This window comes from Rattus norvegicus, chromosome 10 (assembly GCF_021556685.1).
Source record: "Rattus norvegicus strain SHRSP/BbbUtx chromosome 10, alternate assembly SHRSP_T2T, whole genome shotgun sequence".
Classification (NCBI taxonomy): domain Eukaryota; kingdom Metazoa; phylum Chordata; class Mammalia; order Rodentia; family Muridae; genus Rattus; species Rattus norvegicus.
The window spans coordinates 81,746,807-81,818,895 of NC_141543.1; positions in this window are offsets into that span (position 1 = coordinate 81,746,807).

Genomic DNA, 72,089 nt, shown 5'->3' on the forward strand with positions numbered 1-72,089 from the left:
GAAATTAAACTAGAGTCATTTAAAAATAATGTATAATTCATATTATAACAATAGCAATAATAAATCCATTATGTGTTAATTTATTTTATGTAAAAGTAACCAGTTTCTAAAAAATTTAATAAGTATTTCATTGTTATAAATTTATAAAAAAATTTTTAATATCCAGTTAATGATAAAAGAAAAAAGTGTTTTATTACATCCAGATTATACCTGTTGGTTGCAGTTGGTTGTTTTCCTTGGGCCAAATGAAGAAAATATATTCCACACAGATATATAGTGCAAAGAGTAAGATCTATCTTAATAGCCTTTGCAAATTGTTGTGGATAGTCATTAATCCTACGCTGAACTTTGAAACACAGTCAATACTTAAAGATTTTTTATAATGTGTAATCTGGAAGCTCTATCAATTAATTTCTCACGCACACATTCTGTTTGTCTGTCTTTCATTCAGAATGGATCTCAGGTAAAAACATAATTTTGTAATATTATGTATTGGTCATTTGGGAAAACATGATTTTTTTTGGATGTGTGTAAGTCTTCTAATCTTAAAAAAACAGCTAACATCCCCAGCGATGCTATTACGAGCATTTTGGCTGCTGGGAATCTCACAAGCTGTGTTAGCGGAATTTCATTTGTTTTTGAGAAACTATCTAATATCCTGGGTCTAAAAAAAAAAAAGTAACAGTTTGTTGGTCACTTTCAAATTGAAGTGGTGGCTAGCTCAATTCACAATTCAATAATTTCCTAAGCCCGGTTCTATCAGAGTGTCATTTTTACTTCAACCATAAATAAGTCTGCAAGGGTGGTTCTTATATTGTAACACAGTGTAATAAAACTACATGAACTCAAAGGTCCAGGATTAATAAAATGAACGGCATATACTGCTTTTCCATGGACCTTTTAAAGTAGACCCGGCTTTCACTTTTCGTTATAAATGTGACAGTGAAGAATACAGCTTCTGGTTGAGTTTTCTCTTCCTGCTTTCCAGGATTTGTGTGAAGGTGCCAGTGGCTTACCCAACAGTAGTACCTCAGCAGCTTCAGGATAAACAGGAGCACGGGGTAAAGGACAAACATCCTCGTGCAGTGTTGAAATTAGAGACCCTTGACAATGGATTTAAAGTAGTCTTAGCTAAGTGTTCTCTGTTGTACGAGACACTACACATAGTGTAATGCTTAGAATGGGAAGATCTTAAAATTTGGACAGGATGGGGCTCAAATCTATTGTGGTCTTATTTTAGGGTCCGTTATTTTTGAGAATGAGATGAGATAAAGTATTCTTCTCATATAAAGATTTTCTTGAATCTTCTCCTTTACCTTAGGGTATAATTACTATTCATATTTTCCAAAGTGTTTTGTGTCCCTTTTTATTTAAATAACTTTAAAAAATGTCTGGTATCGATTCCTCATGTTTCGCTTGCTGACTTAAGTGGGATAGCTCAGCTCCAAGAGGGGCCGGTGTTCTGTTTTACTTCTTGTTAGTTTCGATTTTGCTTTTCCCAATTACAATTCATATCCTAGTTCAGTGGGCACTCATTGGTCGATGGCCAGATTGAATGCCAAGGGGGAATTGGTACTGATTGACCTTTATGGTTTCATTTACACATTATTGAGTTAGTAAAGTCAGGAAACCCGAGAAGGAAGGGTTTCTTTCCTTCTCAAAGACAGCTTCAGTATGATGAGAAGTTAACAACAGCATCTGTCCTGCTGTAAAGTGCCTTCGGTGAGTGCCTAGTAAGCTACAGGAATACCACTTCTTTTTGTTTTTTAAATTTTTTTATCTACTAATCATTTTACTTGTTTACATTTCAAATGTTACCCCTCTTCCCAGTCTCCTCTCCACAAGCCCCTCATTTTATTCCCCCTTTCTCTCTAACTCTCGCCACATCCCTTTAGCATCCCTCCTCTCTGGGGCATCAAGTCTCCACAGGACAAAGCACCTCACTTCCCACTGAACTGGAGCCGTGGACCGGCCCAGGGTCCAGTTAGTTGATACTGTTGGTCTTCCTATGGGGTGGCAATCTCCTTCGGCTCTTTCAGCCCTTTCCCTAACTCCTTGATTGGGCTCCCCTGTTCAGCTCAAATGGTTGCTTGTGAGTGTCTGTGTCTATCTTAGGTGCTGGCAGAGCCTCTCAGAAGACAGCCATACCAGGCTCCTGTCGGCAAGAACATCTTGGCATAAGCAACAGCGTTGGGATTTGGTGTCTGTAGTTGGGATGGATCCCAAAGTGTGTGTGTTGTCGGGGGAGGGGGGTCTTTTGATGGCCTTTCCTTCACCCTCTGCTCTATTTTTGTCCCTGCATTTTCTTTAGACAGGGACAATTCTGGGTTAAAATTTTTGGGATGGGTGGATGGTCCCATCCCTCAACTGGGAACCAATCATGCCTCTCTACTGGAGGTAGGCTCTTCAGGTTCTATCTCCCCGCTGTTGTGTATTTCAGCTAATGTTATCCCTATTGGGTCCTGGAAACCTCTCTCATCTCTGTCGACTTTCTAGTTGTTCCCCAAGTTCCCTAAACCTCACCAACACTGCTGTTTCTTTCTATTAGTTCTCATGGTCCTGTAGACTTCTTACTGTCTCTTCCCATACCTGGTCCTGAGACCCTTCTCCCCGCTCCCACCCATGTCCCTCATTTCCTCTGCCTCCCATAATCATTTTGTTCCCCCTCATAAGTGGGTTTGAAGCACCCACACTTTGGCCTTTCTTCTTGTTAAGCTTCATATGGTCTGAGTTGCATTGTGGGTATTCTGCGCTTTGGGGCTAATATCCACTTATCAGTGAGTGCATACCATGTATGTCCTTTTGGGTCTGGGTTACCTCACTCAGGATGATATTTTCTAGTTCCATCCATTTGCCTACAAAGCTCATGAAGTCATTGTTTTTAATAACTGAATAGTATTCTATCTAAGAAATACATCTTTTGTTTATTTTTATTTCCAAAAGCACGCGAGGCATTTGAAAGAAGGAATGTGAAATTTTCGTCTAAGGCAGGAGGTAGCATTTAGCATTTTCTGTGCTGTGTTGATTTCCTCTTGAGCACCACTTGGTTCCTAATCAAAAGAAGAGTGATCCACAGAGAGTAATTTTAGATCCTGAAGGGTCCAGATGAAAAAGCCTTTCTTTGTGGGAAATTATGCTCAGTGGAGTTGAACAAGGATGGACTTCTCGACAGTACAACAAGTGAGTAGAAGGCAATCAACAATGCCTTGGTAGGGTTTTTCTTTTTAATTCTTTTTCTTTTATTTTTAAAGATAAAATATTCATATGTTTTAAGGATACTCACACGTCTGTGTAGGAAAGTAAGTAAGCAAGCTGCAGGTATCTTCTCATAATGTCAGCTCCCAGCTGAGAAATATGCCACCTATTGGGTGTCCTCCCTGGAATGGGGGATACTGTAAAATACCCTAACATAGATGTGCTAGATCTTTTAATACATGTGCTCTTTCATGGTGAAGCCAACATCGTGCACATTCATTCTTTGATTTAGAAAAAGTGATTTTGAAACTCTGGTAACTAAAACAACATATTTTGTGAACAGGGATGTAGGTTGATGTCTATATGCAGGTAAGGGCTGGCAAAAATTAGGTCAAGGCCATGATTGGACAATAAAAAAAAAAGTAAGGCAGGGATAAAGCTTTTGTAAGGCAGGAGAGAGGGGGAAGGAGGAGGAGAATCGAGATGGAGACAGAGGATGACCCAGATCCGGGTGGTCTTGAATTGCCAAGGTAGTTATGTATATTTCTTAAGGGATGGATTTCTGTAGGCAAATTTATCTTATCTAGGTGGGTGGTTTATATCTTTATCAGTTGGTTGTGAGTTTATTGTGTGGATGTATTGTGGATTGAGAATTTAACATATAAATCTGATTGTTGGGTTGCAATTTGTTGAGTCTTGATTTTACCGGGTAGCTAGAACTAGAGAGTTCGAGGCTAGTAGAGAACTACCGGGAGAGATAGTAACTGGAGATAAACTATAGTTTGTTCCATATGGCCCCATGGGTGCTGGAACTAACTCTAGTGACCAAGGTGCCACACTGGAACGGTGCAGACCGCCTGTGTCTGAGAGTACTTGGGGGCAGCATGGAGCTGCTGAAATAAAAGTGCCCTGCAGTGCCATGCACCACACAGGTGCTAGTGCTAGCTTGAGATAAAAGGTTAACTTTTTTTTTTAATATTTACTGCAACACAGGGATATCTTGCTGAATTTATGGTATTCATATCAAACTATAATAACTTCTCCAGTTAGTGTTCCATATGTGTTCTTGAAATATCAGTTTTAGCCTTTTAGCAATAACAAAACTAAAATTAAAAAATATCCTGGAGTGACAGTCCATTGGGTCTACAGTAAAAAGTTTTATTAGACCTGACACTACATCTGCCAAATGGCCACTTGGGATACTTTAGTCCTGCATATTAGCAATAAAGATTTGAAATTACTACCTTATCAATAGTAACTGAAATTGTTAATAAGATATGATTAACAGCTCATGTTATCAACTGGGAGTTGTATCAGTGGAATTTAGGTTGACTTGGCTTTTTCTGGATACTTCACTACCTGCCCATGGCCACACCAAGGAACTGAGGTAAACCCAGGCTAACAAATGTTCAGGAAACAGACTCATCAGGAATAAAAATCTATGTGATCTCTTGAGTTATGTGAGTTGCCAAGAATGAAAGAAACCTACAACGAGGGAAGAAATAAAAAATCAATATTGTATCAGGGATAATTATAGCAGTGGGGACTGGAATCTATTCATTTTTTTTTGTACACAGCCCTTCCATTTAAAAAATGTAAGCACTTATCACCTTAAAGAACTATTCACAGGACAGAGTGAGCACTTCCTGGAGTATCACTACCTAAGCATGTTGCAAGGTATTATCTACGGTGGTCACTATGTTGCCAAGTTCACGCTGTACCAGTCTGACCATCATAGTGCCCACTCATCCAGTCCCCAAATGCTAACATCTGAATACCTTCTCTTTTTTATTTTTCTCTAGTCACCAGTATCTGCTACATATGTATAGAACTCCAGAGCAGAAAAGGAATTAATGCCCTCTGGTCAATGACCAGCAGAAAGTAGTACTTAAATAACCCACTTCCCTCACAGCTTGGATGGGACAATACAAATGGAGATTTTATACTATATGCAAGAATTTCTCAGTTGGATTTTACAAAAATATTTTGTTCTGTATTGCCTCCTAACTTCTATTTCCCCTTTCTTCTTTTCTACCTGTCTACTATGGATTCCTGAATTCACCTTCCAAATATACTCCTTCCAACCTTAAACCTTAGCAAGAGTCCCTTCCGGGGAAAACTCAACTCTATTTTAACAGACACATTGAAATAAAACTAATTCACTTTCTTTCTTCCTCCCTTCAGCCCCTCCCAAGTTCCCTCCTTCCAACATCTTCTGGTGGTCCAAGAGTCACTGAAGGAAGACCCCAGACTCAAATCGTATGCAAAGGCAAAGAGCTTTTATTCTGCAGAAATTACCAGCGTGCACACGTCAACCATTCATCAAAATGGTGACAACTTGAAGGGCTCGAAGGCTTCCCTTTATACAGATATAGGGGAGCTTATTAAAGGGATTAGGTAAACTCTAATATAATGGGTGGGAGGGCAAAGCAGTGACATTAATGCAATTTTGATTGGCTGCTATGTTAGGTTCTCTATATTTGATGAGACCTCGAAGAGTTTTGGAAATCATCTCAGTTCTGGCCTTGTTATCTCCTCTGGCCCAATGTCCAAGGAGCTGATTCAGCCCCAGACTTATCCTCCCTAAGTCACAGCCATCATTGAGCAGTGGCTCTTTGTCAGTGTCTCCCTCTGTGGGGCCCAGTATGCTTCCTGGGGAGTTAAACAATTTTGTTTTCAAGGGTTTTAGATCTTTCACTTCTATGTGCCCAACCTTTAATCAATATCCTTGATGCTATCTGTCCCTTCTCCCTCTTTTTCATCTTCTGTATTGGCCTTCCTCTACTCTCTCCAGTGGGAGTCCCCTTCTCCTTGTTTTTGCCTCCAGATTCCTATAACCTCTATCCTGTTATCCACCTCTCAAGTTTCAGCTTCTTATTCTGCCCCTCATGGCTCTTCAGAGCTCTTCATAGAAAATGTGACTATGTACTAGGTTAGACTCCCTCTTCTCATTTGATGGGATCTCATTGGCACTGACTGGAAGACTCATGCTTTGTCTGTTCAATAGAATAAAATGGCCAACATTCTGCTAGCCACGCCCCCTGTTAGTCATCCTTCCTATTCCCCCAAAGCTTTACTTCTTGTTCCACTCTCATGAGCAAATGGTCCACATAGAGAACAAACCACATTCCCAATTTTCATTGCGCTTTCCTGCTCTGTATTCTCACCCCGTCTCATCATGATGACTTCAGCAGGTCTCTGCTGCCTTCATACAGATGTGCGTGTTTCCACTCATTCGTAATTGGAGCATTGTTCTATCACAAGCCACCTCATCATAGCTGGAATTCCATTCATCAGATAATTATGTTTTCACATTTTAGCAATTCTGCTTGGTCCCTTTTAAAGTGGGCCTGGTGATTATTCGTAGTTCGCCGTTCTTAACAAATTTCAAGCTGGGTTTTAATTTGCTTGAGGCATATAAAACAAGGCTATTCAGTAGAATCCTAGCATCTAGTCTCTTTCTAAACATGTTTCAGGCTTGTTTGAGTCTCATTCTTCTACATGGTATGCTGTTGTTTCCTGTGTTGTTTGTTTGTTTGTTTGTTTCTTAGTTGGATCATTATGTTTGGAACATTATATGCTTCTCTGAGAATTCTTTGAAATCTTGTACCATGCTCCTCAAACCTAAGGAGTGTAGTGCCAGGAATCTTACCAATATGAACAGCTCTTTACTGTTGAAGTTTGAAGCTTTTCAGACCTCCAGAGCAGAGTGAATTTAGCTAGAAATTTCCATGAGACTGATTTCTATTTACAATTCTTTTTTTGAGAACTACATCTTTCATGAGGCATGAACATTTTTCTTTAGGTTCACACAATCCCTCTAGAGTTTCATTTTATAAGGGAATAATCGTTTAAGAGAATCTTTGGATTTCTCTTGTTCAGTCATCCTGTATCTTAAACTTAAAAATGTTAAATCTTCTCTTTAGATTTGGCGAGGTTTTCAGAACAAAATTATCATGTATAATCTTTCAGTTTTTATTTTTACATGTAGTGGTGTCTGTTAAATTATTTCTTTGATGTCAGTTTTTATGTAACTTTTGCAGTTTTCCTAAACATAACCTATTCATTGTTTAAATTCTTTTTCTATATATAATAGATTCTGATGTCTAATCAGTCCTGAAACTGGATACATATATTTATCATCAAAACCAATGTTACTGTGTGATATAATCACTACCTGGTAAAGCTCAGTTTAAACAAATTCATGAACAAAAGTAAAAAATAAATTCTCTTAGGGCAATAACTGGGTGGAAATAACGCTCATACATGTTATTTTATCTAAATTCCTGTAGCTTACTTTCTATTTGTGCTGCCATATTTTTGAGACCATTAATCTCCCTGCATCTGAAGTTGCTCATGGACTTATGATCCTCCTGCCTCAGCCTCCCGACTACATAGATTACAGGTGTGCAACACCATACCTGGCTTTGCACAGCTCAGTTTTTGTTTATGAAAACATTTTTGTATAAATGTGTGGAAGCATATATGTATTTGTCTTTGACCTAAGAACTGAGTTACAGACACCTTGTATGCAAAGTGTGAGCCTCAAAACTGAACTACGCCTGCCCCTCGTACTCTTTACTTTTTTTTATTATTGACAGCTCCATGGAAGTAGAAGATTCAGGGTGCTGTCCTTTTACTTAGATAATATTATTATAAATTGACTGGAGTTTCAAGTCTTGATCCACCCAGCCTGAGAAACTAGAACAAGGCTGTTTAAGCAGAGGTTTGGCTCTTTAGTAAAAAGTAAAACTCTCTTACAGAATTGTCCTCAGAGACTCTCTTTCTAGTTCTCAAACTTGCTGCCTCTCATGGTCAGGAAGGGTCAACTGTGCTCAGGCCTGTAGACTTCAAACAGAATGGAAATCATGAGCTTTCTGGAGTCTCCAGCTTGTTGGCTCATGTGAAGGTCTTGATGTCTAACATCTCCAGAATATTGGTAAGCCAATATCTTAAAATAAAGCTACCCTTCTCTCTTCTTATCTGTTTTTCTTCTTTCTCTTCTTTTTTCTCCCCTGTCCTCTCCCTTTCCATTCATCTCCCTTCCCCTCTTCTCTTCTCTTCTCTTCTCTTCTCTTCTCTTCTCTTCTCTTCTCTTCTCTTCTCTTCTCTTCTCCTCTCCTCTCCTCTCCCCTCTCCTCTCTCCTCTCCTCTCCTCCCCTCCCCTCCTCTCCCCTCCCCTCCCCTCTCCTTCCTTCCCCTCCCCTCCCTTCTCCTTCCCTCCCCTCCCTTCCCTTCTCTTCTCTTTTCTTCTCTTCTCTCCTCTTCTTCCCCTATTCTCTCCTCTCTTGTCCTGTCCTCTCCTCTTCTTTTCCCTCCCCTTCTCTTCTCTCTCTTTCTCATCTAGATATAAATATACAGATTATTCATTGTCTATGCATAGTTCTGGTCATTATGCCAGAAAAATTAAACTAGCATAGACACGATACAAAGAGTGTTTCTACTGAAATAGCAGGTTTTGTTCATTTCTTTCTTTTGTTTTAAGGACATTTCTGACTTGTTTCTGGAATTTAGTTTCTAATTTAATTAGAGTTTAATGTGCAAGGACTCTATTCACCAGTAAAGTTGTTCTTTGACTTACAGTGGGCCTGCATGCTGACAATTTATCATAAGTCACAAACATTGCACGCTGGAAAATGTGTTGTAATCTATCTCATCCCTTGATCATCATGTCCTCACTTAGCCTATCCAAAAAAATGTTCTCAGAAATCTATATTCACTTCCACTTAGACAAGTCTATGTAACATAAAGCTTGTTTTGTAAAATGTTGAGTATCTCATGCAAACTTTCAAATACCTATACTCCCCACAATGCTGGCACTGGTAGAAACCTTTAGTTCTTTCTTTTCCCATGCCAAGCAGGTACCTGCTGCTGTCTTCCACTGCCCAGCATCATAAGAGATTTAATGGTTGAAAAGTGAATATTAAATCCAAAAAAATCAACTACAACGGGAAGAGTTGGGTCTGAGAGTGGCGGAGAGCCAGGGGAAGGACTCAGAGTGGGAGCAGCACGCAGAGCTGATTGGTTTGGTGGACAATAGCACTGGGTTTGTGCAAACCAAAGACGAGCACCAGGGACATGCAAATAACTGAACAGCGCTACCCACTGAGGAAGCTGGCATTTAATGAGTCTATGAGAAAGTATTGTCATAGCATAGAAGGTCACAACTGTAAGGGGTTTTTTGGTTTGTTTGTTTCCTTGGGTATGCTAATTGCATGTGAATAATAAGGAACATACAAGTACTAAAAACCCAAGAAGAAATAACATCTGATACATAACGCATTCATAATCTATGCTTCAACATCTAAACAGTTTAGACTCTGAACTTTAGGGAGAGAAGATGAAGCAAGAACATCTACTAGCTGTAAAGGAAAGTGGTCTTCCATATTTAATATTAGTGAACTGAAGACATTAAGTAGAAGATACTGGACCCAGCAAGGATAAAATTATGTCCAGCTAACAAAAATGAGCAGAGGACAATAAAGCAGTTTCTTAGTAGAAACATAAATACCCTGGACTATCTTTACCCAGCTATCCCAAATATTATCACCGAAGAAAAGTTACCTGGAACACTAAGAACTCTAAATACTGATCTTTACTTTTGGAAAAGAATGAAAGAAATTTGCTCCTACCACTCCAGCTACCAGCTTCCCTAAAAGGTATACTGCTTTACTCCATGGTTCTGCCATTTATTCTCATACATATCATTCACATTTTCCAACTGGATGGGCCTTGTTTTCATTGTCTGTTTTATCTTCTTTGTGATGAAGAGAAAGTATCTTGAAGATAGTTTACTCTCTTCTCTTGAAATGATTAGAGAAAAATAATTTCCACATAGTAACAAACACAATGTGTTTCATTCAATCCAGTACTTACTAGTATCTCCCAGCTCCCTTCTGATGCAAGGAAAGAAAGAAAATTCCACAACAAATATAAATAAATAAATAAATAAATAAATAAATAAATAAATAAATAAATAATAAATAAATAACTGGCTGTGTCTCAGAGCATCAGAAGATTTGTAAACCTTTCTTAGGAATAAAATGCAATCTTCTCTTTCATTTCCAAAGGTAGGGAGCTCAGCTTCAAACGATTTCTATGGAAACAAAGGTGACTAACAATGCCCTCCAAACAAGGGATGTGTATATGACCCAGCGTTGCCCGCATCCTGATTCTCCTTCAGAAGAGAATAAAGGAGAGTTGGTTATGATAACAGTAATGTTCTTTCAAACGTTGATCTCAGATCTTGAAAAATTCCTTCCCTTCGGACGTCAGCATTGAAGAATAGGTTCAGATTGTCAGAGCCGTTTGTGATTGATATTGCAAGGAAGTTTTAACAATAGGGAAATCAGTTTGTGTCAAAGCAACTCAGGCCATTAGTGAGGACCATTTTTTTCTCCCCACAGTCAAACAAATAGCAATGAACTTCTTTTGAACAGATGTTCAAATTAGTTCAAGCCCACGGGCTGGAGGACAGAGCATGTAATTTGAGTGACCCCATTTGGAATTGTATTTTTGCAAGACAGAGCTCAGGAAAATGCATCGTCTCACTGCGCCTTGCCTCCTTGGGAGCATTTGTTCTTTGCTCCTGAATTTTTCCGCTTGTGATACTATTCTCATTCTCTTATTCATGCGTTTCCCTTTTTCGTTGTGTCTGATTTGACTCAGACATTGATCTCATTTTTTGAAGTCCTCGTTCATAATAGCTTTGGCAAAACTATCATATATATATATATATATATATATATATATATATATATATGATATCACATCACATATATTATGTGTGGGTGTATTTCCAATTCTATTCACCTATAACAAAGACAAACTTAAGTTGCCAGAAGCAAACACTGGCATACCTATATTCGTGGAAATATTTGCTGAAGTCCTTCATCCCCTTGAGATTTTATTTTAGAACAGGGCAAACAGAAGGAAAATAAATGTAACAACCAAAGCAACAACAGCAAAAGCATATCACATCCATCCAAAGCCTCTGATTTTCTCCTTGCGTCCACTCCTTTCTTGTTCTGTGGGGCTCTCTCTCCACATGGGTAAAATACATGGTCAAAAGGGCCAAACCATAAAAATACATGTATCGAAAGGGAGAAGGGACAATAGCAAAATTCTCAATAAAAGGTGGGGTGGAAGTGAGGGGAAATGTGGGAATTCAGAGATTTTTTTCATCTCATCAATATTATTGTCAAATATCCAAGTTCCCCATCCACAAGAAGGACCTTGAGTGCTCTGTAGTGATAACAAACGTGATATCACATCATACCACTTCTGGGGTGGAGGAACAAGGAACAAGTTTGCAGATGCGACAGTAGTATATACTGAGCCAAAGTTGTCATGTTGACCTTTTGTCCCCTTACCAGCTATTTAGTACTTGCAATCTGTATCAGACCTAATATCCTTTCAACTAGCAGGTAAAGCCTTTGCAATGCATTACCTTAAGGGACCACTAGCTTCCATCAACCCTGAAATTCAGACAGTCATCAGAGAGCATCTAAGGCTGCAGCATATGACCACACCTTGTAACCCCAACCTGATGTTTCCACCAATGTTAAATGCCTTGACTTAGAGGTTTTGTGTTTTATTAATCATTTTATTCGTTCACATTGCAAGTGATATGACATCCTGGTTATCCCTCCACATACCCAGCATTCCCTCCTCCTTCTCCCTCATCCCCTTTGTTTCTATGAGGGTGCTCCTTCACTCATTCATCCACTCCTTCCTCACTGCTCTAGCATCCCCCTACACTGGGGCATCAAGTCCCTCCACAGGAACAAAGGCCTCTCCTCCCATTGATGTCAGATAAGGCTATCCTCTGCTACATATGTATCTGGAGCCATGGATCCCTCCATTTATACGCTTTGGTTGGTAGTTTAGTCTCTGGGAGCTCTGGGTGGTCTGGTTAGTTGATATTGTTCTTCCTACGGGGTTACAATCCCCTTCAGCTCCTTCAGTCCTTCTCCTAGCTCTTCCATTAGGGTTCATGGGTCATATTTTGGGGTTTGAGTATCTCCATCTGTATTGGTCAGGTGTTTTTTTCTGTGACTACCAAGGGTTCATGAAACTCTTCTTTTTCATTGGAACATGTCATGTCAAGTAACCAGAATCCATATTCCTGTCTCATGGTCACTCACAGTAAGGTATCCCATATCCTCTGTGTTAGACATGATGCCTGTGCTTTATGGGGATGTGCCTTTCTGCTTGGTTATTAAGTTTCTTGGGAACAATAGGAATGGTTCCCTTGCCAAGTTGAAGCATATGTCTTAAAGCAGATGCAATGAACTAAAAAGAAGCAGATGTACTCAGAAATGTACAGACTTTCACCTTGATAATGTAACTCCCATCTTTGCTGTTCTACATTAGAAGGCATGAAAATTAGATGTCTTGACTTCTCTTTATGAGGCATATAAACGTAAAACATAAGTTGCTCTTAAAATATCGATGGAAATGCTATTTTCTCTGTTGTATTGATAAAAAACAAAATCTACATTCTCTGTTTCCTCCAACAGTTTCTCAGTTGAAATATAATACTCCCTTGGCTTCATTTTCCTTCAGAAAGCGGTCTTTTCAGCTCTTCTCAGAGTCTGTCTGAGCCTTTACTGGCTGTGGTCTTTCAGGTAAAGCTGGCCACTGTAGACCTCATGGCCTCTGTTTGACCTCTTGTGGTTCATTTTTATTGAACATGAGCACACATAGCTACAGCCATTTAACAGTTGACAAAGATGCCAAAAACATACTCTGGAGAAAATAGAGCATCTTCAACAAATGGTGCTAGGAAAACTGAATTTCTACATGCAGAGAAATGAAATCAATCCCCGATCAATTGTAGGGAGAGGAAGCCCACTGAATGGGAATCTTTGCCAAGGGTTAATATCTAGAATATATAAAAGGATTGATATCCAGAATATATAAGGAATTGAAAGAGAGGAGGGAAGGGAGAGTGAGAGCAAAAGTGAGTGAGAGAGAGAGAGAGAGAGAGTCAAAAATGACCAATTCAGAAAATGGGTTTGGGACTTGAGCCAAGAGTCTTCAAAAGAAGAAAAAAAGGAGCAAAGTCAACAAAGCAATCAACACAAAAATGCTACTGGGGGAGGAGGGGACCAACCCTTTTATTGTTAGAGGGGTTGCAGACTTACTGTCCACTCACTCTGGAAATCAATGTGAAGAGTTCTCAAAAGGCTAAAAATAAATTTTCTTATTCCTGATAGACTGGGTGTAGACATAGAAAGAAAGCAGAGAGTGTAACATCTGTCATTTAAGGAGAGAAACCTTTGCCATTCTGACTGGGATCAGATGGAATCCCAAAGTTGTTTGATTTGCATTTCCCTAAAAATTTGTGATGATGAATATGTTTTTTGAGGAATCCTTAGCCATTTCTTTCTCCTTTTGAGAACCTTTTTTTATTGTTGTGATGATAGGCTACCGTAAATTATTGTGGCATCAAGCTGAGCGGGTAACCCCAGAAGAGTTGTAAGTATAGTTGGACCAGTGATGGTTCTAGGAAGAGAGGAAGCAGTGGTAACCAGGGTAACCTTTGCTCATCATAGAGGAAGTATGTTCAGCAGCAATGCAGCAGACAAAGGTACCCAGGCTTCTCCAGAAAGGCAACATGAAACTTTCAAACGTGTTGCTTTTCCTTCTACTTGCATGGGTGCTTCCAATACCCAGCAGGTGCCTAATCTGGAAAATTCGTTCCCTACCATCTACCCAGAACTGTATCCTATCCATTCCATTTCTGCTTACAGTATTGAGAGAGTTTTATGTTCTCCTGGGTAGATTATCATTAGGATAATAATTTTCAAATGTGAATATCAGTCTGCCATGTATTTCTTTACCTATCTTTTATGGTGTCTACGTGGTATTTATTTTTCATGTGATTCTCCTGAGGTTTATTTAAGTCATCCTTAACTCATTGTGTGTAATGTAATTCCCATTAAAGCCATTTAGAGTTTCTTACATTACATATATTTACTTGTAACTGGACTTTGGGGGCTCTAAGAGCTACAACAGACTTGGCTCACCTGCCCATTCTGTAAGCCAAGTAAAACCATAAGTAATGGTGGAGAGCAGAGAGAGAAATTTATTTGATGGGGCCAAATCAGGAAGAGGAGAGAGTCTGGTGACTCCACAAGTCTACTTTCTAGATGTTGGCATGAGTTTCATTTAAATAGAGAAATGAGTGGGCTGGGGACAAGCAGTGTATACAATTAAGTTGTCCTAGTCAAAGTGGGGTCTGGCTGGTCATTGACTGTGTTCTGGCTTTGCCCCATGTTCCAAAGAAGTACTGTCATCATTGTCACATGGGATCAGTCTGGTTTTTAGGTGACAGTTACTTCTGTTCTGGGGTTGAGCTTCATTGTCATGGACGGTGCTAGGCAGAGGCCTGTGCCTTGCAAGGTTGTGCTGTACCAGGGATCTAAGGGAGCTGTAGGTTGAAGAAAATGACTTTTCTTTGTCCCTTTAGCCCTGAATTCATCTAGTATTTCTTAGCTTTGAAGGAAAAAAAACTAACTAGTAATTTGACTCTCTTATTTCTCTGGGTCATTAGTAACTTGTTCCAAGATTATTTATTGAAATATATGTATTTCACTTCTTTATTATCTGCTAAAATTGAGAATGTACGGGAGGTGTGATATGCATGTTTTCAATGGATATTTGAAGTCCATTAGACAAATTCCTCTTGAGTGATTAATACGCTGACCTGAGGAGGTAACCGGGTGACTGAAAGCAAAGCCAACAGAAATAAAATGCAGGCAGAGACGCTGAGTTTCTCTCATGTTTAGTTACACTGCACCAAGTGATGGGCAAATCCTTTTTGCAAAAGCAGCTTCTAAGTGCCTATTTCATATCCATATGAAATGAGACATATTCTTAGAAATGTCAGTCTGTTATCAGGCTGTGGGGATTTTAATTTAATACACAGAATGTACACTGCTTTATGTTCATTTCAGGAATGAAAGAGTATCTTTCTCCTGGCCAGCAAAATATCATCAAGCCTTTCATATATGATAATTTGATAAATTAAAATAATATTATGTTAATGTTTTAATAGATATTTATTCTCTTAAACTACAATTCAACATCATTTCAAATGTCTAAAAGGTCATATGTGTTTCTTTCCCTTTGTACCCCTTTTGTATGGCTTTTAAAATCTTGGTATTTCTTTTTTACTTTGAATATTTCTTTATGTACTGAAGATATTAGTTCTTGGTCATGTATATTGCATAATTTCCCCTGGTTTGCCAGATTTGTTTGAATTTTCTCTTTGCAGATATTTTTTAGTATTTATGTAGTCAATCTTTTCTTTATATAATGAATATTTTATATTATAATCCTGGGTTCTGTATTTGCTGTTTCTACAAGCCTTTTCAACTCTGAGGTACTAAAATATATTTTTTATTCTATTATACAGTTTTTATAATGATCCTTTTATATTCAAGTCCCTTATTCATTTAGTATTTTTGGCTTTAGGGGGAAAACTAGTAATTTGACTCTTATTTCTCTGCGTCATTAGTAACTTGTTACAACATGATTTATTGAAGAATAAATATTTTTCTTATATACACATATGTTTCACTTCTTTATTATGTATTAAAATTGATAGTATATTGAAGGTATATGTATGTTTTTTTCACTAAATATTTTTAAATTTTTAATTAAAATATGATTACATCATTTACTCCTTCCAATCGCTCCCATGTCTCCTCCTTCTGTCTTCTCCTCTTCCCTCTTCCCTGAATAGACTTAATGGTTTGGAGAGAGGAAAGAGAAAGGGGAAATGATACATTTATATTATAATCTCAAAAATAAAAGACATAACAAAATTATGGCATCCATAATGTCATATATGCATATGCAATTATGTATATTGTTTCAGGGTGGAACATTTGGTATTGGGTAAGATATTAGGGAGTTCATCCCTGGGAAGCACTAATTCTTTCTTTCAGTAGTCATTAGTTTTCAGTAGTTCTTTGTCCAGGGGTAGAATTGCCGTAAGATTTCCTCATGCCACATTAGCAGAGCTACGGGTATTGTCTTTGTTCAGGCTTTGTTTAGGCAGTCATATTGTTGAGGTTTTATGGGTATTGCTCTCCTTGCAGACACAGTCTTAGTTTAAAATGTCCTGGTCCTCTGCTTCTCCCAATCTTCATCTTCTCCCTTCTGTGATATTCCATCAGCTTTGGATATAAGATTTATATTGCGTCTGACCTCTCTATTAGGACTGCGCATATCACACTCAGTTGACCTCTACATTTTGACCAGCTTTCTGGTCAAAATGACGAGTTTACAGTTTCCATAATTGTCTCTGGTGCAAAAAGAAACTCTGATGGGGGTGAGAACTAGGCTTCTCTTTGGGTATAAAGATGAGTCTTAGAGTACACAGCAATTGTGCTGATTTAGTCAAGCAGTGGTAGTAGATTCACCTCTAAGATCCATGACCTCACTCTCCTGGGCTCTTATAATATATATATTATACATATATTATATATCTCATAATATATATAGTATATCATTATTTACTCCTTCAATTTATTATTTCAAAACCTCCCTTTATTCTTGGTTACTTGCTTTTCCTCACAAAATTCAGGATCACTTTGACTAGCTACACACTCATCCTGCCTTCCACTTAAATAAAAGGGAAGAGGAGGGACTTCATATGGCATTTAATTTACAACCAGTTTGGGCCCCGTAGAACAACTTTTTCTATGCTTCAGTACAGTGAGACTCTATATCTAGAAAGCAGTTTGAAAGCAGCTTTATAGAGACAAAGATTGTAATTGCTATTCAGTGCTAAAACCAGGCTGATACACATTTTATTAGAGTAAGAAAATGATGCTATTCTGAAGGCATTTATGTCACCTTCTTGACCCTTTCCAACTTCTTGATTAGGACCCCAAAGACTTTTTCTTTTCACTTACGATGCATCTGTGGGTCATTTTCCTCAAAAGGACATGGTTTTAATCATAAGAAAGATAAAAATAAAAGAGTGAAGAAAAACTCCCTAAAAGCCCAGTGCTGGAGTGAGCGGTAATGTTATTTTACTGAAAGGTGCCATTTTGAATATGGAAGCCATACTACCTGGAGAAAGGAAGCTCACACAATGACTAAGCTCCACAATGGCGCAATGGAGACTGAATATCTGCTACTACTCATTTTGTTGCTTTTTTGGCATTTGCATGAATATGTGCATGCTTAAGGAGGCCACTGAACATCCCGGGATATTGTTTCTCTCTTCCTTTCTTATATCCTTCCTTCCTTCCCTCCCTCCCTCCTTTTTCTTTCTTTTGTTCTTCTTTGTTTCTTTGTTTCTTTGTTTCTTTGTGATAGAGTCTCCTGCAGACCTGTAACTCACCAAGCTGGCTGGCCAGTAAGCTCTGTAAATCGGTTTGACTCTACCTGGGCAATATGTTTGTCTTTTTCTGTGTGGATTCAGTAAGATCAAACTCAGCTCCTCCTATTTTCAGAACAAGTACTTTAGCAGCTGAGGTATGTCCCCAGCCCTGCAACCTTCCCTGGCACACTCACTGCTTCTCTCTAACCTTTTCTAGTGACATGTTTGAATCTCTAGCCAGGAAAATACAATTCCTTGGAGAATCATCTTTACCTGTATAGGGAATTTGTGGTTCTTGTCTTAATGCCATTTGTGGTATACCAATTTGTCATAGCAAAAGTTCTTCGTGTGGGACTTGGACCTTTAAAGTACAGGATGTGCAAAATCTCGGTTTAAGATACAAGTGGTGATTGGATATTCTATATCTTAGATTCCCTTCTTATATGTTATGATTATCCATCTCAGGCTGACTGTGGGAGAGAGAAATGGGGTCAGCTGGAATTTTTTCAAAGCTCTAAAAGGTAGATGATACATAAATTGCTGTCTTCGTAAGAGCGAACATGGAGCTGGTGTCTGCAGGGTGTCCACTTCCAGGTAACTAAAACTTGACATCAAGATTCATGATTCAAAGAGGGAGTTGGGAAGGGAAGTATTGAGGTTTGAGATCGAAACTTTGAGTTTTAAATTTAATATGATGGTTTGTTATAGGCATCCCTGGGCTCCTTGTTAAAACACAGAGAGTTAGACTGCTAAGTATCCTTTGCTTGTGTAATACTGGGAAGGCCCTTTTGATGTTTCTATGCACTTGTATTCAGAGTTACAGACGCTGAATTTTTCATAAGATATACATAGATATGAATAACATTGGGGATGCTTACATAATAAGATATTTTCGCAAGACTTATTATTTTTTATGTGGCACTATTGTTTGCAGATTTTCTTTCTTTTCTTTCCTTTTTTTTTTTTTTTTTTTGTATTCATGGGCAACAGAAGAAAATGAACGGCATCCAACAGCAACTGTTTTACCTGGTGAGCCCTGAGACATTTTTGTGCTTATTTTCTCTTCTTAAGCATAAGCCTTTGATGTCTGAAAGGCCAAGGAATCTAAAACACAAAGAGATTCTGCCAATAAGAAAGGGTGGATAATGGCCTGCCAGAACCAGCCCACAGCTTAGATGTTTAAGCTGACAAACGCTAAGTAGGAAATTCTAAGAGGTTCTGTTCATGGTTATGTAGATCTTGTTTAAATGCAGATTCTAAGACTCCACCCACAGACCCTGAATAGCAGCATCTTTGGACTAACAAAAACCAAAACAAAGCAAAACCCATAAAAAACAAACAAAAATTCTAAAACAAAACCAAAAAAATCCCTCTTACTCTTAAAGAATTCCTTAAAGTGATTGTGACAGTGGTGACTCAAATTACTTTGACTAAAAGTAGAATGTGTCTGAGTCCAGCACGAAAAATTCTAGAGAATGAGAAATCACAGAAACTCAAAAGTAGAAATCATCTAGGAGATGTCTTCTAGCCTAAGCATTGTCACTGTGTGTGTGTGTGTGTGTGTGTGTGTGTGTGTGTGTGTGTGTGTGTTATATAGGTACATGGAATATGCAAATGTGGTGTATGTGTATACATGCATTCATTCATAGATGTGCATGTCCATGAATGCATGGTGATCTCAGAAAGACCTTCAGTATAATGTTCAAAAACCTAGATCTGTGTGATCCAGCTGGAAGGCAGAAATTTTACACACATTTAATCCCTCCAGCTGAAATATAGACATACCCTTAGTGCACACTTTTAAAGTAAAATTAGTCTATAGAAGGAGGCAGTCATATTTGAAAGTAATGTCTAATTGAGGGGCAGACAAATCAGAGAAAAAATTGACAGAATGAGTCAGTGATAGGATACGCCTAACTCTCATGAAATCAGTACAGGAAAGAAGCTATTTAAGAGCAGCAGCAGCAGGGAGGGAGTGAGGGAAGGAGGGAGGAGGGGGGGATTCAGTGCGGTGAATGCAGTGCAGTAGAGTTGAGTTAAATTCATGAGTTCATGTAGTTCAGTGCAGGTCAACAGAGGCAGTTGCAGCCAAAGAGTTTTAAAAAAAAAAAGCCAGAAAATCAGAACAAAATTGACAGAGTTAGTTTGAGGTGAATCAGAGCAATTCAATAAAAGCCTGAAAGAAGCCAGATTGAATCAGTCAGCTTGGACAGGAGTTTGAGCCAGAACAGCTGATTTGAACCAGCCAGCCAGAGTTCAGAAAACTAGAAAGGGTGATCGTATTCAGCAGTAAGCTTCTGAGAGGCCAATTACCTCAGGCACATAAAAGACACTTTTACAGTATAACAGGTACTTTTATTCTCAGAGCCCTCTCCCTAGTCCCTTTGTCACTTTTGAAGATACAGTTAGAACATATACTTTGGAAGTTAAGTAGGTTTTATGAAGTATCTCATAACAGAAAAGCAAAAATTTTTTTCTCCCTGTGCTTTTCAGATATTTTCCTCCTATTTTCAGAGTTGGGTATAAATAACACAGCACCTGTTTCAGATATCAGACAATAATTTTCCAGTTCACTTGATACTTCCATTTTCTATGTAAAACAATCTTAGTTATAGAACTGTCAACTTTCCTCCATGATTTTAATGTTTAAGGAATGAACAATTCTTTAGCAGATCTTTCCCCTAGCCACTCCAAACTTGCAGGTCTGTTATAGATGCAAGATTGTCTTTTAAACATAATTTTATTTATTTTATTTTATTTTATTTTTTGGTGTCTGGGAACCCAACTGCCCTTGAACGACTGTGGTCTAAGCTTTTCCACATAGTTCATGCTATAAATACAGCCACCTGATCATGGTTCTCAACTTCTGTTTACCTCTCTAAAAGTCAAAACATGCTAACAAAAGAAGAATCTAAGTTATGTTTTCTCCACTTACTCTTCTATTAGATTCAGTGTGTCTGGTTTTATGTTGAGGTCCTTGTTCCACTTGGACTTGAACTTTGTAAAAGGAGATGAGAATGGATCAGTTTGCATTCTGCTACATGCCGACTTCCACTTGAAACAGAACTGTTTGTTGAAAATGTTATCTTTTTCCACTGGATGGTTTTAGCTCTTTTGTCAAAGATCAAGTGACCATGGGTATGTGGGTTCATTTCTGGGTCTTCAGTTCTACTCCATTGGTCTACCTGCCTGTCTCTGTACCAATACCATGTATTATTATTTTTTTTTATCACAATTGCTCTGTAATACAGCTTGAGGTCAGGGATGATGATTCCCCCAGAAGTTATTTTATTTTTGAGAATACTTTTCGATATCCAGGGCTTTTTGGTAATTCCGAATGAATTTGCAAATTGTTCTTTCTAACTGTATGAAGGATTGAGTTTGAATTTTGATGGGGATTACATTGAATCTGTAGATGGCTTTCAGCAAGATGGCCATTTTTACTCTATTAATCCTGCCAATCCATGAGCATCAGAGATCTTTCCATCTTCTGAGATCTTCTTCAATTTCTTTCTTCAGAGACTTGAAGTTCTTGTAATACAGATCTTTCACTTGCTTGGCTAGAGTCACTCTAAAGACATATGATGTATACTCACTGATAAGTGGATATTATCCCAAAAGCTCAGAATACCCAAGATACAATTCACAGACCATATGAAGCTCAAGAAGGAAGACCAAAATGTGTTGCTTCAGTCCTTCTTAGAAGGAGAAACAAAATATTCATGGGAGGAAATACAGGGACAAGAAGTAGAGCAGAGACTGAAGGAAAGGCCATTCAGAGACTGCCCCACCTGGGCATCCATCCCATATACAGACACCAAACCCAGACACTCTTGTGGATGCCAAGAAGTGCTTGCTCACAGAAGCCTGATTTAGCTATCTCCTGAGAGGTTCTGCTAGAGCCTGACAAACAGATGTGCATGCTTACAGTCAACCATTGGACTGAGCACAGAGATCCCAATGGAAGATAGGGACAGGAATGAAGGAACTGAAAGGGTTTGCAATTCCATAGGAGGAACAACAATATCAACCAGCAAGATCCCCCTAGAGTTCCCAGAGACTAAATCACCAACCAAAGAGTTCACATGGACTGACCCATAGCTCCAGCCACATATGTAGCAGAGAATGGCCTTATCTGGCATCAATGGGAGGAGAGGCTCTTGGTCCTGTGAAGGCTTGATGCCCCAGTGTAGGGGAATGCCAGGTCGGTGAGGCAGGGGAGGAAGGATGGGTGGAAGAGTACCCTCATAGAAGCAGGGAGAGGGGGAAAGAGATAGGGAGTTTTCTGAGGGGAAACTGGTAAAGGTGATAACATTTGAAATGTAATTAATAAAATGTCCAATAAAAATATGTCTTCTGTGGATATAATAGTGTGGAGTCCCATATAACATTTGAGGTAGAATTGTAGAGTTTGCATTTCCCATTTTATCATGAATCATTATTTTTCTGTAACATCTTTTAACAACAAAAGTGACAAGTTTTGTGGTAAAAAAAATCAATAAGTTTTTCCTGCTTTTACTTCTAAGTAAGAATATTTGTAAATCCCAAAGTTATTTCTAACATTTAATAAAGCTATATTTCTTTTAAAATTTTTAATTAAAAATAATTATACCATCCCCCTTTCTTGCCTTCAGTTCCTCCAATACCCCTCCCTCTAACTCTCCCACATTCCCTCCTTCCAATCTCTCTTAATACCCTTTACTCCTTCTCAAGTTTATGGGCTTTTTTGATCATTATTTTTCCTAGTATTATATCATATCATATGTGTTGTGTTTGTTGTTGTTGTATATAATTATAATTTCAGGAAAGATCACTTTGTATTAGATAGTTGGGAGCTATATATCTTTATAATTTAAATTTTTAATTTTTGAGTTTTATACATGAATACTATATTTACATAATTTCTACCACCCCTTTTTCTCTCACCAACTCCTCCTGTGTCCTCCAACTCCTTCTCAAATTCATGATGTTATTCATACACACACACACACACACACACACACACACACACACACACACATTCACATGCAAAGTCTATCTTGTGTTGCTCATATGTATATGTGCTTAGGGCTGATGACTTAGACTTAGATAAAGTATTACAGAGTTTGTTCCCAGAGAAGACTGATTCCCTTCTCAGCAGACAGCAATTTTCTTTTTACCTAAGACTTAAGGATAGGGTCTGTTGAGATTTCTCCCATCCATGTTGCAATGTCAGCTGGTGATGTCAAAATGCACGGTTTTTTTTTTAGGCAGCCATATTTTTAAAATTTCATAGGTACAGCTTCCCTGTCATGTCTAGAAAAACTATCTTAGAGCAGGCGTTCTGGTCCTCAGGATATTAGAATTTTTCTGTCCCCCTTTTCATAACATTTTCTGGGGCTTATAGAGGCATTGAGGTTGGGTTCCCTGTGGCGAGTTGCTCTCTGCATTTTGACTAGTTATAGATTTTTTATAGTAGTGTCTTATTGCTGCAGAAAGAAGCCTCTTTGATGGGGAGTGAGAGTTACACTTACCGGGCAATGCTGCTGTTCTGAAATGTAGTTTCTAAGAATGATAATCAGACATTATCAGAGCTTAGAACTTGAGAAACATAATTTTGAAAATAACATATTCATATACTGTAAAGTAAAAGTTACCTAACTGATTTCTACCTTGCCCCCAGAATGACAATTTTTCCTGCCTGTGTGATGTGCTGAGTTAAAGGAGTTGTAGAACCTGTGGGGTTGAACAACCAATAATTAATCCAACTTGAGGCTCATGCCACAAGAGAGATCCCATGCCTGACACTGACTGGAGAACCAGAGACTAGTCAGTCCATAGACCTAGAGACCTAGAGTAAAATCCAACACAACTGGCAAAAAAAAGTAGTCAATGAAATGATTCTCAACGACATTCTGCTATACTCATAGACCAGAGGCTAGCATAATTTTCATCAGAGAGACTTCATCCAGCAATTGATGGGAACAAACACAGAGACCCACAGACAAACATTAGGCAAAGCTCAGGAAATCCTGCAGAAAAGGGGGAGGAAGGATTGTAGGAGCTAGAGGGATCAAGGATACCACAAGGAAACAGCCAATAGAATCAACTAATCAGGGCCCACGGGGCCTCACAGAGATTGAACCGACAATCAGGGAGCTTGTATGAGTCTGACTAAGGTCCTCTACATATATGCTATGGTTGTGTCACTTGTGGGACTCCTAAGAGTGTGAGAGGGGGGTGTCTCTGACTCTTTTGCCTACAGTTGGGACCCTTTTCCTCCTGCCATAACATCAGAGGATTGTCTAGTCTCAATATGCAACTCGATCTGCCATGTTTGGTTGACATTCCTAGAAGACCTACCCTTTACGTTACCCTTTAAGGGTAACGGAGTAAATCTTGGAGAAAGGTGAGGTAAGGAGAGGTACTGGGAGGAAAGAAAGGAGGAGAAACTGCAGTGGAATATAATATATAAGATATTAACAACAAAAGAAAACTATTACTCAACAGTATTTTTTCTATGTGAGTGGCTTTAGCATGGATGTGTTTCCTGAAATATAAATTTAGGAAAAAAAAATGTTGAAGATTTAGGTTAATGTTGTATAAAAGGTATTGTGGACATCTTCATTTAATTAATTGTCAGAGTTACTAAATAATGTTGGGTGACTAGGCAAAAACCAGATATAATTGCTTTCCCCTTCCCCAGTACTGTTCATATCAGCCAATTCCATATCAACTCCGGGGTTATGGGGAGAAGCCAAATAGTGCCCCTCCACTCACCCAGCATCAGGCTTTCTGGATCCTGTTTAAGGTAGAAGGGCTGTTAAAAACTTGACTCTGGGACCACCATGCCTGACCCAAAATCTGAGGTGTGTTTATTAAAGATAAGTAAAATGAGCAACTGATTCACATTTTTCCTCTCTCGGATTTCTCCTTAATAAAATAGAGAAGACATTTTACCTCTAATTAGCTTCTTGTCACATTGAAGTAATCCTCTCTTGCCTACATGATCAGCTATTGATCAACTAGTCAAGTGGGGTTCATCTTCCTAAGGTTGCATAGGAGTCAGCTGAAGAAATGGTAGCATCTGGGCATGTGATTCTCCACATCTCTCAGACTGGCCCGGGCTGCGTCTCATGTGACCCTGTAAGAGTCAAGGAAGAATGACGACTTCAGAACCGTTGCAGCTTCTGTCACACTCTCAGCAAAAAACATTGCACCAGGCTAGCTCAGATCTCAACTACCCAATAAGTAGATCTTGTCTCATGAAGGGATTTGTGTATCTTCCAAATAGTATGACTGACACAAAGACTAATCAATCCTGTCTATTGTGTGAAACCTGCCATGTAGAACATGCCCTTTTATAGGTAATTATTAGCTGCAGAAATAAATTGGTAGGGAAATTGCCAAAGCTTAATCATATAATTATAAGACCCCTTTCATTTCTACAAGCATGCATTGTTAGGGTTCGTTCATTCCTTTGTACTTCTGTTAGGACAGCCATTTCAAACATGTGTTGAACATTATAGTGTGGATTAAATTCAACACTCTATGTGGTTTGGCAGTGTGTGGCTATGCTTCTCTGAAGAAACAACCTAGCAATGCTCAGAAGTTTATAAACTCTTGTGTCAGGCTAAGCACTGAAATAAGAAGTATGCTTTTGCTTTGTGTATATATTATTCTGATAAGGTCTGGGGCATTTTCACTAAATATTGATAAGCCTGAGAAAATTAATAATACAGACAAACACAATATATGAAAACATTCATGTCTTTTAACCTAGTTGCTGTCACTGAGAACAGGGCCGTGTCTCTCTCTCATCTTAATGCTGTCAACATCAATTCAGTTGTCAGTTTTATATTAAAATCGAGCCAGAACGACATAAAAACACGGAACTTGTTAGCTTTGCTGCCCGCACGCACATGGATGTTTCACTTAAATGTTGTTTTAATGAAATGTCCTTAAATTTTGGCTACCATTGCTTTAAAAAAATGATGATCATATTAGAAAGGTGCCAATAATTGCTTTTGAACAATAGTGGAAGGCATTCCCTCTCATCGTTGTTTAGTGAGTGTTATATAATGCCTGAGACAATCAACTGTTCCTCCACTCAGTGGCAAACTTTGTCCCAAAGACAGCACTTTCCCTTTTGTTCTGTGTGCTGAGAAATGCAGAGGGAAACAGAAAGCCCTACTACTACATCAGTCGACATGTGTTGTGGATTTGGTTTCTTGTTTATATTATGTTAAATGGGTTCCCATATTACATGGGAATTCACACCTCTGTATGTGAGACTCCGACAGTCCTTGCCCTCAGCCGGTTCTAACTGGTAAATAAAGTTGCTGGCAACCAATGGCTGGGCAGAGAGACAGAGGAGGGACTTTGAGGCTCCTAACCAAAGAGGAGGAACAGGATTACTATTGCAGGGAAGAAGGTAGGGCCTGAGAATTGTAGGACAGAGAGACAGAGACAATGCCAAGATATAAGAGTTAGGGACCGTGGTCCATGAGGGTTGCAGGCCTAGCTCTATGATAGCCAGGATAGAAAATTTTAGTAAGCAATAATTCAGGAATTACAGAGGGAAGAGTGTGTTAGATGTGGGGAAGTTTGGAAGTACCCAACTATTGTGTTGATTAAGGTATATTAAAATAGAATATGTGTGTGTGTGTGTGTGTGTGTGTGTGTGTGTGTGTGTGTGTATTTCATTCATAGAGCCAAAATACTTGGGGTGGGTAGCAAGGAGTGCAGGAGTACATGCACCCACCAGGGAGTTTAGAGCAGGTTAACAAACTACTGCTTCATACATGTATAGACTATGTTCCTTTAGTATTATCTTGATTTCTTGTGTATACTTGTGTGTATGTGTGAGCATGCCAGTGTGCCCAGCCCAACACATAGGCAGAGGACAGAAGAGGACATTAGTTGTCCCATGTGGGTTGATATCTATATGTATGTGAGGGCAGGCACAAGATAAGACAAGGCCTGTGATTGGGCAGTGAAAAAGAAAGGCAGTCACTGTTTTTGAGAGGGGAGAGAGATAGGAGAAGAGGAGAAGAAAAGAAGATGAAGGATGAAGTCACCTACCCCTGTGTGACTTTAAATAGCCACAGGTAGCTATGAATATCTTACAAGGGATGGATTATTACAGGACAATTTGCCTTATCTAGGTGGACAGTATATATCAATATTAATTGACTCTGAATTTATTGTGTGGATGTTTTGTGGAGTGAGAGTTTACTGATATAAATCTGATTGATAAATTATAAGCTTCTAGAGTTTTATTTTGCTGGGTGACTGGGACTTGTGACTATAACCACAAGGGGTGGATGGCTACATGGGGCGGGCATGACAGTGACCCACCAAAGGTGCTTAGCAAGATGGATGGAAATGTTTCAAGAGCTCTCTTCCGTATACTCAGCACGCCTAGCTTCATTGGATGCTGCACGACTGCATGCGGTCCTGGAAGAATTGAGATGTATAGGTGGTGGAATGTTGACTGTGGTGGAGGCTTCAACCATATAGCTTTGGTGAGTGGTAGAGGCTTTTTGAAGATGCAGTTGCCTATAGACGAGTTATCCATGCTCCTATAAGTAATTCTGATGTCTTCATCGGTTCCTTAAGTTGAACTTGAGAAGAATCGTACCTTTGCTCTGTTTAGTGCTGTGTCTGGAGTGAATTGGTGTTTCTGCACATCTCCTCAGTGAGGATATTTCTTTATCTGACCCAGAATTCATCTCTCACCTCTTGCAGGTTGTCATTGTACCTTTCTGTGTAAAGCGTACCCGAGAAAAGAGGAAGGGAAAACGAAAGACATTTTTCCCATAAAAGTTTAAAGGGAAGACAAGTACATTGAATGGCCCCTTCTCACAAGCACAATCTAGTTCGAATTAGCAACTCACCAGCAACGCTTTACTTTTATTGCTGCCATTTGTTTAAGTCACATTGGCACCATCATATAAATTACTCCTTAAAGTGTCCCGAGCAGCCCGGTTTGGGGAGGATGCTCCCTTTCCCCAAGGAGCTAATGAAAATTCAGTGTTGGCTTATTCCCTGAACCTCATCTCAAAAAAAAAAAAATCGATGCCCGAAATACAATAGCTGCATAGTGATGATCTGTGGACGAGGAGCCTTCGCCGAGCTGAAAATTATAGCTCGGAGAGCCATTCATGGCCCCTCTCCTTCAGAAACTTTAGATTCACGCATCTGCTGCCTTCTTGACCCCACCCCCACCCCCCAAGCCTTGTTAGCAGACAGGAATGTTTTCTTCCTTTTTGTCAAAGTGCCAACTCTTCCTGGAAGCCAGGCCCAGGGGGGAGCTGTTCGCTCCACACCTGGAGCGAGGTTTGAAGTCTCCACGCTCCCTCAGCCGGAAGAAGCGAGCAAACTGAAAATTGCAGAGCAGTTTCCGGAGGTTCTCTGTTCCCTTTTCTCAGTAAATTCGATCTGCTGGTGTGAAGAAGCAGTGGCAACCGTGTGTGCTGGGTCAACAAAACCGACAGATTTGTTTCTTTCCCTGACGTGTGTGGAGGGAAGATATTTGTTGAAAGAGGATGCGAAGGGAAAACAAAGTGCCGAAATAGAATTTGGACCCAATTTCTTCAGTTTTTATTCTTTTTTTTTTAAATACTCTTAAACTCGAGGACCAGATAAACTGGTACCAAGAACACAGTTTATGGTTTATTGATCACTGCGTGTGTAGGGTAAGAACCAGGCATAAGTTGGGAATATATTGATTTTATCCAAACTTTAAAGCACACTTCCCTTAGGTATAGGATAACCATCTTATTTTTGTCAAAAAAAAAATGAATAGAGACTCCACTTTACCAAATGCATAAAAAAGCCAGAAAACAATATAAGGTAGGAATAATTGGTACACAGAAGGGGAAATTCTGAAAAGGAATATAGTATAGTTACAATCCATAAATGGTGGAGTTTTACGTTTGTTTTGTGGATGTTAATCTCTAGGGACACTAGTAAGAATTAGGCTGGGGAAGGAAAATGAAAGGACCTAGATGAGTATTTTTTTAAAACGTTGATCCAATATTTGGCTATTCCAGAAGGAGGAACAGGTAATCAAATAATAACATTACTTCAGGGTAGACTAAAGGGTCTGAGTGGTGTCTCACCTGCTGACAACACTTTTTTTGAAGATGAATGTGAGTTCAATCCCTTGGTCCCCGTGGTGGAAAGAGAGAACCAGTTTCTACAACTTGTTCCTGAACTCGCCCCAGTGTTCTGTGTGGTGACATGCACACAGGTGCGTACACACACCTCACAAGGAAGTAGTAAAAAGGGTGATCTGTAAAAGATCTCCACAGCATCCCATTTAGATTAAAAATGTGCGTTCTGTTACTGAGGTACAAAAGCAACCATTTACACAGGCATGTTCAGGAACTTGTAAAAGCTTGCAGAGCTCGTGAAAGTTAGACTTTGAATTAAAATTTCCGTCTGACCTGAAAGTCCTTATCAAACTTTGAATGGTCCTGAATCCTTTTTTTACATACTCCCCATCTCTTTTTTAAAGAAGCATATGCCTGCCTACAGGTGGCACTATTGAACAATTATTAAATGACTTAAATGCCACGTTATAGGATATGCATACTCTCTCTTCATCGGTGTTTGTCTTAGAGTCTAAAAACCCTAAACATAATTTACTTCAGCCCATCTTTGAGACAATGTGTGTTAGTCTTGAGGTGAGAAGAAAAGATTGTTCTTGGTCCTATTTTGATCGCAGCTTGATTGACTAGTTCGATCCCTGTGTTTTAAATAAATACACATTCAAACGAGCCACTGCCAATCCCGTCATTGACCAGTGAAAAAATGCTATAGGTTCCCTTTGATGAAGGACATTGTTCCTGCATCACATTCTTCTGTTTCTTCCCTCAGTGTTTGAGGACAGATAGCAGTTTATCTAATCAACTGGTGCTTGGAGGAAATTAACCTCGTGTTCCCCGCTCCCCCTCCTCCTGCACATCACAGGCTGACTGAAGAGAACTCTTGTTACAGGGCGGAGGTTGGGTGGACTGCTTTCTTCTGTTTCCCAAGGAATCGTTCACATTGGGGATGCTAAGCAATTACAGCCTCTGATTTAATGTACATAACAAACCTCCTGCCTCACCTCAGCTCAGACTCATTATGCCTCATGAGAGTGCTATGTGTAGGATTTGCACCTCCGGTAATTAGCACAGCTCCTCTGCCAGCCCTCCTTCCCGCCTTTGCCAGCATTTTCAGTGTTAGCAAACAAGCATCAATCAACAGCCTGATGAGCAAAATTAAAGCCTCCTGTGTGAGTCTGCTCACAAACAGCATGGAAATTTCAGGCTTAGGAACTCATTTTTGGCAGTGTGGCAGTTTCAAGAACAAAAAGGGCTGCAGCTAACATCAAAAGAAAAGAAAAGGAGGAAAGAAAGAAAGAAAGAAAGAAAGAAAGGAAGAAAGAATGAAAGAAAGAAAGAAAGAAAGAAAGAAAGAAAGAAAGAAAGAAAGAAAGAAAGAAAGAGAGGCAGACAGACAGACCAGGGTTCTGTTGTGGCTCCCATTCTGTGCTAAATAGCTTACATGGATTATTTCCTGAGATCCTAGCAACAAGCCTCTATATAGTCTTTGTATCTGCCCACTTTATCCTAAAAACAACAACAACAACAACAACAAACTAACTAACAACAACAACAAACTAACTAACAACAACAAAAACTACACATGAGTGAAGGTGGGAAAGTGAATGCAAAGCAAGCAAGAGGACCCAGAGTTGGATTTCCAGCACTCACGTAAAATCAAGGGCATGGCACATCTGTAATCCAAGTGCTAGAGGGCACATCCCTGGAGTGTGTTAGTGAGATTCTGGTCAGTGAGAAACTATCTGAAAAACTGAAGTGTAGAGCCTCTAAGGGAGACATCAGCATTGACCTGGAGCCTCCACACTATGCATGCATACACACGTGAAAATGGATACACACACACCCACACACACACGCACACACACAAACTCACACTCACACGCTTGCACGTATGCACATGTCTGAACCTGTTGAGCTATAAGCGTAGGAGCCAGGATGAAAGGATAAGTACCATCTCGATGTGAGGAAAGTTAATTCTGACTCACTGGTAGGATCTCAGAGTTTCTGGCTAAGACACCACTGAGAGGACACTAAGACACAGAGGGTGAGCCAAGGGATGCTGTTTGCTGCATGACCTCAATGCAATCTCTGCTTCTGAGTAGAGAGATGTGGGGGTACAACAACGAAACCTGAGGGGGGCAGATAGACTAAAGGATTGTGTCCATTATTAAACAAACAAAATTGTTCTTAACCTTACACTTTTTAAATTTTATTGATTTACTTATAAGTTTATTGGAAGCTGTGCAGCAATGTAGAATGTAAATTTTCCATCATGTTTTAGGATTTATTCCCCTTGTTCCTATATATTCTAAAATGCTTTAAAGCAAAGCTGTATAAAATAATATGTTCAATGAATACATTATTTTTGAAAACTACTAAAATTGAGTGAGTTTTTTGCAATTACTTAAGTTCTGTAAAATATATGTGTGAATTATGAATTGTGATGGGGGTTGACTATATGGTACTGGAAACTGTAGATAGACCCTTATTTTATTCCATAGGTGCCATATTCACGCCTTCGTCAGTGTGTCCTGAGTATGCATCTGTGTTATCAGACATATCAGTTTTCAGATTTGGTTCACCTTAGCTTGAACCAACTTCTGCCCTTTAAATCTGCCATGGTGGGCCACTTCAGACAAATAAATATATTACATCAAAGCCCAAACACCGTTTGACTCAATTCACAAATTTTATTTGAAATGAAAATTCTTTCTTTGGTGCTTAAGGGCTAGTAGGTGAACGTGTGGTCTGTGCTGGCATCAATGTGCCTCTGGCATTTAGAATATCCACAAAAACGTGTATGAAAGGAGATCTTCAGAAGCATACAGTCAGGAGTACAAGATGTCTTTTTTAAAAAAAAAATCATCTCTCTCCTCCCACTTAAACTTTCATATAAACATCAATCCAACTTCAAGTTTCTCTGTTCCTGTTCCAAGTCAACCAACCCATCCTCGAGGGTCTTGTCCCAAATCCGTAGCCTCTCATTTCTTTCATACTTGCCTCAGTATCTTAGGATACTGAGACAAACTTCATTACTTTGCCACACGAATGGTGCCACCTGATTTACTGTGACAGAAAGATCGGGATTAATAATAATATATTCTTGCAAATATTCTAAAGCTCTCCAGATGAGGTTGGAGCGTTGGCTGGAACATACGAAGAGTTTTCTAATGCTACTGGTAATCCTAGAAACAAGGAAACACCAGTTTTAGCAAAATTAAAGAGATTGCTTGTCTCAGGCAGTGGTCAATTTGTTGTGAAAAAGGCATCCTTATAGATGGCTGCTAGGAGTAGAAGTTGCTATACTAGGGATCTGAGCTGTGTTGTTTTATAAATGCTCGTGCATTTTGGACAAGAATTCATGGAGTCATTGTTAGTTAGATTTGTCTTAGGATATTTTAGACAGTTTGTACTTTCTGTCTTCCCAGGCTGGGAAGGTCTTACCCCAAAGAGATGCATATCTGACTCCCTCACTTTCTTCACCTCCTAGCTTATGCATCTTCCTTAGCCACTAATGAGTGACAACAACCCTTTCCCCTGGATTCCCATTGTCTGCAGCATGCAGCTTTCAACTCTTCACAGCCCTCACCACCATGTTGCATGCTGCTATCTTATCTGTGGAGTGTTCATGGTCTGTCCCCCATAATGGAGTGTGATCGCAAAATTTTGTGGGTTTGGTTCATCTATGTGCCCCAGACCAGAAGGAGATGTTGAATGACTAGATATATAAGCTTAATGGAATGAATTATGGCCATAGATAATGATACAGAGGGCATTAGGATAGACCATTGTGAAAAAACAGCTATTAGGAAAGTACATGGATGACCCAGGGTTTTTTTTTTTTTTTTTTTTTTTTTAAGCAAAGGCATGGAATATATGTATATGTGTATATGCATGTCATTTTTATTTCTATTTCTACCTATATTTCTAAAAGCCTAGAAAAATATAGATAGGATATATTCCAAATTACAAATTAATGCAGGTTGCCTTGGGAAACTGAATTCAGACTACCGAGTCGGAGAAGAGAATGCTAAAGTTGTTATACCTTTATATCGTCTGCCTTGTGACAACATGCATTGTATTACTTTTCCAATAAAAAAAAATACCCAATAAAACAAATGCAATCACACCACAGAATATGACTCAGGGCTGCTTCTTTAAATGCAATGTGGGGATGGGGCTGGGGATTTAGCTCAGTGGTAGAGCGCTTACCTAGGAAGCGCAAGGCCCTGGGTTCGGTCCCCAGCTCCGAAAAAAAGAACCAAAAAAAAAATAAATAAATGCAATGTGGTAAGCGATGAGCACTGACTCTCAAACAGTTGGGCTGCATCTCGTCTTCATAATATTGATGTCTGCCGGTTTATAGCAAATAGATATTTAGCTTCATTTGTCGTTTAGCGGAGTCTAGAGTTTAGATGAGTGTCTCACTGTTTGCTAAAGCTTAGCTGTGAGGACTCCTGGAGCTTCAGTCTTAGCTCTTAATTATCTGAGGCTTTGGTACAGATGAGTGAGAGCTGTGTGTCAAGAATTTTGGACTCCTTATAAACAGTGGCGTACCACAGACAGGACAGTGACAGTGGACTGCCTGGTGCCTGGAGCACTAAGGGATTCATGTCTGTAAACAATTTCAACTGTATAATCAACCAGAATAGGAATCTATCTGTCTGTTATTATTAATATATGCCACATGTCTAAACAATATCTCCCTCAAAATTCTTTCTACCTTAAATGTTACACCTATTCTTAAAATAGTAACAGATTATTACTAAGCCAACATGGACCCCAGGATAGTTGTGGATGTGGTCCAACACAAAATTTTAAATTTACTAAAAGCATGGGATTTCTCTTTTTCATCTTCTTGGATTGCACTTTTCTTAAACATCAACTTTGCAGGCAAAAGATCAGTCATGTCACAATGTCAAATTATGGGCTTTGTTCTGGGATACCCTCCCAAACTTGATGTTAAGACCCAATTGCTAAAGGTATCAAATATTTGAGTTATAGGGCATGAAAAAAAATCAAGTTGATACTAAGCTGAAAGCTTCCCCCTTTTAGACCGGCTTTCAGAGTGTTGGAAAGTGTTGTGTATGTTATGAGGAGAGAAAAGTAATCAGCAGCCTTACCCAGCAGTGAATCCTGTGAGCTACAATAATGACCTGGTTAGAAATGTATGCGAACTGGTTGAAGAATGGCACCAATGTCATGGGAGTAACGAACAAATCACTTTTGATTGGATTTAAAGCCCAGTCCACAAGACTGAATTCACGCCTAATACCTTTTATTAGGAAAACAAAACTGGCTTACTGGGTCCATTGGTTCTGGGAGGAACCTAGTACTATTAGTCTGCTAAATGGGCATAGTTGTAAACTGACCATTATGTTTCTATTTTCATACCTGTAGACTAGGGCATCTGTCTGCTCTCATCAGAGAAGCTTTCTTTATTGTACAGGAAAATGAATGCAGAGATCCAGAGTTGGTCAGTGTGCAGAAAATAAGAGTTCGTAGAATGTTCAATTCTAAATGGGACATCTATAACATACCTCTTCCCTATGGTTCAAGGATTGTCTTGGAGGAGGGATAGAAAGATTGTAAGAGCCAGGGATATTTGCATCAAAGTAGTATTTGCTGGACATGACAGCACCATTGCACACATGGATTCATAGTACCTGTGACTACATGCACAAGATCAAGCCAAATAAAAGCACAGCATAGATGGGGAAGGGGCTCATGAAGTCCTATTGAAAACTGATGGATACTGGGAGAGAGAGAATTTGGTTTTCGCAGGAATGAGGTCCCTGAGAGGCTACTCATTCTCCATTAGGTGGCTTTACATCCATGTACATACAGGCAGCATTAGGAGAATTAGGTGCATTTTTTTTTCAAAAGAGCACAGGAGGTCAAGAGGAAAAATGGTAGTGGGGCATAGAGGAGAAATTAAAGGAGAGGAATGGGGCTGTATTTGGTCAAAAGACATTGTATGCGTGTACGAAGTTCTCAAACAATATATACTTTTAAAATCAGCATCTACCTGAGGCTCTAATGGCAGTTGGTAGTTGCTGAAAGAGGGAGCCTCATATTTCTCTGAACAGGAATGTTGGTAGTTTGCCTATGTCTAAGTAGACGACCCCACCACACACATAGATATGGGTAGCACTAATTGGACTTGGTGAACTATAAAAACACAACATTGGGAGACATATAGGCAATATGTTGTTGGGCAAGGAGTGAGGTATGGGGAGGTAGAGGGAGTGAGGGATGGATATAACTAAGATACATTTTCCACCTATAAATATATTTATATAATATAATTAATATAATATAATATATAGAGATATAGAGATATTAGTTTAGTTTTAGTTTGTATCTACCATACAGTAAATGCAGTGCTAGGGAAAATAAATAGGAAGAATAAGACATAGTTCCTATACTCAAATTCCTTTCTAGAAAGGAAACATGCAAAGAAGTTTGCTGGGCTGTGTGTCTGCCTTGCTACTGGGGTGCTCTTGGGAGGCAGATCAAAGTCCACAAGGGCGGAGAGTGGTCCTCAATCTGTGTTTGCTCAGGTGGGAATAGCAGCATCTGGGATGATTGCTGTGGTTCCTGGTCTCCTGTGTACCCAGACACCTCTGGAGTACCGCCGTGAGTTGGGAATGGTCCATCTGTGCTTCCCCTCAGGGTGTCTGTGTTCCAGTCAGGAAGGGGAAAGACTGAGGCTGGGATGGGGAGGAACCTGGTTTAGTGAGTGCTGAGGATACAGTATGCCTGGGAGAGAGAAGACCTTCTCCAGGAGACTTAGGCTTGGCTCTTTACAACAAAGCCCCCTGTCCCACTCTACTTGATGAAGAGATGGTCCTTGCCTGTCCAAACTGTTTTCTTTGATGGTGCATGTGAATGTATAATACATCTTACTCAGGGTGAACCAGAGATTAAATTCCTTTTTTGGGAATGAATGCCCAGGAAGCTCATTGGCCGAACACTCTGGACCTATCTAGACACCTCATTAGCACGGAGAACTCCAGGTTTCTGTGCTATGTGATTGATTGCCATGGTCCTCTCAGTATGGTGTCATGGTTACATGTTCCAGAACAGGTAGAGGTTGGCAAGGACCTGGCTTCACTCCTGCCATTCTCCATTTTGAGATTCCCCAGGGTCTGAGCTTGCTTAACCTTACCAGTTCTTCTGTCTGTTGGCACAGTCCACTTGCCCCACAGAAGCTAGTGCAAAAAAATCACTTAGGTCTTTCCTTCAAAGAGCATTGTTTGGCCCCAGTATAATTTTTCTCCATAGACCTGGAGTGAGAGGCTTTGCTTCATAATTTTCTCCTTGCACAGTGTGCTGCATCCCCTCAGACCTAAAAGCAATGGAGGCAAATGGCCATGGCCTTCAACCTTCAAAAGTATAAGCCAAAATAGACCTTCATGTCTTAATAGATTAATAATCTATACTATATGTTTATACTAATAGTTGCTCATGTGCAACTTGATTAAAACACTGCAGAATATGGCTCTCAATAATTGTGGTAAAGAGGCCCACTGGGCAGAGTGACACACATTCAGGTCAAGGCTTCCAAATGTTATGAAGAAAGAGGGCATTAATTTGAAGGAAAGTGGAGAGGGACATATGGGAGGGTTTCAAAAGAATGAAGAAAGGGACAAATGTAATTAAATTATAATCTCAAAAGATCTGTAGAATTTGTGACATTTGGGAACTACTAGAAAGGACATGTGTTGACACAGAGAAACAAATTAAAAGGCACTTCACAGCCAGACCTATGGTAAGATGGCGATGGTAGGAGACTTACTGATGCAGAAGAGGTGAGAGAAACGGAGTCAGAATAGGTCTCCTGGCTGTCAGCTGGATGTTGAAGGAAAGAATTATATTTTAAGGCTCTTAATGAGCACTTACCCAGATCATCTTGGACTGTGGTCATGTGTACAATGATGATCTTGATTGTTAATTGATATAGAAAGACTCAGCCATTTGTGTTGCATCTTGTCCTATGTAGATCGGAAACAGTGTAAGAGAGGAGAAAAAACTAGCTGAAAGCAAGCCAGTAAGGATCCAGGTGTTTATTATTTCTCTGCTCTTGACTATGGAAATGATAAAATTGTATTTCCAATTTTAATGAATAAGCTGGAACAAAATCATGGACAAAGAATAAAAGTTTGGTACTGGAAGGAATGAAGGTGCTCCGGAAGACACGGGCATAGAAAGATTCAGATGAACACAGCTGCTGCCTGCAGAACTTCTTAAAAGTTAATTGGTGAGGAGCAGCTCAGATGTTTCTTTAGGTAAGTTACTATGTCACAGCAGTAATCTTTGGGTCCTCTGAGCTTTCAAGTAGCCTTATTTTCTTTTCCTGTTGTTATGAAAATCACTCTGACAAAAATCAGTTCAAGGGAGAAGTTATAATTACTGACTTGTGGTTCAAGGAAACAATCCAGCATGGTGGGGAAGTGGCAGAGATTAGAACCTGGAGATTGAATAAAACCAGATCTCCAAAGAGGAACAGAGAGTGATCAACATAGGTTGCTGGTCAGCTCTCTTCTCCATTTATATAGTCCAGGATTATACCACCTGTGATAGATGAGTCTTCCCCACCCAAATAAATGTAATAGAAATAGTGTCCTACAGACATTCCTGGACTCCTGGAGGCCTGTGTCCTAGGTGATTCTCAATTGGACATGTTGACAACTCATACCAACTGTATGACTTGTCTCTCTTCTTTTGTAGGCTCTCCCTTAATTGCTGATATTAGGAGGTTCTCCCAACAGGGGAAGCTTGAGATTTATTGATGTTTTCTCCTGTCATTGAGGTCATTGAGGTAGTACATTTTAATGCTTGGCTTTGTTTCTATCTGTAAATGGTCTCCTACTATGGAGTAACAGTGATTAGACCTAAAATAAGTCATGGAGTTTTCTGAAGTGCCCTTTGGACTAAGGCTCAATGTGTGCATGTGCCATGGAAGTCACGTGCCATGGGTGACTCCCAAAGTAGCATTTTTCTGGCAGATCTACATTTCAAGGCTACGATCTTTATTAAGTACCTTCCTTGAGTTTGATTTCCAACTCGAATCTTTACACTGGAGCATCTGTGCATGTTGGCGCCTAATGCTGACACAATGTGTCTTTCTTCGCTTGCAACTTCTTAGTGAAACAACAGTGGGACTTTGTGATATAGAACCATGAAAATGATAATATTCTTTAAGGCTGAAATTGCCTAATTATAAGCTTATGACCTGTTTCTTAAGGTTAATGAAAACTGAGATGTCTGTTTTTACTGTTCATTTTGTTGCTTATTTTTTTCCACAGTATCTACTGTTAGTATCTCTCTCTCTGTGAAGGAAATATTGATGGTATTGACCAAGAATATGTATAAGAAGATAGAATCAAACACATTTGCTGTGTAATTATCATTTTTATCATTCAGTAAGTAGGTCTGCTTACTAAACCTTGTCAGCTTATCATCACTATGACAGAATACATAATGTAAGATAATTTAAGAGGAAAGATTTTGTTTTTGGATAGGGTTAACACAAGCTGTCTTTGAACTAGCTGTATGGCCATGGATGACCGTGAACTGCTACTTTTCTTTTTGCTCCCACTTCTCAAGTCCTGAGTTTAGACAATTACATCATCATGCCTATCAGGATAAACATCTCAGAAGTTTTAGTTGATACTTGACTGACACCTTGATTTTAGAACCCTGGATAAACAGAAATATTCTGATAGAGAAAGCTTGCTTAGGAAATCTGCCTTCTGTATGGTGGCCAGCAGGCAGAACGACTGAACAGAGAAGGGGTTGGAGACAAGATATACCTTTCAAAATCATACCCAAACCTAACAAATCTGTCAATAGAGCTGTAACCTCATCATCCAATCACTCCACATCAATGCTGCAAGCTCTGGATCTGACGTTAAGATATGACAACAGCTTTCTGGGGACATTTCATCTCATAAGCACAACAGGATGGTTCTGTGCAACTACTCTAGACTCGATGGCCTTGATATTTGATGAATTACTCCTGGACAGCATCTGCAACAGTTAGGTAAGGATTAGAACCTAGAATCTCAAGCCCTTTCCCAGGACCCATGGAATAAGAATCTGTATTAAAACAAAATCAAAACAAAAATTTTGGTCTGCGGAGCAAAGGAAGTCCTGAGTAAATATAGAAGGAGGTGGATAAATCCTGTGTTATTGACAAAGCCTGAGAGTCAAGGGAAATTGGCAAGCCCTTCTTCACATAGGCTCTGGAATGGGCAAAGCTTTCCTCTGGTCCCTGTGTGAATGTTGGCCCTGTGTGTAGAAACAAGCAACTGTAGCTTTGTCTGCCCTCTTCAATAACTAGCCATCTCTTCTCACTGTGCTGTATGTAACCAGCGCTTTGAGATTAGGGGTTATTGCTGTGGTTGGTGTGGTTTCTTCAGAGTTTTCAGTCTACCCTTTCTTTATGGGTGCATGTATATCTCTCCTTTATAATTCCCTTGACACTGCTACTCAGGTTTCCAGGACCACACCACACTAGATGCAGTACTTTAAAGCATATGGTTCATTTATTTTGTGTGTCTGTGAGTGCCTTCTGTGTGAGTGTGCTTGAGTGTGCTCTCATACCATAGAGTCCCTGTCACAGTCATAGGAGTCCGTTTTGTCTTTCTTATGTCATCAGGCTTAGCACCAAGTACCTTTACCCACTGCCAACCCAGAACCTGTATTTTAATGTGATCTTTAAGTCACCTTGGTGAATATTAGTGTTTGAGAAGTAATAATACAGAAACATCTTTGCTATAGATCTGAGACAAACATCAGCAGACCAAATCTTGGTGGTTGCCATAAATGAAGGCACCCCTTAGAGAAATATAGAAGTAATAGAGAAAAAATGATAAACCCCTTTGTATTTGGGAAGGCAGATATGTCTTTAGTTGACCACTGTGCTGGTTAGGCATATGACAAGTTAACACAATTGGAGTCATCTAAGAGGAGGGAAGCTCAATTGAGAAAATGTCGCCAGATTATCAGGATGTAGGAAAGTCGGTAGAGCATTTTCTTAATTAGTGATCAGTGAGAGAGCCCAGCCCACTGTAAGTGGGGACACCCTGGGCTTGTGCTTGTGAATGCTATAACAAACCAGGGTAAGTAAACCATGACTTCTAGGTTCCCTCAAGGTTTGAGTTCTTCCCTTGTCTTCATTCAATAGACAGTGACCAAGGACATGTAAGACAAGTAGGCCCTCCCTCCACAAGTTGCTTTGGTCATGGTGTTTCCTCTCAACAATCATAACCTTCCCCAACTAAGTAAGACACACCCTCAAAGTATTATAGTCAGCTGGTAACTGAACTTGTCTGAGTTGGCACTGGAAATCACTGTGACATCTAACTCAATCAGGAGGCTTTGGACCATATTTTGTTAAGGTATTGACGTCATGTAAGAGTACTGGTGCCCATTTCATTTGGAAATATTCACTGTTTGCAAAACAGTTATGCTGAATCTCCTGCTCACTCTAGCACTAGCTGGGAAACCATGTACTGTCGCTATCCCAGCTCCTAGGTGGCATATCATCACTACATTAAACCCCCTTACTTTAGCCTGGATGTGTGATTTCACCTGTGTCCACCTATGAGAGCAGTGAGTCTACCTGAGGGTTGCCTCCTAATAAACATGTCCTTATCTACTTTTATCCCCATCTAATCGGACCTATACCTGCATCACCGAGGAAGAGGAAAAAGCCTATCAAAAAGTACAGAGAAAATAATGTTTTAGGCTGGTACTGAGTCTGTACACAAAGGAGGCAAGCTTAGATATTGTATAGTACCCAGTTTCATTGTTTTTTAGCACTGTCTTCTCTCTACTTTTACTGAGCTAGAAGGATGGAGGAAATAACACAGAAATTTCTGGAGGCATCCTAAGTCACAGCCACACTTAGCCTATCACTTCCTGCTGATTGGCTGTTTGATCAATCTCTCCACTCTCACAGTTTCCTTTCCAGCATACCTTGGGATCTGAGAGGAGTGATGTTTATTTCTTTAATCACATTTATTAGTCTTTTTTGGTTTGTTTCTCATTTTCTTTTCATTAACACTATTTTTTAATCTCTTTATGAGCTCTTTGCTGTCCTTTCCCACACAGGGAGTGGCCTGTGGACCCTTTGAAGAAAAAGCTGGATACAATTTTGCTTGAACGACACTTTATTTTTTTCTGGCTGGTGCTAGAGTAGAAGTTATCTTTTTTTTATGTTAGGAAAGAATTGATTAGTACAAATAAGTAGTGGGATGCTTAGTTTTGATTGTCAAAAAGACAGAACTTAGAGTCAGCTGGGAGGATAGCCTCCATAAGGAAATGTCTAGATCAGGTTGTCCGGTGAGCATGTCAGTACAAGACTGTTTTCATTGCCCAATGTGATGTGGGGAGACCCAGCCCCATGGTAGCTCCAATTCCTGGTAGCTCCGTCTTGGAATGAGAAGCATCTAGCTGAATAGCATCTCTTCTCTCTCTGCTCTTGACTGTGAGTTGCTTCACATCCTGTCACCTTGATTCTTCCACAAGGACCAAAACCCAACTAAGCTCTTTCTTCCCTTAGGTTTTCATTGTTTGTTTGTGGTTGGGATATTTTTAAATCAAAGCAACAGACATGAAGCTGGGACAAGCGGTGTCGTCTTTCCCTTTGGTAATCAGAGTGATCAGGAATGATCAATGCTGTAGCTTCAGGATTCTTGTTTTAGGGGAAGTAGAGAGTCTGGGAATGAAGCATAGTGACGGAGTTTCAGGACAACATGCATAGGGCTTTGGTCTCATTCCAGGCACTATAGGAAAAAAAAATTACAGCAACGCTAAGGATATACTGTGCGCTTGCCATTCAGAAACTTCATATACCGTGTGATCCCTGCACAAGATAGAGGCAAAGAGGAAGTCAAACAGCGTACATCTCAGAATGGATAACTAATCCCGCTGCAGCAAGAAATGCCAAGAACAGTTTCCTATCCCGAGAAAATGTAATAAAATTATGAATCTGAAGGCAGCTTACTATGCCACTGCTCTCAGCATAGCCCTGGTGGATGGGCCTAAGGAGAGTGTCATTCTGACACAGACCTCATCACAGTGGCGGATTGAAGGAAAGAAGGAAGATTTAGAATGGCTCTTAAGCTTATTTCAAGAATTGAGACATTGTTTTCATTTGTACGGAGTTGGGCAAAGCAAGTCACAAGGCTCGTCTTCCATTAGAGGGAGGAAGTGCAAGGCTATTTGATCCAGGAAAAAAAACCAGAAATCTTTGGTTACAAATGTCGATGACTACCTGAGGTGACCACATCCACGGATATCCTGGATTTCAACTTTTTCACTTTGCAACACACTAATTTTGTAAGCTTAGTGACCTTGGCTTTCTCAGCATGTAAGGCAGCTACGTAACCACTGCTCCTGCTTAGATTCTGTGTTGCTTTGAGGACCAGATTCTCCAATGTTAAGAAAGGCCTCTGTGTATGTCAAGGAAACTCTTCGGTAAAGCTTTTACTTACTAGTAAGTAGCTGTATTTCCCTCTGCATCCTAATGTATCAGCTTGACAATGGAATGAAGCTTATTATTAAATATGAACACCACTGTATAAAAATCCCAGGAGAAGTCGATCAAAACATCAAGAAGATTGTTAGATAATTTTGAAAACCAAGCCGAAATGTGGAAAGCTCTGTTGGCTTTTCTCATTACCATTGTAAGAATATGGAACATTTTCCCATTTCTTAGAAAATGTGTCACTTCTGTTTCTTCTGTACCTCTGTTATTTCACAGACTACCAAAAGTTTCATTCTATAAACCAATAATTTTCTTTGAATTTAAGTCCCCAGGAGTCCAGTGTCCCTTAAATTATGGTTGTATAGTGATAGAAGTGCTTTCTAAGAAGCTTCTGGACAATACAAAAGGATATGAAAGGCTATCAGAAGATAAAGTATAAAAAGAGAAAATGAATATAGGGTGGGAACTCAAGAACTTTGTGGGAAAGTAAATATTCATAATCAGAAGTTTTAACTTTTCCTGTCTAACTTGTCCTTTGAACCTCCCTTCATTTTTCTCCCTATATCTTATAGAGTACTTAGAATAATAACAGTTTGTGCAAGTGAGACTGTTTTGGTGTTAATGTGTGTGTGTGTGTGTGTGTGTGTGTGTGTACTTTTGTCTATGTGTTTGTATGTATTTGTGTTTGTTTGTGTGTATTTGTGTGTTTCTGTGTGTATTTGTGTGTGTGTGTGTGTACTTTTGTGTATGTGGTTGTATGTATTTGTGTTTGTTTGTGTGTGTTTGTGTGTTTCTGTGTGTATTTGTGTGTGTGTGTGTACTTTTGTGTATGTGGTTGTATGTATTTGTGTTTGTGTGTGTTTGTGTGTTTCTGTGTGTATTTGTGTGTGTGTGTGTGTGTGCATGCGTGTGTACACATGTTTGCAGGTATGCAAATACCAGTTTGCTTTTTAAGGTCAGAGACCAACCTCAGAGATCTGATTTTACTTCTCATTTTGTTCAAGAACGGATCTCTTTGTTCATCCCTACATACCCATGAGTTGGCGCACAAGCTTCTGAGGATTCTTCTGTCTTGGCTCCACATGTCCCATAGGATGTGACGGGATGATTATAGATGCCTTTTCCGCTGTGTCTGGCTTTTATGTGAGTTTTGGACGCAGGTCATCACTCTCATGCAGCAAGAGCTTTACCCACAGAGCCATTTCTTTTCTTTCTTTTTTCAGTTACACAGCACTGAGGATGGCTTCGAGACAGATACAGAATGAGACGTAAGACTGATTTGTTGAAAAATACTCTAAACCGGGGGGTCAGCCAGCAAGGTAAGAGTGAAAGGGGCTGTTGTTTAGGCAGGACTGAAAACAAACCCGCTGAGAAGACACTTATACTGTTTTAAGGAGAGTTTATTTGGTCTATGAACAACATGATTTAGCATTTCCTTGTCTCAGAGACAGAACAGTGGTACAAGAGGCAGGAGGACAGAAGCAAAATTAAAGGGGGACATCAAGTTCACAGTAGAATATGACATTCGATGAGAGAACAAGCACTCCTCACAGAGTCAGAGAGTGGTCAAGTAACAGCTTAGGTCAGAAAATGTAAAACAGGATATGATGTAATTAGGTGAAAAGTTAGTGCCTGTGTCTCGGCCAGATCAGTCCTCCTAAAACCACTGAAACAGAACAGACACTAAATATATATTGGTCTTTGGGATTTCACTCGTCATTAATTTTCCTGGAAATGGGATTTTCATTCATAAAGCATCTGGGCTTGTATAATTGCTTACCTAATAGTGTCCATTACATGGTTGGGTGGTAACCAGGGAAGAGATAAACTAGGGAAACAGAGTGCTCTCCAAGTGCAACATATTATTGAATGAGAACGTGCAGCAAAGTGCTAATCCAAGCCTGTGGTTGCTTAACTGTGTGGCCCAAGCTAATTCACTTAACCATTCTAACCATGGTTCCCCCACACGAAGGGAACGATTCTTGACAAATATATCCCATAAAATCATTTGAGTTCTTCTTTTGAGTTATGAACCACTGGGAAACTGCAGGCCTTCCCTCCCTTCAAATTTTTGAATTTTTATTGACTTCACCCATAACTTTGTGATATAGGCTAGCTCCTGCTGGACACCAGTGCTCCTCTCTGACAACCACTTTCCTTCTTGGCTGTGTAAGAGGCCCAGCCCCCACACATTATAACAGAAATCACATTGTATCATTCTTTCCAAATACCATTTTTATAATAGACAACCAGTCTCAATTCAAGACCTATTCATTTTCTCTAAAAATATGCTTCAAATTACCCTTGCAAAAGAACATTTAATATTGATTACTGTTTTGAAAGTCCACATGAAGCAAAATGGTTTATTTTCCCTGGTCATAGGTGGGCTACTTAGTCATTGCGAAAATATAACCTCCTTTAGGTTAATCATAAATGAAAAGGTAACATGGATCTATACATTGTTCTTGTAAATGCTCACTTATCAATTCATCGTTTAAGGGAATTGAGTATAGTGATGGTTTTACTGGGGATTATGTCTATGTTCTATTTTAATAACTAATCATCAGTATCAACAAACGAGCTCAGTGATTGATGGTTTTTGCAGCCAAGCCTGAGGACCAGAAATTAATCCCTCAGACCTGGCCATGGAAGGGTAGAGAGGACTGAGTCTTCAAGTTGTTTCTACATGTGCACGCACACGGGGACACACACACACACCACACACACACACACACACACACACACACACACGGACACATATTGACACATACACATTAATTACTACACATACTCAATGCTTGACAGTTTTTAATATTTTTTCAATATGGTCACTAGCACAGGCTGGCTTTGAACTCCTGTATGTAACAAATGATCACTTTGAACACTTTTCTCCCTGCTTCACCCTCCTGCATGACGAGGTTAGTCATGTGCAACCATGACTGTTTGGACTCATCTTGAGGATTGAGCCTAGGGACTTGTACATGCTAGGTAAATGTTGTAACAACTGAATACACCTCCAACCATAAATCCAGTTTCTTACAGCCATATCTATAACCCATAGGTAGAATATGTGTTTGGATATAAAGTACCCCAAAGCCCTTGTTTGAATAATATCTGGACATTGAGTAGGATAGAGAGTTTAAATGCTAAGAATAAGGAGATAAGCAATTCACTTACAGTATAATATTTTCAAAAAATTCTGAACTGAATCTATGAAGAGATGATATCTGGTATACAATTTGCATAAAAACTCAAAATGTATTGGATATAAATAGGTTTATTTTGGATAACAAGTGTGTGCCAACTGGATAATCAAGACATGTAATTAACATAAACCAAAGAAGACAAAGAGAGAGGAAAGTTCTTTGCTTTTTGTTTTTTGGGGTTTTTTTTGTTTTTTTTTTTTTTTTTTTTAGCAAAGAATTGTTCCTTGAAATGTTTTTAGTGCTAGGCAACCCTGGACACTGATTTGATTTGTATTTCAATGTAGTAATAAGGAAGTCACATGTCATCAGCTTTTTTTTCTGTTCTTTGAAAGGTAAAGGTTCCCTTTCCAGTCCTGTTTTTTTTTTCCATGTTCAAAACATTTTTTTTATTAACTTGAGTATTTCTTATTTACATTTCGAGTGTTATTCCCTTTCCTGGTTTACGGGCCAACATCCCCCTAGCCCCTCCCCCTCCCCTTCTTTATGGGTGTTCCCCTCCCCATCCTCCCCCCATTGCCACCCTCCCCCCAACAATCACGTTCACTGGGGGTTCAGTCTTAGCAGGACCCAGGGCTTCCCCTTCCACTGGTGCTCTTACTAGGATATTCATTGCTACCTATGAGGTCAGAGTCCAGGGTCAGTTCATGTATAGTCTTTAGGTAGTGGCTTAGTCCCTGGAAGCTCTGGTTGCTTGGCATTGTTGTTCATATGGGGTCTCAAGCACCTTCAAGCTTTCCAGTTCTTTCTCTGATTCCTTCAACGGGGGTCCTGTTCTCAGTTCAGTGGTTTGCTGCTGGCATTCGCCTCTGTATTTGCTGTATTCTAGCTGTGTCTCTCAGGAGAGATCTACATCCGGCTCCTGTCTGCCTGCACTTGTTTGCTTCATCCATCTTGTCTAATTGGGTGGCTGTATATGTATGGGCCACATGTGGGGCAGGCTCTGAATGGGTGTTCCTTCTGTGTCTGTTTTAATCTTTGCCTCTCTATCCCCTGCCAAGGGTATTCTTGTTCCCCTTTTAAAGAAGGAGTGAAGCATTCACATTTTGATCATCCGTCTTGAGTTTCATGTGTTCTATGCATCTAGGGTAATTCAAGCATTTGGGCTAATAGCCACTTATCAGTGAGTGCATACCATGTGTGTTTTTCTGTGATTGGGTTACCTCACTCAGGATGATATTTTCCAGTTCCAACCATTTGCCTACAAACTTCATAAAGTCATTGTTTTTGATAGCTGAGTAATATTCCATTGTGTAGATGTACCACATTTTCTGTATCCATTCCTCTGTTGAAGGGCATCTGGGTTCTTTCCATTTTCTGGCTATTATAAATAAGGCTGCGATGAACATAGTGGAGCACGTGTCTCTTTTATATGTTGAGGCATCTTTTGGGTATATGCCCAAGAGAGGTATAGCTGGATCCTCAGGCAGTTCAATGTCCAATTTTCTGAGAAACCTCCAGACTGATTTCCAGAATGGTTGTACCAGTCTGCAATCTCACCAACAATGGAGGAGTGTTCCTCTTTCTCTACATCCTCGCCAGCATCTGCTGTCACCTGAGTTTTTGATCTTAGCCATTCTCACTGGTGTGAGGTGAAATCTCAGGGTTGTTTTGATTTGCATTTCCCTTATGACTAAAGATGTTGAACATTTCTTTAGGTGTTTCTCATCCATTCGGCATTCCTCAGCTGTGAATTCTTTATTTAGCTCTGAACCCCATTTTTAATAGGGTTATTTGTCTCCCTGCGGTCTAACTTCTTGAGTTCTTTGGATATAAGGCCTCTATCTGTTGTAGGATTGGTAAAGATCTTTTCCCAATCTGTTGGTTGCCGTTTTGTCCTAACCACAGTGTCCTTTGCCGTACAGACGCTCCAGTCCTGTTTTTAAACATTGGTCTTCAGTCTGAGTGAAGGGTTTCTTAGCCAGATAACTGGCTATTTTGAAGCCTACGGACTGGTCTCTGTAAGATACACATTTGAAGGAGAAGATGAAGTGTGATTCAGCACTAACAGACACCTGCTTCACAAATCCACAGAGCCAGATTCAGAGACAGACATGCACGGCTGCCCCTGGGAGGCATTAAAAAGTTCACTCAAACACAGGCAGGTGTGACAATTCCTTACATCTTTTGCTTCTTATACTCCTGCTTGTTTAATTATGGTTCAATCTAACATTCATACTTTGTAATTAAAACAAGACAAAGATCACTTGCAAAGCAATTCTAAAAACCCCTTCTTTATATTCTAATATGTTTTTAATTGAATAGAATTATAATCACTTTCCCCTTGCCTTTCTTCCCTCCAACCTTTTCCATGCTTTACCCACTCGTGTGTGTGGGGGGGGTGTGGTTAGGGAGCAACACCGTACCATAAACACAACCTAGTGAGTCCATTCCTGTTGCTTGTGTGTATCTATGGTTTCAGGGATGACCACAATGTGTTGGATAACCTCTTTTTTTTTTTTCTCAGAGCTGGGGGCTGAACCCAGCGCCTTGTGCTTGCTAGGCAAGCACTCTACCACTGAGCTAAATCCCCAACCCCACATAACTTCTTCTTACCCCTTCATGTTCTCCTCTGCAATGGCAGTGGTCATTAAGATGAAAGAAATGGCATTGTTTATACTGTGTTGAGCCAGTGTGGGACCATATTTTCATTGCTTCAGGGTGAGCTGTGTCTTGACCATTGGGGCAGATTACTTTGAATATATTTCCCAAGAGGGATTCTCATTAATGTAACTTTGCCTCAAGAGCTAATGTAAGAACCCATTTCACTCATTAATTACTTCAGGGGTAGACATTGCTTCCTAAGCTTTATTTGGATCCAATCCCCCCTCCCTTAACTTAATTTCCTTTCCTACACCAGACTCAATTGCCTGTGATAAACACAAAGAAGGAAAATAGTCTGACTACGAAGTTCTGAAGATTGAAAAATTGCATTTCTCAATCAGCTCTGTTATTAGCCACCTTCCTTGCTCTACTGAGGATTTGCAACATATCTTAAAATATCAAACTTTTAAGTTTCTCTCCGAGTCTGGATTTGGTGGGACTTATTTAAATACAAGGGCGGTTAGTGTCTCAGCTTTCAATAATGCTGTGAGGAAAAATATTCTATGTGAGGTGAAAGATAAATGCACTCAAGTCTAACCTACACCTATCAAGTCTGATCATCATAAATAGCTCGACACTGTAGCTCATCAGCGCCAGTTCCTACTCCAGGGGAATTTATGCTGAATTGGTAGCTCAATTTTCCTGCCTGTCATTGAGAAAAGAGTGCAAACGAAGTAACCCAACTTGGCAGGAGCTCCACATTTGTCTCCTTCCCCCATCTTTGAAGAGGATCAACGATGATTTTTCAGAACAGTCCTGGGCCTGAGTCCTAATCTGAGACTTGCCAAAATGCACACTTGACCTTACCTGTGACTTTGTTCCGGGAAGATGAAACTATGTTATCCAGGATTTCAATAATGATAATGATGATGATGATGATGTGATGATGATGATGATGATGATGATGATGATAGATACATATACACCTATCATCTGTCTAAAGAGAAAAAACAGAAGCAAATAGAGAGTCATAATTATGACTTTGCTCACACAGTTATCAAGTTTCATGATCTGACAGCAAGCTTGAGATTCTGAAGAGCTAGTGCCGTAGATGTACATGCAGCGCCCGGTTGAAGTTCTGAAAATTAGGATAGTCGATCTGGTAAGTTCCAATGAGCCTGAGAATGATGGACTGAGGAGGTAAATGGTGTAGATCAAAGGAAACCAAAGATAGTCCATTCCCCTTTGGTCAGCCTTCCTTTGTGTTCCCTTCTGGCCTCAATAGGCTTGGATGAGAGCCACTTACAGAGGAGACATGGATCTTCTATACTAGGTCTATCGATTCATATGTACTTCTCATCTGGGAGAGGGAGACATATGTGTTTTCTGTGTCCCAGTCAAGTCGACATAGGAGCAAAAACATATTAGGAGCTTTGATGTCAACAACTGATCTTATAGAGAAAGCAAAGAGAAACAGCAAACATTGAAATAAAGGGGAAAAATTAAGCAACAGAAGGCATGATGTTTCTTAAGTAATTTTCCTGTTGACAAGTGCTTCCTTTTCTTTTTAACCAAATGTTGAATATACATTAACGGTCATTAAAATTAGTAGTAATTTAACATAAAAACTTTATTAAAACCAAAGTTTCCATATAAATCAAGACGCTTAAAGGTAGCAGTGTCATAAATGTCATAACCTTTATAAATAGTATGTTGATGGCATTTAAATTATAAGTGATACCCTCCAAATATTTCTACCTTGGGAGCTCATTTAAATAATTCTATTAATATGATGTGTTATAGAGTTATGGACATCTAGATTTCAAAAGGGTTAACTTCATATCCCTGAAACAAAACAGTAAATTCCTTAAGAAAATATACATGGATAGTATTATATGTAAAATATTACATTTTTGCATATGTGTAAAAATATTGGCTTCTTTGGTAATCAAAGATTAAAAATCACTAGATTTTCAGTAAACACTTTGCCCATGTGAGGTTGTTTGTTTCAATAAGGTCCCAATTCTACCATAAACATTTTATTACCGTTTATTAATGAGTGTCCTAGCTAGGATTACTACTGCTATGATGAAACACCATGACCAAGATGAGGAGAAAGACTTTTATTTGGCTTACATTTCCACATTACAGTCCATCTTTGAAGGAAATCAGGGCAGGAACTCAAGTAGGGCAGGAGCCTGGAAGCAGCAGTGAATGTCGAGGCCATGGAGGGGTGCTGCTTACTCACTTGCTCTCTTTTGCTTGCTCAGCCTGCTTTCTCATAACATACAGGACTACCAGCCCAGGAGTGGCCCCACCCATAATGGACTGGGCCCTCCCACACCAATCACTACTTAAGGAAGTGTCCTATAAGCTTGCCTACAGCTTGATCTTAGGAAGACATTTTCTCAACTGAGGTTCTCATTTCTCAAACGACTCCAGGCCGTGTCACGTTGACATAAAATGCGCTAGCTCAATGGGAAAGACGGTTGAATGCCGTGGCAAGTGGCAGTGGATATCTGATCCTAAGCACAGTAATTTTATGTTCCTTGAGTTCATGAACACACCCTTTTGGGTTAGCGACACTTATAAACCTAATCACAAGATGTAATCATATGCACCTGAGGAAAAGAGGGTTATTTCGATGAAAGCTAAGTTGTGTGCTTAGGAAGTCTCTGCAAACGTTAAGTGGGGAAAATATAGGAACTAAATTAGCTATAAGACAAATAAATTCCGATAAAGGGACATGAGAATCTAGGATTATATATTCAGAGTACTTGGTGTGTTCACTTTAATCGAATAGGAAATGGAAGTTGTAAACGATGGCTTATAAAAGTCATATACAGAAGAAATGTCAGTAATAGACCTGAAAAAAAAAAGCTATAGTACCAATGGAAATAAAGGTCATGCCCACTAGCATTTCTAATAATGCTTTCCAGCAGTTTATGTTGATCTATTTGAAGCAACACTGTTGTTTGATGTCTGTACTGATTTGCAGAATACCTGGTTAATTGGCCAATCCTTAATGTTAGTTTTTTTTTTTTAATTTCCACAGCTGATAACAAATGTGAGTCATTTGTATTGTCTTCAGTGACTATCCACTCACAGCTCCTCCCCTCTGTAGAGTATATTTCCCCATCCTGTTGCCAGCAGGCTTCTTCATAGGACTTCTTTTGTCCAATGCCAAGTGCACAGAAATGATAGTATGTTCACCCTTAGCTAAGGTTTTAAGTGGTGTGGCTTAATGTGGAATGCCATTTTGACCTTCTGAAAGCAACCAAGCGAAGATGAGCTGGTAAGCTGGGCCAGCCTGAAGCTGAGTTGCAGTAAATAAGAACATTCTCAGACCTGTCAAGACTGAGAGTACACCTTATGCATTTAAATAAATGCTGCTATTTCTAGTCTTTGCCTAGGAAGTGTATCTAGCTTTCCCTTTTCTTCCCTTAAAAATGATTTTCTCCTAAATATTTAAACTGTGTACGGAGCTACTTTCCCTGAATGCTACACCACCGAATGGGTTTAATATCTCCCAAAAATGTTTGCTTTAAAAGACATGGACCTAAAATATCAAGGACTTTGGCCGCACATGAAAATATTAGAAATGAAATCACAATGTAATTTAAATGAATTTCAGTGTTTAAATGAATCGTTTAGTATTTTGGTGAATTGTTTAGTAGTTAGTGTTTAAATGAATTGTTGAGTATCTCAGCATTCAGGTTGACGTACAACTACTTATCATATTAACATTTTATAGGTTTATTAATATTACATCAATTATAATCACCACAATATAATTGATTATGATTATAATTTATATCACCATGACAAACATACACACAGAGAGACATACACACATATATACACACACATTATTAGGAAGAATGTGGAATTAGATGCTCGCCATGCAAATAGCTTAAGAATGTGCCTTTGACAAAGTTTAAAACAGAGGCAGAAGGAACACCCATTCAGAGCCTGCCCCACATGTGGCCCATACTTATGCAGCAACCCAATTAGATAAGATGGATGAAGCAAAGAAGTGCAAGCCGACAGGAACCGGATGTAGATCTCTCCTGAGAGACACAGCCAGAATACAGCAAATACATAGGCGAATGCCAGCAGCAAACCACTGAACTGAGAACGGGACCCCCGTTGAAGGAATCAGAGAAAGGACTGGAAGAGTTTGAAGGGGCTCGAGACCCCATATGAACAACAATGCCAAGCAACCAGAGCTTCCAGGGACTAAGCCACTACCTAAAGACTATATATGGACTGACCCTGGACTCCAACCTCATAGGTAGCAATGAATATCCTAGTAAGAGCACCAATGGAAGGGGAAGCCCTGGGTCTTGCTAAGACTGAACCCCCAGTGAACTAGATTGTTGGGGGGAGGGCGGCAATGGGGGGAGGATGGGGAGGGGAACACCCATAAAGGAGGGGAGGGGGAAGGATTAGGGGGATGTTTGCCCGGAAACCGGGAAAGGGAATAACACTCGAAATGTATATAAGAAATACTCAAGTTAATAAAAAAAATAAAAAATAAATGTGTGTGCAGTTATAACCATTTATTTTGAGTGTTTTGTGGTTTAATATTTATATACTACTCTCTTGGGCAGTGGGAATTTGATTTTTATAATTTACCATCTAATGTGCACAAATTAACCATTTCGCAATATAAGAATTTCTGAATATAAAAATATAAAGTGCGATCACAGGACCTCTGTGAAGGCAAAGATGTCATATTCAGATAGCAATATAGACGGGGAGGGGGAGGCATTAGGGGGATGTTGGCCTGGAAACCAGGAAAGAGAATAACAATCGAAAATGTAAATAAGAAATACCCAAGTTAATAAAGATAACCCAAAAAAAAAAAAAAAAAAAGAATGTGCCTTTGAAAGTGGTTAGCAAAATGCCTCTGGTCATACTACAAGATTGTGTGTGTTTGTGTGTGTGTGTGTGGGGGGTGTGCATGTGTGTGTTGTATGCATTTGATAGGATATACACATATATAATATAACGCCTGGGATCTAGATGTCTCTGTGTCCCCTCACCCATACCATAGTTACACACACCTGCCACTGTGCCTTGCTGCTTGCATTTTTACCCATGAGTCATCTCTTTGCACTCTACTGTATGACACTGGAGCAATGATTCTGTGTTTATTATGTTTATACACAAAAGAGGGATTGGCAAATATTTGGCATTGGAAAATATTCAGTGAATAAAAAAATTGTATATATGTATAAATTCTGGTGTGGATAAACCTCTTGCTCGATGACTGATTTTATTGATGTTTTTTCCTCTGTCTTCTTGCTTTCTCATGGGAGTATAATTGTATACATAAATATACTAGAAGGAGAAAATGGCGCAAGTAATAATGAAGAGAGCTCGAGATTCACTGATTCAATAGTCCTTTCTTGCAGTGTATTGATTGAATGCGTAATAATGTACATAAAATTGGAAATGCAAAGGCAATACAAACCAGAAGTTTCCAGAGACATCGCCTGTGCTCTGGAAAGTCAAAACAGGCTTGTTTTCTTCTATCTTTTAAGTTGTGAGCTCCTAGGGATATCCATTGTAGGCTCGATTGTGCCAGTGAGTCATTCCGAACAATACAAGATGTCTGCCTGTCGGGCTGGTTTAATCTGTCACGAGGCATGCATGCAATGAGATTCCGCATGTTTTACATTTAGGCAAAACGTAATAAATACTGTTAGTTCCCTGACTGTAGTCCTTAAAAACAAGGATGTAAATGTGTATTTATTGACAGTGAGAAGCATCCACAACATGGTAAACGTAACACAATTGCCAAGCAGCATGCATAATATAGTTCCATTTCTGTGCAGACAAAACAGTACACTTATCTTTATATTTATCTATACACACAAAGAAAGTACAAGTATTTTGCTTGAGTAGTAAGAATTGTTGAGCTGGGAAGATGATTCAGCAGGTAAAATGCCTGTTATAGAACACAGAGTACTGGAGTCTGAATCTTCAGAAACCACATTAAAAACAAACAATCCAATAAACAGCAAAACAATCAGGCGAACATGGTGGCTCATCTGTAAGCCCAGCCTGTGAAACGATAGTGCATTGTTGGGACACGGGTCTTCAGAATAAGCTGAATCTATCCAGAGATCCTGCTTCAACGTATAAAGTACAAATCAATCAAAGTATACATTCAATGTCAACCTTAGGCTTCCACACACATATGTGCACATATATTCATACATTCCTCTCTATGCAAATATACCTACACATATTAGAACATATTAGAACACACACAAACACACACACATATATACATACACACACACGCACATACACAGGCACACACACACACACACACACACACACACACACACCCCACATACAAGAACATAGGAAAATTAAAGATTATTCCATAGGGTAGTGATTATTTTCTTTTTTGGCTTAATGTTCTTGCATTTTTCTGATTGAATTTATAGTGACCACGTATGATAATTCTAACTACAGAAAATGATTTTGATAAAGACAATAATATAAGTTATCTGGGTATGCACTATTTAAAAGTCAATAAACCATTAGTGACTAGGGCGAAGATTAAAAATGTCATAGCCCCTGGGTGGCATCTGTGCTGTTGTTTACAGGTGAATTTATAATGACCTTAGGAGCTCCTGGGTTTTCTACCGGGTACACAATCCATATTGACTTCCAATGATATACATTTTACATTTTAGATCATTCTCCCATAAAACATACAAAAGTAGACACCTGTGGTCATTATTCCTCAAACAACTAGCTAGACCGTAATCAATAATGTTAAATTTGTAAGCTTTATTTCGCAATATTAAAATAATCAATGCCTGTAATGGTTAATCTCCGCTGTCAACGTAGAGTCTCTAGGAGACGAGTGTCTGTTTAAGGGGTCGTAAGAGATCAGGTTGGCCTATGATCAAGCCTCTGCAAACCTATCAGGATTAGGCTAATTGATAGTGGAGGACCTGCCCTGTGAGTGGAATACAAAAGAGAAAGCAAGCCGGGCATTTGCCACCCTCTGCTCCTGACTCTAACTGACTGCTTCAGTTGCTCCTTCAACTCCTGCCATCTTCACTTGCCTTGTGGACTGCGTCCTTCAACTGTGAACCCAAAGAAAAACACCATCTCTAAAATGCTTTGTCGGGCTTGGTGTTTGTTTGTTTGTCTTGCCTTGTTTTATCGCAGAAAGGAATAGTGACTAAATACATTGTTTCAATGTAACAATCCAGAGACCACAAAGGCATCATGGGGCCAGTGAAAAGACAGGGCCAGCATGCTCCTGCCGAAGTCGTAGCAGGGATCCTCTTTGCCCCGGAGTGCAGTTCACTTTTTAACACATACAAATTGATTTCAGGTCTGAGAGATCAGCTGTGCTGCTGTTTTCTCCTGAACCCATCAGAATTATAAATCTATTTACCCCCCCCCCCCGAACTTCTATTAAATGCGCAATATGCAGTGCATAGATAATGTAACACAGAATGAAATGGAAAATAAGTTCTCCATCCATTCCTAATCTAATTGTGGCAACTTGCTGATAACTAATGAAAAGACCAGAAGGTAATCATTTCTGCTTTTGAATGAAGAACTCTGCACCATGACTGCAGCTGTCTGCGTTTCAAGCTCCATTTGTTGAGACTAACATGAAAACAGGATATTTGACCATTTCGGAATCACTATGCAACACTGTTTGGTGACCCATGACAGAAACATATATTGGCCTTCACCTTCCCATAATATCTCTCTCTCTCTCTCTCTCTCTCTCTCTCTCTCTCTCTCTCTCTCTTAATTTATAATGAAGCAAACACTCTAGTTTCTGTATAAAATTAAAGCAAAATTCAATAGGACTTTAAAATGTTTTTTTTCTGGTGCCACTGGCAATTAGCCTTAATGAAAATTTAAATTATGTGTGGCACAAAATTAAGGAAAACAATCATATTTAATTAATTGAATAACTCATAATGATTTTCTCTGAAAGGTGTTGATTAGATATTGACCATTTGATATGAAAAGATCTGAGTTGGGGGATTCAGGTCAAGGATGAAGTGCTTATGTTAACTTATATTAAGCTCTGCACTCAAATCTCAGCTTTGGAAAATGGTTCTCATTCTCAAGATGCTGACACAATTGACACAATTCAAATTTTAAATTATATATGTGTATGTGTGTGTGTGCGTGTGTGTGTGTGTGTGTGTGTATGTATGTATGAATGACATATGTTCACATAGCCAGAATCACAAAGCAAACAGAATATAGCTCAAATATTTACATCAATAGTTTTTAAACATGAGCACATCTATACAAAATACAATTAGTAAAACTGTCTATTCTTGAATACTTCCCATGAATTCTGTAAAATTACCCATTTATACTAACTAAATGTCTATGGTACTTAGAATAAGGTGACTTATGCAGCTATTTGCTCCTGTAGATTATACTTTACATATCCCTTGTGGAAAAAATGGTACTTGTGGAGCAAGGGAACTCGAGTTTTGCATCTTAGATACAGAGTTGGAGAGGCAAAGAGGCAACTTGTAGAAATTGTTCTTTGACCTACAGTAGGCACAATGTGGCATGTGTGTGTTCATAAGCACACATAGACAAACACTTATACTCAAACACATGCACACCCAAAATCATGCATAAGTAATATAATGATACATTTGAAAGGTAAATAAAGTAAATAAAGTATGATTTTTGAAATTTTGTATATATGTGTGCATATGAATGTGGGCTGCATGCACCCATGTGTTTATGTGCACATGGAAACCAAAGCTCAGTCTTCCTTTGTTGCTTTCTATCTTTATTTTTCTGAGACAGGGTTTCTTGTTGAACCCAGAACTTACCATGTTGGCTATAGTAGCTGCATGGCCCAGGAGTCTTGTCTCTGTCTTTGCAGGGCAGGGATTATAGTGTGCGACATCATAGCTAATGAATCAAACGTAGATCCTTATGGTGCATCATCAAACCTTGTCAATCAAGCCCAGATCCTTAAGGTTGCATGGCAAGCACTTTGGTGACTGAGGCAAATCTCCAGCCTCAAGAACTTAAAAGGAGCTAGTAGGACAAGAACAGATGACGGAAGGTCTCATAAAAGTGAAGTATACAGTGTGTGGTTCCCCAGATGGGGTAGTAAGTCATGGTGCACTTACACACACACACACACACACACACACACACACACACACGCACACACACACGCACACGCACACGCACACGCACACGCACACGCACCCACACGTCTTCCAGTGGAAAATCTTGGAGGCATTATGAATGGTTCTTTCCCTTGTCAGCAGAATCTACCCACTAATTTGGAGGGGAAACCTGCTATGTAATTTGTTCGCCAATCTTTCTTGTAATTAATGCAGACAGGAGATAAGATGCCGGCAGTGAGACAGAAATGCCACTTACCTCAGACTTCTGGGCACTATTGATTTTTCCCTTGAATAAAAAGCACTAGTGGACACTGAAGTGCCTCCCCTTCATGTTTACTTCCATATATGTCCTAGAAGGATGTCATGGAACTGCCACACTTACCTGTAACCATGAGTTTGAAGCCAAGAGTAAAGGAAGACCTCTCAACAACAGATTTTATGGAACCACCTAACCAATTTTGATTTTGAAAGATTAAACCTATATTATCTATAAATTCAGTTTGAGTTAGCATTTCTTTTCCTTAAGGCCAATTAAACATCCTTACTGCCCCCTTTCCCCAAGTTCTATATTTAGCAAACAGAAGCAAGATACATTCTGGTTTCTTAGAACGCAATGAATAGTAATGGTGTTTCTGAAATCACAAACACCTTGGTGATAGGATTGTCATTGAATTTAGAAATAGGGAGAGAGGTAATCTGGGATACCAAGTTGGGGTGCATGGAAGCTCTCTTGTCTTTCTGTTTTGGAGGCCCTCTAACCCCATTAGTAGTCAGGAGATCCTTTAGAATGCATGTCTTAGAGGGAGCATTGGTCCAGTGCTACATCCAAACCGAGGTGTGATGGAAACAGAGGGACATAGAAGGGAGATGAGGAAGACCAGTCATGTATGGTAGGGTGGGGAGAACAGGGAGGGAGAGGGGAAAAAATGAAACTATTATAAGTTCCTAGTTCTGGCCGGTCACATGTTCCTTGATCTGGATTAATTTTGAATTTCATCAGAGTGATTCTTATCTGTTTCCCTGGTGAATGCTTATATATCTGTGCTGGGTTACTTTGAAAGGTTTATATATAATGGAATGACAATTAATGATACTTTGAAACAATGCTTCTGTTCGGAGGAGTGGGGAAAGCCTGTGCTTTCTTTTCCATTTCATAGATCACTTAGAACCTGGAGCGGTAATGCCACGAAGTCAGGAGGCTTTAAAAAGTTAATGACGAAAACTGGTCGTGTGTTATTCTGGAGTACCCGGGAATGTCCAGGGCTCGTTACATGGAGAAAGCAAGGCTGATTTAATGGCGTTTGTTTTTATTGCAATGGATTTTCAGCGAGCACCCTAAACTTTCCCTTATAGTAAAAAAAGGAAAAAAAAAAACCATGACCTTCACTTGGTTGCTAAACGACATTGTTTTAGCACTGGGATTTTTTTTTTTTTTTTCGGAGCTGGGGACCGAACCCAGGGCCTTGCACTTCCTAGGCAAGCGCTCTACCACTGAGCTAAATCCCCAACCCCAGCACTGGGATTTTTAAAGCTGTCTCTTCTATACTTTTGACCTTAAGGACTTTACATTCCTTGTTGTATGCCAATTAAATTAAACTCTGGGATGCAATTTAGTATTCTGGTAATATGCCCTACTGGATCACGAAGAGCTAGGCAATCATGTTCTCCCCTGGTCGTTAATTCTCATGACTTCTTTTGTGCTGCTTTCTTGTAAAGTGAGTTGAAGTGCATATTTCAGTTTAACTTAATGTGGATATGGTTTTTTTCCTCTCCAACCACATTAACAGTCCCGGAAGGTATAGGGTCCATGTGACAATTTCGTTCTTCCTTACAGAAGAGCTATTGAAATGTGCCCCATGTAAAACTACTTCACTGGAGATGTCAATAGATATTTAAATTCTTTTCTCTTCTTAAATACAGTGGTGTAAGGGGACTTAAAAAAGCAACCTCTTACTATCTCACATGTCAGAGCATTTGAAATATTACCATCTCCTATGTTCTAAATATTTATAACTATAAATATCGCCAAGCATATTTATTGTAAAACTTACTTTTGAGAAGTAAAGTGATAAGGTATCGTGCTGCATAGCTTTATGTCAACTTGACACAAGCTAGAGTCATCAGAGAGGAGGAAACCTCAACTGAGAAATGCTTCCATGATATCAGGCTATAGGTTAACCTATCAGGCATACCTTTTTATTAGTGATTGATATGGAAGGACACAGCCCATTGTAGGTGGGTCTATTCCTGATTTGGTGGTCTTGTGTTCTAGAAGAAAGCAGAATGAGTAACCCATAAGGAACACTTCCCTATGGCTTCTGCATCATTTCCTGCCTCCAGGTTCCTGCTCTCTTTGAGTTCCTGTCCAGACTTCCTCTGAGGCTATGATATAGAAGCATAAGCCAAACAGACCCTTTCTTCTCTAGTTGCCTTGGTCATCGTGTATCCTCACAGCAGCAGGAAGCCTAACTCGCGTGTGTCTGAAGAGAAAGCACATGTTGAGAAATGAAGCTTTATGACATGGATGCTACCATTATGACTATAGTCTATGCCATATCCAGACACAAAGATTCATCTTTTAGTTCACGAAGAATGGATGGCATCTGTTTCCTTTTCAAATGTAGGAAAAATAACTTTAGCATGACAGTCAAGGGAGCCCTTTTTGTCAGACAGGTATCTGGTTTTCAATGTTGCAAGAAGTATTTAGTTCACAACTTTATGAAGATTGTTGGAAAGAGTGGCATCAATGTCAACATGCAACATGCATGCGTTGCTTAAGTGACTTATCAATTCTGTATATGCAAAGATCTCGTAACAGACAGTGGGCAGTATTCAGCAATTTTTTTTTAGTAAGGAAACTGGTTCACAGCAATGGAATTTCTCCATGACAAAGAGAAACCGACCACAAAAATGAGAAAAACAATCACTAAAACTTGAGTAATCAAAGCTATCAAAGAGTTTTATTTGAGTGACACCAAGGCAGGAAAATCTTAGAGACCCAAAAACTTAGGGATAAGGAAATATATAGAGAGTAATTGGATTCTCAGGTCTGCTCTCTAGAAAAGCATTTGAAAGAGTTAACTGAGAAAATGGTTTGAAATCTTACGCCATTTAAGAGGACTAAAGTTGGCATTCAGAACCTGCCATGAAAAGCACAAAGCAACAATACACAAACAACACAAGCAAAACTTTTTTGAACTAGTGGGAATCCAGAGTCAGCAGGTTCTCATAACAACTGAAACTCCACTGTGGGCTCAAAGCTGGGTGAAGTAAATCCCTGGGTGAAAGTGTCCTGATTCTTACTTACATAACCTGGTGCAGAAGGCTTTGCAGATACCTTCTGCAGGAGGGTAACATTTGGTCCCAAAAAATTACCTCTGTAATTGTTTTCTGAAAATTCTTCAAGTATTTAGTTAAAAAAATGAACAGGGTTCATAGAAAAATATTAGTAATGTTTGCAATAACAGACAAAAAACTTGATTCATGGGAGCCCCAGATATCAGGGTACCTGGTAGGGAGAGATTCGTGACTAGTGGTGTTAATGAAAATAGAATGGTTAAACAGAATCAAATTGAAATCTTAGAAACTGTACTTGAAAATAAATTATTTAATATTTGTTGGCCTCACAATCTGAAGGAACATTTGAAAAGAACAGAGAATTAAAGGAAAACTCTGCCACTGGTGTACTGAGATCCTGCTACATAACAAAGACATGGAAGGGGAAGGGAAGGGGAGGAGACAGGATGGAAATTTCCAACCATGGCCATGGGCTTGGGCAGGGGATTTCTTTGATAATGTGGCTGTTAGTACATTTCAGATTTATTATTATGAACTGAAAGCCAACGTTTATTAAACAGCCAATACAGCCATGCTGCTTGCAGAATTCAAGATGGGTTCTTTATCTAGACCAGGCCATGCTCCCTGAAATCATAAATTAGTAAAACCCCACCAGAATACACATAGAAGTAATGAAAAGACCAGAATCCACACAAAAAAGAAGAGTAATGAAAAGAGAAAAAAAATTTCCCGATTTCCTAAAGAGACTTGTCACCTAATTATTGTTTTCTTAAACGTACTGAGTTCAGAACTTACACTCAATTCACTATTCTTACTGGCTGGCATAAAACTAGGGAGAAAAGATTCTGAGATCAATTGAGGGCTGAATTGGAGGCTTTCTGTTTCTTAAAGACCCTAAATAATGGTGACTGCTAAATGCTCATTTCCTTTATTGAATCTCTTTTACTATGAAGGTAGGCTACATGAACCCCAGCTCCTCCTTTTCTACTAAACCAATCATTGGATGAAGAAGTCAGAGGAAATACAGAATGCTTTCTTATTGTGTTCCTGTACAAAGCACCCCAGTCTCTACAGACATCTCATTTAGCAAGGCATCCACTTTTGTACCTGGAATGCCTCCACTGTCTTCTAGTGACTCTTCTCTCCCAAGCTAAGGAAAAACCCAACTACATTGAATTCTGCTTATTTCTGCTTTGATGAGCCCATTGGCTTGTCTAAGGCAGCAGCATCATTATGCACTGCTAGCTTTAGATTTCCAATAACCAGAGTGTACCTGTCCCCCTTTTGTCTAGAAGCAAATATGACCAAAATCACGAGTCTTCTCAATGTCACAGATTAATTGCCATTTCACAAAGGAAGCTAAAATTCAATTCCAAACACCTAAACCTTCAAACACATTCAGATGTATTTTTGTGCCATCTTAAGCCCGACAATGGCATGAAGGACTCCCTGTGAGTTATTTCCCAGAGGAGGGCTTTTGTACAACATCCCGGTATTTCCATCACTGCGACAAAAAGCCATCTATAATTCAGAACACCACCGTCACAAAGGGAGACTCTTCCTTTGTGACCTGTCACTAGTCAGAACGTGGCTTTGTCCACATGTGTCCAAAGGTGTTCAGGAGATCAAGATCAAACAGTACCCACTTCTAAAAGGCAGAAAGAACACGTGCTATGCTTTTATTCTGTGTCCAAGCTTCATTCAGCGTCTTTTTCTTTTCTTTTTTTTTGCCATTAATTTTTGGCTTAAAATTTATAATTTGTAATGCCCTGATGACTGGAAAAACATATTTTTGTTCTTTTGACAAGGCATTGAAGTTTGCCATTGCTTGCCTTTCTGATTTTTTTTAAATATAATTGAACTTTTATTTCTTTGTTTCATACACATGCACATACACACGGCAAATTCGACCTTTGGGTTTATTTTTAATAAGCCAGTAAACCCAATTTGTTATTGTGCTAGTCTTAAGTTAGGATGAGGTGCCTTGCAATTGCAAGTACACCCAAATGAGAAACATCTCAATAAGATGTTGACAGTTTGACCTTGTGCAGAGAACCATAGCTGCAGCAGGTTCCTGAGGGTGACAGCCATGCCATGTCTAGAAGAGTCATTGTGGCTCTAGGCTTATCCTTTTGCTCCTACAATCTTTCTGCCCCTCCTCTGTGATGTTCTCTGGGCTTCAGAGGAGAGGATGTGGCTGTGTCATTTAGTAGTGTCCTGCTTTTCACCAGTGTCTCCATGCATAGTTTCTCTTGCTCCGGTAAATAACCTCTCACTCACTCAGGCAAGAAACTGATTAAACTCAATGGACCATGCACAAAATGAGGATGTGAGTATAGGAAGGAGTCTTTTTAGGGATAAGGGTCCAACCAGAGAAGTGGGGGAATGGGAAACAGGAGTAGGGATTGAGACGAACTGAAATTCAGTCACATAAACATAGGAAACTGTCAAACAAGATGGTAAACAGAAGTACAGATTATGGAATTACTACTGGTTGACATGAACCAGAAGTATCTTTAAAAAATTACTATTTTAGATGAATCACAGTAACTTGTTATTTAACATGACTATTTTCCTAGGACTGAGGGTCCCATACTCATTCCTATTTAGATTCTCAGAACTTAAGTTATTTTTTAAAAAACGTATGTATCTAAGCGTCTCCTAATGACTCAGATTTAACAATGAGGATAACTAAACTGAGTCCCTCTGCAGGAAAGCTGAGAGATAGTCACAGACCTGATGGTTTGTGGGGATGGGAAAGGACTGAGAGGCTAATAAATGAAGAAGAAAACTGTAAAGATATAATTTTGACATGATGGACACAGTGTAACACTCAAAGATTAAAAAAAAAATTAAAATGAGAAGCTCCAAGACCTCTTTTGAAAGTAGCAATGAGATCACATAACCTTCCCTGCAACTCCATACCAGGCTACCAAGTGACTTTATTCCCAGAGGCCGAACCAGGCAGATTGCAGAAAGATTTCACACAGAACAGGAGAGATTGGGACAAGGTATATTTTAATCCAAGGAATGAAGTAAAAACTTACATCCCAAAAGAGACATCCGGGATAATTTTGGATTCATGGAGACTGAGTTATGTTCCTCTAGTGGTTTGATGAAACAATGTAACGAGCATGAGGTGTTAGTGTATTCTTCTTTATAAACTCACTTTCCTATTCTAGGAAAAAGACAAAAGGATTCTTTGCTTCCACTGGAGATAGGGGTTGTTATGGCAACTGCTTTGTCTTGAATGACAAGCCAGTAAGCACAAGCATCTAGTTTCAGAAAGATATATTTCTGATTTTAAATTTTTTCCTAATAAATGGTCACCATTCCTGAGTGAAACAAATCTGTGTTTTCAGTAGAAAAAAGCAAAACACACAAATAATAACGTACTTTTAGTCCTATTTTTTTTCTCAGAAGTCTGAGTGTGAAAGTCTCCCGGAAAGGACTATTTAATAAAATGTAATGTAAGTAAAAAGAAAATGTTCAGATCTCAAACTTAATGTTGGTGTTGAGAGGTTTACTGTCTCAATTGTGTCTGTGTGTTTGTGTGTATGTGTGTGAGTGTGTTTGAGTGTGTGAGTGTGTTAATATGTGTGTGTGAGTTTGTCTGTGAGTGTGTGTGTGTGTGCTTGTCTGTGTTTGTGTGTGTGTGTGTGTGCTTCTCTGTGTTTGTGTGGTTGTCTGTGGTTGTCTCTCTGTGTGTGTGTGTGTGTGTGTGTGTGTGTGTCCATCATTTTTCACCATCTATGTTTACTTGTCTGGTTGTCGACACTGGGCCTCTATTGAACCTTCTGTTTATCACTTCAGCTAAATTAGCTGACCAGCAATCCTCCAGGATCTACCTGGAAATGCACCACAGCACAGGAGTTACAGATCCACACTTCCGCCCCTATGGGAAGGATTGTCTTTTGATTCATGGTCTCACTATGTAGTAGCCTGGGCTAGCCTTGAAATCACTATGCAGACCAGGTTGGCTTCAAACACACAGAGATCTGATGGATTTCCGTCCCAGTGCTGGGATTAAAGGCACATGCTACAATAATGCTACTATACAAGACTCAGACATTTAATAAACAAACCATGATTCTGGGGATCCAAACGCAGGTCCTCACTGGTGCTCAGCGAGTACTTTAGTCACCGGTGCATCGCCCCAGTCCAGGCAGAATGTTCTTAATGATTCTGACTGCCTCCCTCACACCAGAGACATTTCATTGTGCATCGGGGTACAGCATACTCTAGACAGGGGGAAGGAGAGGGAAGGATCTTCTCTGCCATATTTAGACCACAGTTAACACGTGTCAGATAAATCTGCTTAAAATGCTCCTCCGTTAATTAGTTCATCAGTACAAATTTCAGATGGCTGTTTTCTAGCTAGTAACTAGAGCTTTTTATTAATTTATCTGAAAGACTCTGTGTGTTTAACATTTAATGAGATTTCAAGCAGTCATGTAAGCCAGACAATATTTTTCTTTTCAGTTTATTACTTTGGCAAAGAAACAAATCTTTCTTCTTCCTTATGAACGTCTGTGTTTGCACAACCTTTAGAATAAGAGAAAGAGATCATGTATCTGGCGTCATTTGACTGCGGAAGTTCTTTTTAAAGGCATCTTCAAAATACTGCACTGTAGATGCCTTCATAGCAGCTTGGGACCTTAAACACCCCTCTTTCTTTGACCTTTTCAGATTGTGATAAATTCAGAATGTTTGTTTATTGCTTCTACAAAGAGACATTTCTATCTTGAGAAGAGTAAGTAAGGAATATAACTGATTCAAAGAGCAAATCTTTCATCAAAACCTGGAACTGGAGCACAGCAAGGATAACTCAGAAACACCTGTCATGTGCATATGTGTGTGTGTGTGTATATATATATATATATATATATATATATATATATATATATATATAGAGAGAGAGAGAGAGAGAGAGAGAGAGAGAGGGAGAGAGAGAGAGAGAGAGCATGGCCCTGAAACACAAAACAAATGTCAGAAATTGCTCAGCCCAAATGTTAAATTGTCAAAGGAAGAGCTTTCCTCAATATGTTTTATCTGCAGGGGAAGGAAATGTATCACCAATCACTGGCTCCTGGCATCCTCTCCAACTGTTAATTACCAGTCGTTGTGGAAATTTCAACAGCTTAGAGCTGTGAGCATCACTACAGCATTGTAGCAGGTCCTGAAGGATGTAGGCAACAGACAAGTTAGAGTCATTGCAGTCTCCAGATATTCTGAACGAGCAGGTGCATCTGACCTCTGGCCCTTGGTCAGCAGGAGGACCAGATCAACTGTGAATGAGACTTCACACAAAAGTATAAACTCACCTACAGCATTATGAGGCACTTTTTTGTGATTTTTCTGGTAACTGGGTTGTATATTTCTCAGGCGTGTATTTTGTAGATAACAACATCGTGTCACATTTAAAAGGTTGGGCATGCCTGAAAATGTTACCAGTGACAACTAATAAATCCTGTGGAATTCTTTCTTTCACCTCTTGACGCAGAAACAAACATGTCTTAGCTTCTCTTCTATTGCGGTGATAAAACTCTCTGATGAAAGCAGTTTGGGGAAGTTTAGTTTGGACTTACGGCTTGAGAAGGACAGACAGCAGGTGGTGAAGGCAGGGCAGCAGAAGCAAGATGCTGGCTGGTCATACAACATCCATACAGGAAGCAGAGAATGAGCAGGAAGTGAGGCCCACCTATAAAGCTTCAAGGGCAGCCTCCAGTGACACATGCCATCCAGCAAGGCTTCATCCCCTAAAGATTCCACAGTCTCCTCATTCAACACCATCAACTGAGGACTAACTGTTTAAGCACATAAGCCTATGGAGGGTGTATGTGTGTGGGGGGATGATTTCCCACTCAAACCACATCAAAACGATCTTAGTATTCAATGGAAATGAGCTCACCTACTCCAAAGATCACCTGAATTCTTTTTTAAAGTGAGTGGTTGTCATGGTTAAATATGCTTGGCCAAGGGAGTAGCACTATTTAGAGGTGTGGCCTTGTTGAAGTAGGTGTGTCATTGTAGGTGTGGGCTTTAAGTCCCTATCCTAACTGTCTAAAAGTCCATATTTTGCTAGCAGTCTTCAGATGAAGATGTAGAACTCTCAGCTCCTCCTGTACCATGCCTGCCTGGATGCTGCCATGTTCCAGCCTTGATGATACTGGACTGAATCCCTGAATCTGTAAGCCAATTAAATGTTGTCTTTTATAAGAGTTGCCTTGGTCATGGTGTCTGTTCACAGCAGTAAAACCCTAAATCAGTGGTTCTCTTTCAAACAGCAGCATTGTCAGTATTTGAGAATTTAATAGAAGACCCTAGACTCTCTTTGGGACTCTAATTCACATCAGGCTCTTCAATCAGGAAGGTGGGAATGAGACTTCCAATTTGTTTTTGTTTTTGTTTTTTAACAAACCCTGACAGTGATTCTGGTTCCAAAGTAATATAAGACTATAAAATCATCCTGTGTTCTGGATTTCCTGGATGTTTTAGATTAGAAGTTTTCTCTGTTTTGAATTTTCTTTGACTGTTGTTTCAATATCTTGTAAGGTATCTTCTATGCCTGAAATTCCCTCTTCTGTCTCTCGTATTCTGTGGTTGACTCTTGCATCTATAGGTTCTGACTTCTTTCCTAGGTTTTTCATTTCCAGGGTTGCCTCCATTTCTCAGGGTAGCCTGACTTGGTTGTATATGATGGTAATCTCAGACTGGGCAGGAAGGGACAATGAAAACCCTGATGTTTGTTGGCCAGATAGTCTAAAAGAATTGTTGAGTGCCCCAGGTCCCAGCAACAGACATTGGGTCAAACCATAAAACAGATGGCTCCCTATCAGGGACACTCAAAATTGACCTCTGGCTTCCACATGTGTGCATACAGATGCATGCATTCACCAGAGCAAACATTTACATTCACACATGTAAATGCAAACACACATATACACAAAACAATTAAAATATCATTTATTAAGGTAATGTATTGCTTATTGTATTAAGTAGGATCTCTGTTGCTGTGAAGAGACACCATGACCAAAGCAACTCTTACACAAGACAATATTTAATTGGGGCTGGTTTACACATTTTTCTTATTAGCAAATATCTAAGCAAAAATCCACAGCAAGACTGAAGAGATGGCTCAGCAGTTAAAAGTGCTTGCCTATCCTCTTTCTAAAAGACCAGTTCCAGAGTTGGATTCCCAGTACACACATCCTGTGGTTCACAGTCACCATGTCTCTTACTAAGGAGATCCTCTTCTTCACCCTATGACCACTCACAAACACATGAAATATACACGCAAACAAGCCATCTTTTAAAACTTTAAGGCATTTTTGGGGGCAAACTACTAGAAATAAAATTTATAACAAATTTAAAACAAAATAATTAAAATTTGTCTTCGAAGTATTCGTAAACCCAGTGAGCTAATTGGCTCAGACTCATCCACCATGTAGTTCAATTGTCTTTGAAACTGATTCACGGGAGGAATATGAAAGATTTTGGGTTTCAGGGTTAGAGATGAATCCTAGGCTGAGCTTAACACTAGGAGATTGTAAGACGAATTGCTAAAAGAAACATGGATAGTGAAGTCCTGGCTCACAGTGTTGCAGAAGAGTGAGAGCTCAATTGGGAATTAGACTGGAGGTCATTTGATGCATGTTCTCGCAAGCAGAACTTGGTGGCATCCTTCACAGGGCACTGGTTTTACAAGTATACAAAAGTCTAGAAAATGGGATTAAGGAATGTTTCAATGAGGGTGTAGAATGCTGTGAAGCCAGGCATGATGAGTAGATCCCTAAAAGGAGGTCTACTATGTGAAATTGCAGTGGAGATCCCAGGATGTTGGAGGCTGATGTCTGCCAAGGACAGCTGCAGGTACAGGGTAGAGCTGTACTTTTAGTGACACTGTAGGAACTGAGAATAGTCGAAAAGGAGGCTGCTGGATCTCGGATAATGCCAACAGGAGATCAAGATGACATGCATGAAGGTATACCTTTTAGTATTTTCACCGTTGCTTTTGTATTGTGTACCAATTTGGTCTTTCCTTACTCTTATACTTCCTCTCCTTCCTTTTGATGCAGGCATCCTAATTCTGTACCATGAAATATTAAATGTTTGTAACTTATATTTTGATCTCATGGGGTGGGGGGTGTTGGCTTCCAGTTACAAAGTTGCGCCTAGCAAGCGCTAGGCCCTGGGTTCGGTCCCCAGCTCCGAAAAAAAGAAAAGAAAAAAGAAGGTTGCCTTTTTGAGTCTCAGAAGAGACTTTTGAGACCTACAGCTTTTAAACATCATAAATATATATTCTTTGGGTGCTCTTAGCAATGGAGTGAATGTATTTTTCACCATGAGATAATGAAGAGCCTCTGAGGACCAGGAATTGAGGTTACGGTTTTAAAATGATGGGCCTATGTGTCAAATTTACAAGGAGTACAAGGAGTAGACTTGGTGATGGTCAACCTTCCTTATTAATGTGACTGAATTTAGAATCATTTAAAAGACACAACTCTGGTATTGTCTATTAGGAAGTTTTGAGAGAGGTTTAAGTAAGAAGGACAGTCCCTCCCTACCTGTAAACTGTACAATTTAATGTGTTGGGTACTGAGTTGATAGTTATCAGTGTGCATCCTTCTGTGTTTGATGACTGTGCATACAAGGTGGGCAGCTAGCTGCCTCGCTTTCTTGTCAACATGCCTTCCTGGACATGGTAATCTCTGAGCCAGAAAAATAGGTTTCTTGTCTTAGGCTGTTTCTTGTTGGGTATTTGGTCATCACAATTTAAAAAAACCAATATACAGTGATTAAAAACTACACTTATTTTTTTTAAAAAAAAAACTTTGAAATAGATCAATTTACATATGAATTGTAAAACTTTGCCAAAAAATACTTAAGAGTCAAACAAACTAATAAAATTATTTTAGGGTAACTCTGACCAAGCAAATGAAATACTTATATGCTGAACACTCTAAGACAAAAATGAATATTTCAGAAGAGGGAACAGTCTCCCATTCTCATGAATCAGTAGCAAAAAAAAAGTTATACTACCAAAAGCAATCTACAGATTCAATAAAATTTCCATCAAAGTTTCAATAAACTTCTTCATAGAAATTGACAGGACAATTTTCGACTTCATATGGGAACACAAAACACCATCCAGGATAGCTTAAACAAACCTGGATAATAAAAGAACTGCTGGAAGTATAACTTCTCCTGACCTCATATTGTACCACAAAGCCATAGGAACAAACAAAAACAAACACATCAATCTATTGCATCAAACTAAAGTTGCTCAAAGACATGAATCCACATGTGAACGGACAATTGATATTTGACAAAGAAGCCTTAATACATACTGGGGGGAAAAGACAACATCTTCAACAAATGGTGCTGGTCGAGTTAGATAGCTGGATGTAGAAGAACTCAAATAGATCTAGACTTTAATGCCTTGCATAACATTCAACTTTAAATGGATCAAAGACCTCAATCTCCAATCACTGAACCTGATGGAAGGAAAGTGAGGAATACCCTTGGGATCTTTGGTCCAGGAAAAGACTTTCTAAACAGAGCACATTAACAAATGGGACCTTATGGAACTGGAAAGACATTGCCATTCAGATGAAGCAGCAGCCTACAGAATGGGAAAGGATTTTTACCAACTACACACCTAGTAGAGGGCTAATATCCAAGATGTGATTGTTTAGAACCCATAACAGAAAAACAAACAAACAAAAAACTAAATATCAAGGTAAGAGGTAACCCCCACACACAAATGAACAAACCTAAAAGGAGAATTCTTTTTTTTCATTTTTATTAACTTGAGTATTTCTTATTTACATTTCAATTGTTATTCCCTTTCCTGGTTTCCGGGCCAACATCCCCCAGCCCCTCCCCCTCCCCTTGTATATGGGTGTTCCCCTCCCCATCCTCCCCCCATTACCGCCCTCCCTGAAACAATCACGTTCACTCGGGGGTTCAGTCTTGGCAGGACCCAGGGCTTCCCCTTCCACTGGTGCTCTTACTAGGATATTCATTGCTACTTATGAGGTTGGAGCCCAGGGTCAGTCCATGTATTGTCTTTGGGTAGTGGCTTAGGCCCTGGAAGCTCTAGTTGGTTGGCATTGTTGTACATATGGGGTCTCGAGCCCCTTCAAGCTCTTCCAGTCCTAAAAGGAGAATTCCTAAAAAAAAATAAACTCAAATGGCTGAGCAACACTTAAGGAAATGGTCAATATTCTTAGATATCAGAAATGTAAGTCAAAACTACTCTGAATTTCATCTTATGTCAATCAGAATGGCTACGATCAATAATGCAAGTGACAGCTCATGCTGGTGAGGGTGTGGAGTGAGGGGAGTGAACACTCATCCACTGCTGGTGGGAGTGCTGACTTGTACAACACTGTGGAAATCAGTGTATTGGTACCTCAGGAAGATGGAGATCGATTTACCTCAAGACGCAGCTACGCATCGAAAGGATGCTTCATCCTGTCACAAAGATACTTGCTCAAGCATGCTCATTGCTGCTCTATTCATAATAGAGACTGAAAGCAACCTACATGATATATATATATATATATATATATATATATATGGATAAAGAATATGACATACATTGACATGAGGGAGCACTACTTAGCCAGTTAAAAGAACAAAATCTTGAAATCCACAGATAAATGGATTGAACTAGATGAAAATATTATCCCAATTGTGGTAACCCAGACCCAGAAAAACAAAAGTGGTATGTACTGCCTTAATATGTAGATGTTATCTATTAAATCTATGATAACCGAGTCAAAATCTGCAGCAGCACAGAAGTTACATATAGATTAAGGAACTAGAAAGGACAGATAGATTTTGTTAGAAAAGAGAAATAGAATCGACAGTTATGGCAAAGAGGGGTTGGGGTTGAACCTGGAACTGGAGTATCAAGAGGGGAAGGGAAGAGAACAGGGAGGTGAGAGAATACCAGGAGAGACAGCTAATACTAAGGGCCATTCAAGGGGTAGTATAGAAACCTAATATAGCAGAAGTTTCCTTAACTATACACATGTGTGCGGGCAATCTAAATCAAATCACCAAATAATTGGGGAGACATGGCCCCAACTGGACATCTCTTGTCACTAAGTGAAGCTTTTAATACTGGGTTCGGTTAACATCTAATTAAGTTGTTGCTCAAAGGGTCCCCATAGGAACCTCCAAACAACTGAGACAGTTACAGAGACTATAGGTTGCTCTTTTCAAACTGACAGCAAGAGTCCATTGCCGAACACAACACCTACATATCTCACTGAGTATGAAGAGGAGCTCTCTCGGGTGACTAAGTTCTCTACTTATGCCCTCCAGGAAAACGCAAACGCTCAGCCCAAGGCCAGGTTTGGATACCAGGCTTTGGTTTCATCATGGGAAGAAGTTGCCAGGAGTTCTCTCTGTCCCTATCCTCTGAGCAGTTCTTCCACGTAGACAACCAATATTATCCATGTGGAGTAGCCCTGAAATGGTTGTATTTTGTTCAGATTACTCAGTTCATGTGTTCCACACAACAATAAATCTTACTTAGACACTTTTAAAAGTGTCGAATGCTTTAGAAGAGGAAACATACCTTTAGAAAAAAAATCAGATACAAAACACAAAGTGAAAAGCTAAAAGTATAATAAAACTTATGTAGCCTTACTATATAATGTGTTCTACCAGTAATGAACAAAGAAGCAGACAGAGAATTGCTGGAGGGAAATAAATAAAAAGGAAATG